We start from the raw sequence: 72089 nt of genomic DNA, 5'->3' as shown, positions 1-72089 counted from the left end.
AAATAGTAGACCTGTAGTAAAATAAACGCCTACATGTGTATTTTGGATGATTTTTTTTTTTTCCACCAGTCTGAAAGAAGACATATTATAGAAGCAAAATAGCCCAAAACCTCAAAATTGAAAAATTATGTTTTTGCCTGTAGTGTCTTGCCTTATGGATCCACATACATCAATGCAATAAATTGTACAGTCCAATATAGTACAGTCTCACAAAGTCCTGTGACATCATATAAGCCTAACTGATGCCACTTAGCAATCAGCTGGCACACCTGGTCTGGTTACCTGTGAATCCACAGCACCTCTCCTTCCTCCTGATGACAGAAGTCTATATCCTCAAAGTTCCACTTCCTGGATCGCCGATGTCAGTTTCCTTCCGCTTTCTTTGTGTTGGAATTTTAAACTCCGGTGGATTTATGAGGACTGTGGTTAACTCCTCAGATCTATGCAGGGTCAATCCAGACAGCTAGCATGACTATCTGTCCAATCTGAGTTTTCTCTCGCACGACAACTTTTGAAGGTACACGTTCCACTAAAACAAGTTCCTTCCCGAGGCTATTTGGCAGCCACTCCGTGCAGACCTTAGCGCCGCCCATGATGATTGTGATTGGTTTAAAGAAATGCCAATAAACCAGAGCACGTTTTTCTCCCGGAATGCTGTGTGGACTAGCCAGACCTTCCTCCGCAGCACCTTGGAGGATGGTCTGGTCAAGCAAGACTAGTTTTACAGTAAAAGCCACATTTTAATAACCGCAAACATGCATCTGTCATTGCCAGGATTATCTCTACTCATATATTTATTGAATATCTGTACACATCCTGGTTTATTGGCCACCTACTAATCCTGATTTGGGGGATTTCGAGATAAAAAAACATCTAGGTTAAAACAGAACTGTGTGTTAGTACACAGGACGTCTAAATTACATTATAATAACTGTTTCAACAGCATTTTAATGACTGTATTTCAAAGTGTAGATTGGACCTGCTTCACATTATAATATGACCATTCAAATGTGATTGAATCAACAGTAAGATGTAACCTAAAAGTGTAAAAAAGTCATCTTTTCAACTAACTTTAGTCCAGTATTAACCTCTATCTAGAAATCTGCAATTAACCAAATGATTGCTTACTTGTCTTTGAGTCCTCAGCCAACAATAACTTCAGCATTTTTGATTGTCTCTGAGAAACGCGTCCAGCTGTCAAGTGATCACAGATGAGGCAATAACAGATGTTTCTCACCTTTTCACAAACCCACCTCATTTTCAAAAGTATATATCTGGGTAGAAACGTGACAATCCTCAATTGTTTTTTTTTAACAGGTGAAGGGAGAGAAAGGAAGGGAATAATATGGCGGATGCAAATCCCATATTTTCAATGGTAATGAAAGGATCTGCTTCATTTCAACAATGTTCTTGAAAAAAAGTAGAGCTTCGCGCTTATCATTTTCCCCACGTAAAACAAAGTTTTTCAGACTCATTTTTTAACAGAAGTATAGTGGGTGGATGTTCTCCAGGAGCACATGTCCTAAAACATCATTCCGTGGCGAAGATTTAAACACATTTATCTATGCCAAGTCCCCAGGCCGCGTTGGGAGGAGAGATATGTGCCTGCCGGCGTGGCACATAGGCTGTCTGTTGCCTCCGATTCCTTCCCCCACCAGTCATAGTCTGCGTAAGTCATCCTTGATTAACCCCTCCTGAATGACTCTAATTAGAGGCAATTAGCCTGGGCAGAGTGAGACGCTCTCCATGCAGATGAACGCCATGGAGAGGTGGAAGGATGGATGGAGGGATGGAGCGGGGTCGAAGTGGAGGTGTGGAGAGCTGGGGACGTGCAGGATGATTGAGGGATAGAGCTTTGCTTGGGGCGTTGAGAGGGAGCCGAGATGTGGCGAGAGGCAGGAATGGTGGAGAGAGAAATAATGAGGGGATGAAAGAGTAGAAGGGTGGAATCTAAAGAAGCCATGGGTGTTGGATGGCTATCCAGCCGTACGGCCATCCTGTCAAGCAGTCATGGAAAAAAACACTTGTAGGGGAAGAGTAGCAATGATGAAATCTTTCTTTATGCCTGCACAGAAACGTTCTCATGTGAACAACAAAAGATGCTATTGAGCTGCATTAGGCTGTAGTGTATTTGGAACATACTGGGATTAAAAGTCATTGGTTCTCGGCTAATTACATTTCGACCAATCTCTTATGAGTCCTTACAATTTGTAGTTTTGGAGCTATGTATGCTAATCTTAAATTCTTAAAAAAAAAACTAAAAAAATAAAATTGTCTGGTGAGTACTGTGAGAAAATAGCAAAGTTCTCCCCCAAAATCATCCTCAGCCCTGAATATTTTGTTTCTAGTTTTTGTATTGTTGTTTTTTTCTTTCTCTCCGTACCCTTTAACCTCCATGTGTATCCATTCAGTCTGCCAGCCAGCCAGCCAGCCAGCCAGCCAGCCAGCCAGCCAGCCCGGGTGCTCGGAGGCCTACCTACCAGATACCCGTGCCAGCCTCCCCCTGCTATCAACCAGCAGCAGGGGTGGAGAGGCCAGACTGAAGAGCCCACTCAGCCAGCCCAGTGATTGCCTCAGTCTATCATCAGCCAGAAGATTTCTATTATTGCAGATGGATGATTGGTCTGGCTGGCTGCCGGCCTGGCAAAGCAAGCTCATTTTAGAACAGTTTGAAGTGTGAGCCCCACTGCATTGAGGCAAATGGGGGGGTGGGGGGTGGCGAAGAATCGAAAAGGGGGATTTGGTGATTTGGTGTTGAAATAATGGAGCAGAAAGGGTTGTAATGACAAGGCACGCTTACGCCGGGAGCATTATGCACAGAGGATGAGGTTGTTAATGTGGACTGCCTCAATTTCCGACAGCAATTTAAACGCTAATGGGGAGCGCTTTTCTGCTAAACAAATAAACGCCCCGCTCTTAGAACAAGGAGTTTGTTTACTGTTTGTACGGTGATGCCGGATCAACCCAAAAACCCGTGACGGATTCATTGCATCGGTGTCAGCGTCACGTTCTCCTCGTCATTCAGTGAGACATCAGAAGAGTTTGCACATTGGATGAAAGCTGCTTTAATCAAATGAGTTGATGCAGTTGAAAATGGGCCTTGACCTTTTTCAAAAAAGCCCACATTTCTCATTTTGTACTCATTGTGTGTATGTATCTATATTTTCTTCACTCCTCTGCAAAGTTGTAGCAGTAAACACCCAAATGTGTCAGTCACCCCTCCTCTTTGCTATGTCACACAAAGGACCCAGTGTTCACCACAGCAAACAGCCAAAGGGTTACTATTTGAATGCAACCTCACTATCATATGACCGTCATACGGCTGCACCCGCTCCCCAGTCCTTCATGCTGTTGTTCTGCAGCAAATCAAATTACCACAACACATATTGTCTATGAATATGACTATTTAGAGCACTTTATGGTCCAACTCAGCAGCGTTGGCTTTACTTTACAGCCTGACCTGAGGTCAGTTTACTCTGTTGTCGAAGCGCTGGACTCTAAGACCTGCAACCTGAATCGATAGTCTTAAGGGAATTTACAGTATCTGACTACATGGCCTCTGCACTTGGGGGATTGGAGAAGTACAGAGGAAATGCAACCCTACATGTTTTTTTATACAGTATTGATCTCTGCATCCAGAGCTTTAAACTAGTGTATTACAAAACACCGTTAAATGTGTGATGCTCTTTTGTAAGTTCTGATGTAAAAAGCTTTACTGTAAGGCTAAAGAGCTTTGATTACAAGCACAAAATCAAACATATAGGTAGATGGTCTAAAACACTAGTTTTATTGTGTAAGAGAAATTGCCAAATTTGTCGGTTTAATTTTATTTTGGAGCAAAAATCTGGACTTGTGTGATCATCTTTAAACCAACTATTACTTTACGCTCTCTTTCCGTCTCTCTCTGACTTTCTCTTCATCTCATCTGTTTATGTAGAAAAGGCGCTTTGAACCTCAGCACATCGGTGGCTCTGTGGCTGCTGCTGTCACCTGCTAATGTCACCGGCAATGATGTGAGGCTGGTTTTCCTTGAAACGGCGTCACAGAACCAGGACTCAATCATTTAATTTAAGCAAAACAAAGTGCGACAGCGACAACTGTGAACCAGCCAAGAGAGAGGAGCGGCGACGCTTTCGTCTGCAAATCATTTCCCTAACACCTTTGAAGTGGTGACATGCCTCTGGAAAATATAGCGAGAAGCTCCCGGTTTTGCGGGATGAAAGGGGAGTCAGCTTCTTGTCAACTTTTGACCTCTATATGGGAGAGATCCGTCGGGGTTTGGGCCAGCTGCTGCTCCAGACGCCGCTGCACTGTTTGATAAACGACAGTGAGAGTTTTCTCCAACCTTATTGAATTGAGCTGATCTGCGGAGAAAGGGAAAAGTAAACTGAGTTCAAATGAACTAACCTAAACTCAAACAGGACTGAATCACATCAAGACAAAAATCCATTTCATGGGGAATGAGTTGTTCATCTGGACTGGGTCGCAGGGGTTAGTTACAGAGCAGGAAGGGTTTGTCTTGCTCAAGTACACTTTAGCACAGTTGATTATGGGCATATGGACCCAGCTCTTGCATGTTAAGGACTGTTATCTTCCGCTTAAAATGAAGATATAAGAGGGCTTGAACTTACTGCAGGAACTTGGTTTTCCCAATAATCAAATGTATTCCATAAAAACACTGGTTGACCCCCTGACAGCTGTCAGTGCTGGTCAGTTTGGACTGCAGCTCGTCTGAAGCAGTCTGTGTGGGTTAAGACGAGATGTAGCACTAAGCTGCAGATCTATGGCCAATGTCATCAACCAATCAGAGCATCCACCTTAAGAATAGAGCCGCTTCATGCACGCTTCTGGGACGCGCCAGGTGAAGCATTGACTTGAATGGCAGTGATTGCCCGCGGGGGTCGCGGCGCCTCTGGAACGCAGCGCAGATGTGACCAATGGAAAATAGGGGTTAGTGTGGAATGATCCTCTAACCCTTCTTTAAGACTTTTTACTTGACATTTTCAATTTAAAATGACTAAATTGTAAATCGCACCGTTGTGACGAAAAGAGAGCTGAGCCAGAAGGCAAAGCTCTCGATCTACCGGTCAGTTTTCGTTCCTACCCTCACCTATGGTCATGAAGGCTGGGTCATGACCGAAAGAACGAGATCCAGGGTACAAGCGGCCGAAATGGGTTTCCTCAGGAGGGTGGCTGGCGTCTCCCTTAGAGATAGGGTGAGAAGCTCAGTCATCCGTGAGGAGCTCGGAGTAGAGCCGCTGCTCCTTCGCGTCGAAAGGAGCCAGTTGAGGTGGTTCGGGCATCTGGTAAGGATGCCCCCTGGGCGCCTCCCTAGGGAGGTGTTCCAGGCACGTCCAGCTGGGAGGAGGCCTCGGGGAAGACCCAGGACTAGGTGGAGGGATTATATCTCCAACCTGGCCTGGGAACGCCTCGGGATCCCCCAGTCGGAGCTGGTTAATGTGGCTCGGGAAAGGGAAGTTTGGGGTCCCCTGCTGGAGCTGCTACCCCCGCGACCAGCGGTAGAAGATGGATGGATGGATGGATAAATTGTAAATCTAACATTAAGGGTTAGTTCAACTTTAACTCAAATCTAGACAGTCGGGCCAACTGTGGCTGAATGTCGGCACACTCGGCTGTGTTCTGACCAAAATTAGGGTTTGACAACAACTCCAGTTAACAGCAATCATGTCAGCTTGGGCCAGTGACAGGACCTGGACTCAGACTAGCACATTTGAGCTGATTGTGGGGCGTTACATATAAATAGACTCGAGTGTGCATATCCATAAAACCTGTGAAACCCATAAAACAAGTGCTGAATAACAAAAACAATGACATCAAAAAGGAAAGATGTGATATTAGCCTTGTAACAAGGCATTTCGGATTTAGGCCAATGTTGAGCCAAAATATTTTGGCTACCTGAAAAATGACAAATATACATGTAAAATATAAATTTTGGCATGTAAGCAAATAGGCCTAAAACTAGGAAAATAACAATACAATGCATTAGGGGCAGTAGGACAAAGACTGTACATAAATGATTACTCCTGACAGAGTAACATTTAGCATTTGCATAGATTCCCCGTGAGCATTGTTTTCCGACACACCGCCCTCCTCATTGAATTCAGCTTCGAACCTGTGAATCTAGTGCTCGCTAAGCCCTTACACTGATCGCTGATGCGGTGGGCGTGCTGTCAATATTGGCCCATTCGCTGTGAGTGAGCAAATCTCCCCTTGACATGGCCAGCCATGCGAGTAATAGCTAGGATTAAGATAGGAAGGTACACACATGAATATACAAAACACAGTATGGCGCGGGCAGATCTGAGCCGGGGGAAATCACTGAGGCATCAGATGTGCGGCGTGCATAGAAACAAGATTGACTGGGGGCTCGGACATGAAAAGACTCATTCATTGTCGGTGACCCTGATGACGAATGATGCTTTCACATTCGAAGCCATTATAAATCGATCAAGGTAATTTGGACTGTTGTACAGTTTCATGTGAACAAAGGATAGAAAACCATGCAGCTTGATTATGTTTCTGTGACACAGATGGAGTCGGTGTGTGCACCTGTAGGTGCTAAATTCAGATAATGTAAATATGTGCTGCAAACAAGGTCAGGAGGTTCACTATAGCTACCCCTGCCACAGCTCCCTACAGAAGAGGTGTGTTATTCATGACCTCCTGTTTCATGCCAAGTCACCTCCTAAAACACACATACTTTATTATTATTCAGAACATTCTATTCTCTTCTCATCTTCATCTAGTCCAATTTTAACCCAAGTTCTCCCTTACCAAGTAGGCGTAACACAAACACTGTGACCCACACGGAAGGTATAGATGGGGGGTGTACACACACATGCAAAGATACACCAACAGATGCACACAAACATGAGCAAAGAATAGGCACACCCACGCACACACTGCTAAAGCCTCCCTTCAAGCTTATCTATAACTGAAAACAGCATTTTTAGTGGCCCCATTTTGCCCATCCTACCTTATCATTTTCTATGTCATGGACCAAATACGTGAGTGAATTCGCGCACTAATTGGACGTCTGACACGGGACATTGTTCTTTGGCATAATGTGACAAGCTCTTACAAAACCTTGCTTTCAGTGGCCTTCAGAAGAGGCCAGACGGAGACAGAACTAAATGGAACAGCGAATCATAACCCACATTTTCAGCCGACACTGATGTGACGTTACCCAACAGGCGGGAGGGGGAGATAGAGGGTGAGAAGGAGAGCGACTCTGTGAAAACTGACAGGGATTAGGCCCTATTTGTTTCACTTTTTGACTACTCCTCCCTGCCTCCTTGCAGGAGAGTGTGTGCAAATGGGTATTTCCGTCTCCCACTCATCGTCACTAATTGGCACTTAACAGCTGCCCCTCATGGCCTCCTCACTGGCTGTGTTTCCGCTCGCTCTTCCCAGGGTAGGAAGCAGCAGCGCCGCATCAAACATCACCCAGCTAAGAGGACACTTTCTCTGGCACCCTTTGCTCCCTTCACTCCCCCCTCCCCCTTTTCCATTCCCTTCCCTTGCAGCTATCTCGCGCAGGAAGCAGTTTGCACCCCAGACAGCCCCGAGCGCTCATTATCGCTTTTCTCAGTCGGCCTGTCGCTCTGAAACCCACCCCCTCCTCGCCCCACCTCCACCTCTATCCTAACTCCTAACCCACTGCTCTTCCCCCTATGGAAGAACAGCATGAAGAAGACGTCAGGATATTGAAGATGTTCTGCATCTGGGCTCTGAGCCAAAAGAGACAGTGCATACGGCAGACATATGGCCACGTTTTCAAAATCTTATCGTTATTTAACCAGACCCATCAATCACGAGCAAAATTCCCTTTTCCTTGCTGATGGCCGGGCAAACGGCATGCTCGAGGACAGATGTTGGAGGAGCATTTGTACATCCTTATTTCCTGTAAACACAAAGGTTACCATCATATTCCGCTGAAGCAATTTAAACTGAAAAGAAAATGTGCCATATTTGTGTAAATGTTATGTTCAGACACATCAGAGCATGTGGATGTCATATTACGCCAAATGAGACAAAATGAAGCAAAGCAAAGCGCCGCCACTCAAGGTCCCTCTGTTGCAGGAGATTAATGGATAGAGGCGAGCTGGGAGAGTGATGTTGCTACAAACATCAGGTGCTCTTTTCAATGCAAATTGACTTGTTTTGGGGGGACTCAATTGTATTATGGTAAAGTAGAATGATCTTCTCTTCTTCTCAAAACAAGTGAAACAGATTTTGTTAAAATCCTAGTTTTCCTTTTTTTCTTTAGATAGAAGCCAAGCTTATAAAACTTAGACTGTTTTATGTTTTTGCAGCAACAAGCAGCGCCAATGCTGGAAAAACTCCCTTCAATCATGCCCATCAGGAACAGTTACAGTAAAGTTATTACTATTAATGTATGATGTTTTTTTAACCCTGCCAATGTCAGCTAACCACATTAGCATTCCCACATGGGGGAAGGCTGTGAGTTGGAATAGAAATGGGCTGGTTCAGTGAGCAGGGGGGGAGTAGAGGTCCCATTCGTCTTGTCCTGTTTAAATACACTGGTTAACTCCTGCCAAAAGGGAAGCCATTCTGCAAAAGGCCAAGGGCATCTGTCATGTGTTCAGCACATTGATATTGTCCCCTTCCATCCCTCTCTTTCCTCCTCTCTTCCCCTCGTTTTCTCTCTCATTTCCCCTCTCTTTGTTTACCTCCGCTTCTCACCATCACTCCCCTGCTTTCCCTCCTTTCCCCTCTGTCTTCCTCTGCCTCTCTCCCCACTACCTCTCCTCCTCTTTTGATGAAAGGAGTGAATATGCAGGGAACTGACATGATTAGCAGCCTCATATCCCCATGATGGATGGCGCCTGCTCCATTATTAATATAGTAAAAGCACCAACTGCCAGGTAAGAGCAATGTCAGCATCCACAATATAACGCTGTGTGCCCACGGATAATGGTGAGCACTTACTTTTTATCTATGATATGCATGGGCTTCGGGCTGAGTAGGAGGAGGAGGAGGAGGAGGAAGGGGCCACTATGACGAGGCTTTCAGTTTTGCAATTTCCCGGTGATGCCAAACGGGTGGTACACTGCAAAACAAACTATTTCAGCAACCTCAAATGAGTGTGAAATGACTGCAGTTTCACAGTTTTCACGGATTTCCTTGAAACGAGTGTGATCTTTAAGACCAGCTGATGAAATAAAAAGGAAGATTAATTTAAATAGGAATATTATGCCACAAAGTGGAAAAATAAAGTACCCACGTTATTGCTTAACATATAACATATAAAGTGTCTTAAACTCCAAAATAAAGTTCATAGTGACCATAATAATATTTAATGTTGTATAGGCATACTTTATAGTTGATATTTTATCTCTTACCGTATCATTCAGTTAGTTGGTTCATATTTTGCTGTGACATTTGTACACTGCTACAAACAATAAATACTGTCAGTTATATTTGTAGGCCCTTTGGTCATATTGCTCTACACAGATGGAGAAGATAATTAAGCTTTATACGTTGAACATTTTAGGACACTGGAAATGGAACTTCTGGAAGTGGAAGTGTGGACTTTTCTTATGGCTAGACAACATTTCATAGAGGGTGGTGGGGTTGCACTGGGAGACTTTTGGACTTTTGACCTTACGGTTACTAAAATCACAGTTAAATTACCCTGTTGTCCATCATTTTTGCTATCGTTTGAATGTGCATTGAGTCACAGATTACAGCTTGAAGTACTGTTTGGGATGTAAAGTATGTCAGCAGTAGTTCTCCATGAACACAAATTTGCACATAGCCCTAATGAACTTTCATGTGCACTCTAGTGTGCAAATCATGGCAATGCAAACATGTGGAATGTAAACTTAAAGTGCAGTAAAGAATAAAATATGAAAAAAAACTTAAAGTGCTCAGATTATGCTTTTTGGCTTTTCCCCTTTCCTTTATTGTGTTATATATCTTTTTGTGCACGTTATAGGTTTACAAAGTGAAAAAGCCCAAAGTCCACCCCAAAGGGACTTACTCCAATAGAAAACACTGTTCACAAACTGCTCCAAACAGCTCTATTGTAGTCCAGCCTTTACTTCCGTGATGAACGTGCGTCACTTTGTAACACACGTTATAATGCTCGCCTAGCTGCTAGCATGGAACTCCCTCATACTCTGCAACTGACAAGCTAGCAGTACTTACTGCGAATGTGCGACTCCCAACAAAGATGGTACAGAAGTAAGATGTCTCACTATGTTGCTAAAACAGAGGGTGAAAAGAGGAGCTGCAGCAATGTGCAGTACAACAAATACTGTATATGGTGTTTTCTGAAAATTAAACCACGTAAACCTATTCTGGTAAAACCTCTAAATACAATTATGAACCTGAAAATGAGCATAATATGAGCACTTAAACATAAATAAATTTGTTCTGTGTGCTTCAGCTGTTTCGTTCTTTATTTTGTTTGTTACATGATGAGCATCAGTCCAAACCCCAAAGCTACAGGATATCCTTGTGGACCCTCAACTAGTCAGTGTTATGATTCCTGGTATTGTTTTGTGAAATGGTTCTTTAAAAGCTCAGCTCAGGAGCAAAAATAAGCCACTGCTTACAGATATTGACTTTGTCACATGCAGTGTTGTCATGTAATAAAGTACAAATACTTCACTACTGTACTTAAGTAGAATTTTCACGTATCTGTACTTTACTTCGTTATTTATATTTCTGGAAACTTTTACTTTTACTCCGTTACATTTCCTAAATAAAATGTATATTTTTAACTCCACTACATTTCCCCTAAGCATCTTAGTTACTCCTTACTACAAAATAAAATCAGAAGAAATTTGTTACACTGGAAAAAAGCAGGTTTGGCGAATCATCGCTCCTAAATTGCCAAGATAATGCACACTCCATTCCAGTTGGTGACCTAATGCCTGTTGGTTGCCAAGCAGTAAAAAAAAAAAAACCATAAGCCAAAACTAAAGAAGAAGAGGAAGCATAATGACTGATAGTGTCATGGAAGCACCTGGTGCAGGCTCTGCCGCCATGGTAACAGATGATGACCACCCTGACAACAGTGGTGATGAAGATAACATTACACACCTTTGGCCATAAAGTTCATAATCAAAGTTTTTTTTTACTTTTACTTTTACTTCTAATACTTAAGTACATTTAATGTAATGTAATATACATTTAATATCAGAAAATTATTTTGATACTTAAGTACAGTAAATATCAGATACTTTAAGACTTTTACTCAAGTAATATTCTAAAAGGAGACTTTAACTTCTACCAAAGTCATTTTCTGTTTAATATTTTTACACTACAGTCCGCCATGTGGAGATCAGCTAAACTGTACACAGGCCCTGTTCACATCTGGTATGAACATGCGTCTTCGAAGATCCAATCACAAGTGGAAAGCTCTAAATAGGTCTGTTCACTATGAGTTCACGCCTGGAATTAGAATGCGTCTCGAGTAACCACTTCTGATCAGATCTCACTTCCCTTGCTCTATGTGCATATCAACACGTACATCATTTCCGCGAAGACCAAATGCGATGTTGCCTTTAACCAACGGGAGACAGCAATGCACTTCCCATGCCTAGTCCGACAGAAATTTTAAAAAAAAAATAGAAGAAATCAAAGCAATACAAACTAGGTCTATTCCTTTGTGTGTTCCAGGCAAACCAGATCGCCCAAGATGTTTAACGAACTTGTAATATATTTTATGGTCTTTTCGAAATTTTCAGACGTCGTGGACAAAGCCAAGCTTACGCAATTTGAGAATGCTGTGCTTCCGCTTATGTAAAAGGATGTCAGTTAAGTAAGCGGTCCTTCAGTGTTAGCCCAGGGCGCATTTGCGTACACACTGCAAAAAGAATGCGCTTTCAGACCACTTCTGAATTTGGTCTGAGTGATCGGATCTCAATGCGTCTTGGGTGCATTCACACCGGTCACACCTGAGCTGTCCACTTGTGATTGGATCACCCAGGTTAACGCCAGGTGTAAACAGGGCCATAGCTGTGCTAGATTGTTGTTTTCTCTCTGTTTTTTTTGTCATTGTCGCTGCATTTATGTATCTGTCATATGTTTTCCTTCTGTCAAATCTTTCTGTAATCTTTCCATTCTTGCTCAAAATGCAATAGTAAAATACAGAGCGTGGTACAGGATTATGGGGAAGTAGTGAGGGATGGATGGGGAGTGGCAGAAAGAGAGGAATGGTATCAGAGAGATGAGAAATAAAAGGGGCAGACTTAAAGAGCGAGGGGCAGGAAAAAAATAGAAAACGAGAGACAGAAAGAGGCAGGAACAAGAAGCAGGAGAAGGAGAGAGAGTCAGAGTGAGTTGTGTCAAATGGATAAATGTCAGCGGGAGCTTCATCGTCCGTCTGCTGAGCTCTCTCTCCCAAAATGCCATGTGTAAATCGTGTAGCCGGGGCCCTTGGCCAGCCTTCCCCTCGAACTGTAATGAGATTACAGGCCTCTACAACACTCTTTGTGTGTGTGTGTGTGTGTGTGTGTGTGTGTGTGTGTGTGTGTGTGTGTGTGTGTGTGAGACAGAAAGAATACTACTGAGCCTGCATGGAAGTGTACAATTTTGATGGCTTACACGGGCCGAACGGCATTACTCACACCACCAAACAAGACGTATCAAGGAAGATTTGGCTACTTATCTATCATTCCACACACACACACACACACACACACACACACACACACACACACACAGAAAGTGGACTTTTTTTCACCCCTCTTTTACTTACAGCAGGAGCTGCATAAAAGGAGTGCGGAGGCTGATTTTTATCAATGTGGATTAGTATAATAAGCCTCTTGCCTGTCACATACATTTTATATGACTTTTAACTTTTAACCCCAGTGAACAACTTGTGAGTCTCTATTGGATTATAGCGCTAATATGGCTTTACAAATGTATAATAAACACACTAAATCTTATTATGGATATAGTATACAGATAATATTTAATAATGCAGTCTCAGCAGGAACACAGCAACAGCATTATGGAGATATTATAGGAGATTAAAATATCATTAAGTATGATAGGTTTACGACAAACTCATTAAAGCACGGAGTCCCTATACAGGGATATGTTTTTCCTACAGCCTCATCCTGCATCTCATTTTAATTTAATATTTACACTGTGGAACAATATAGCAGCCTATTAATACTGTTTCCAGCTCCTGTTTGTGAGCACATGATGTTTACACCACGGCTTCTCCTCTCAGACTAGCCTTTCAGACCTTCTTCCAAATCTAATATACCCATCCATAAATAGCTCACCTATCGAGCCCATGTTTGGCTTGAGTGACGTGGCACCGGAGCCAATCCCGCACGCTAAATCTGCCTAACCCCGCCTCTCCGACGCTCCGCCACGGCTCAAATGACTCCTCAAACGCCCATTCGCCTTAAATGGACGCTCAGGGGAGTTGATTGACAAACTAAACAACGCCCCTTCGTTTACCAAGCCCCTCCTCTCCTTTGGCTCCCTATCAGTGTCTAGTTTGGCAACACGGATACGCATGGAGCCTCCATCACCCCCTGTCTCTTTTACGCACCGAGTCCGATAATGCGCGCAGGTACAGGGACTCTAATCGCCACATTTCCAGCCGCTACACTGAACAATTAATCTCCTCTTATGGACTAATATGAAAGAAGTGGATGCACAGGTCTGAGACAGCCAAGAAAGGAGGCATATTTCGTGTGGATCATTCTTGTTTTCCATCACCGAGCGTCAGCATGGATGTCTTAGCGAACCACAGTATCTTTCAGGAACTTCAGCTCGTTCACGACACCGGCTACTTCTCTGCCATGCCGTCGCTGGAAGAAAACTGGCAGCAGGTATGTCTCAACTTTCGATCCTAGCTGGTGTGTAGCCTACCTCATCTTCGTTACACAGCTTTAACCACACAGTCCGCTCGCGGATTGGGTTCGCATGCGCTCGAGATGCAGGCGTCAACTTTTCCCCAACGCGTGGATGTGTGTAGTTCAGGGAGAAATGAGGAGATGAAATGCTTTCCATCACTCATATATCAGACAATTTTCCCAGAGATGGCAAAGTGGATTAGATGCGAACGCACCCCGGCGCGTAATAAAGCTGTCAACTGCGATTTGGAAAAGATGAAGATCTGAATCCCATAATAGGGACTGAATTGGTCGTGAATAATACATCTGCATCCCTGAGATTACTGAGTTTTGAACCCCCTGCATGGAGAGAAGTCCCCTCACTTATTCATAATGCATACCCTAACATGTCTGGCTTTGTACCATCTCTAAATGCAGTGGTGGGTAAATGTGTGAAGGCAGCGCAGGAAAAGAGCTGTCCCCTGCATCTTGCACATTTTTACCCCCTCACGCTTCCTCTATCCAAGTTCAGTCAGTGAATGGATAAGCACGGGGATCCACGCGGCCACATGGTGATGGGGAGACGCACCGGCACTTGACACCGCCATTACATTCCACACACTCTATCCCACATCTCTATTTTAGCCAAAAATTCCATATTGGAAAGTGTATTATTATACATATATATGTCTGTGTGTGTGTGTGTGTGTGTGTGTGTGTGTGTGTGTGTGATTGTGTGTTTGACAATTTAACTGTTAACATTTTTACAGATACTTAGAAATACTGTCATTTTCTACTGTAAAATTGCTTAAAATGTGTCCTCTTTAAATGATGAATCTGTGTTTCTCAGCCTGAGCTCTGTCTTTCACTAAACAACCCAACGTTTTCCATGATCTAAGTCAAAATAAGGGCCAAGCAGCCGTCGGTCCACCTGCATTACTGCTGCTGTTGCTGCTAGTGATGATGCTTTCCATGCTGCACTTGACTGACCGAGCAAAAAAAAAAAAAAAAAAAAAAATCATTGCATGGAAATTTGATGCCGGTATTGTTCATGCAATAGGAGCTTCGGCTTTTCCCCACTTCTCTGCTCCATGCGTATAGGGAGGTGGAGGAGGGAGGGGGAGTGATAGGGAGAAGAAGGAGAGAGAGAAACCGGTGCGTGACCGCGAATCCATTCGTTGTGGCCAAGCAGCCTAATTGGCATCCTACTGTTAGCCACCGACGCATCTTTTAACAAGTCTCCAACTCCCAGCTTCACTGTCAGTGGATTTTAAATCGCATGGGCCTGCGTGTACCATATGCAGTGAATATCTCTCCCTGTTTCTCACCCACAGCCTGCATATCAAAATCGATACCTAATGCAAATGGAAGAGAGACAGCTGTGTGTAGGCAAAAGGGATAAAAGCTTTTATCGGTGGAGACTGTAAATGTGTGCAGCTTTTTTTCACCCTGGGACAACGTCCATTTTGGAATTAAAGAAAACCATCTAGTCAATGTCTGTTAAATGTAGAGAATGTACTTTCTTTCTTTAAATTTTTTAAACAAGCTGATATCTGCTCTTACTTAACAGCTGCAAATTGTATTCTGCTTTTTATCTTTTTATCTTTTTTATTATAATTTTTTACATGTGAGATATCTGATTTTTAGAGATAACCTCTTCTATTGAACCTGGCTTCAGTATGGCTGGCATAAACTGATATACTCAAAAATGAAATGTCACAGTTGTTTTTCTTCCTGATAGCATCTATAGATCTGCATCACCTGCAGATTTCATTACATTTTGATAGCAAAAGGACCATAATTAAAGAAAACACAAAAAAATGGGGCAAATGTATCATTCTTAGAGTTTAAAAAAGACCTCTCCAATTCGCAGGCTTTCACTCAAAGCATTGCCTTGCATCCCATAAGGAATCATTGCAGTGAATATCAAAGTTTTGGGATATTATTTATTATTTGGGATAAGAAGATTGCATTGTGTCCTTGTGAGCACAAGGATTATGACTTACCGCACACTTTGAAACCCCCCTCTCCCCACACAGCACAGAGACGTTCTTGGCAAAGCGATCCTTGCGTTCATTGTAACAACATGAAGATGCCACCGAGCCCTCCTGAATACATGAATTATGAGTTGTGGCTCGCCTTAAAAGCTCTGCCTCCAGCCGACACCCGCGGTTTGAGCAATCCCCTCTGTATTCCAGGCACAATTTAGAATTTGATGCTTTTATGGGGTCTGATGGTGAGATAGGAGGCCGTTGTTGTCGGACCCTAAATGGCTCCCTGAGATGCGATGGCAAGAATGATGACTGTGTCCCCTGTTGGTGTCTGTGAGGCATGATTCAGGCGCTTATGGGGGGAGGGGGAACAGAAACAGAGAAAAGTGTTTTGGAGGTCTGCAGATGGTACATTTGAGGCTGCTATTTGCTCCATTATTGAACTAACTAGTGCCAAACTGAACTGTTCTGTCTTGCTTCCAAATCCCAGTACAGTTGGTTGTGTGTAGTTGGAACAAACAGCAGGGCTGAGATGGATTTGGAACAAGCATAGCTGGTCATAACTAACTTATTATAGTGGAACATGAAAGTGTACATGTGTAACCTTGCATCTTTATACCAACCAAAATCGCTGTTTATCTCGGCTGCAATTTCCAGTGCTTGTTATGCTCTTTTGTAAACTGGCATTCGCTGTAATAAAGCCTCATTTGGCTATACTATACTAACATTTATCAGCATCCTCAGAGCATTCAGATGCTAAAATATGAAAGACAAAACATTTGGATTGAATGTCAGGCTGATATGATAGATCTTTCAACCGCCTTCAGGCTCCGCTGATGACGTGTCCTCATCCACAGCACTTGACCCTGATGGATAGGAGGTAACAGGACACCACAAATGGCTGTCTGTCATTGACCTCAGGACATACTCCATACCCTCTAACACATATATTATCCTTTCGGGGCTTAACACACACACACACACACACACACACACACACACACACACAGGTAGACTGAGTGCCTGATGCCTATCCAAGCGAAATGTCTGTATGATGCTGCACGGTGCATTATGGGCTTCTATATGTGGATGTGGACAGATCGCACATGGCTTCGGTGTTTCTAAATGTGGAAGGAGCAGCAAGGCGCTCCGGCGCAACCGCCATATGCAAGCCTGCATGCTCAAATGCATCCACTTACATCCACTTCTTGCTCGCCACTCGTTAACACGCACATTTCCCAGGCAGCAGCAGCAGCACCGTCTGGGGCAAACGTAGAGGTGGAGGAAGTTGCAGAGCACGCACATTCTCCTCGCTGCAGGGTTTCACATTTCACAGTCCGGTGGGCGCGAGCCCCCCCCTCCTCCCCAGGAGCGAAAAGACAGTCAGAGAAGAAGAGGGTACCGACGCATGGTGTCCTGAGGAACAGGATGGAGAAGTAGGGATGCAGACAGATGGAGTTTTTTAGTATTTTGTCTGAGGCCTTCAAGGGACAAGTCGCTCCAAAAGCTGTGGTCAGGGTCAGAGAGATTGCATGACGACCCCTCCCTCGGCCCCTAGAGAGATCACAATAAGGATAACCCAACAGAAGAGTAAGAAGAAAGATAGAGCAGAAAATCTGCAGCAAAATTGTAAATATCCATATGCATCCATACGCTGCCGTGTGCATGTCTGCGTACGTGCACGCCGGTGCGTCTGTGTCTCAGTATGTTATGTAATCCTCAGTAGGCCACAGCTGTTTTCTCACACACAGCAGGCATACTGGGGAGCCCAGCCAACTGGCCCCCTCCTTCCTGTCTCCGTCTTCCTCCATCTCTTGTTCCTCAATTCTCTTTTTTTTCGCCCTGCTTTCCTCTTATAGAATTAGCACAGTATGGATTTTTGATCTCTGCAGGGCTGTTGTGTAAGCCGAGGACTGGCGTGTTTTCTGCCATACACGGCTCAGTTCTGCTATAACACAGCGTATGCCAGGTAACAATGTTCCCCAAGTCACTCTTCTTCGCTTTGCAGAGTACCAGCAATAAGAACGTATGAGTTTAGATGTCTGAATCATGTATTTCCTGTCCAGGTATAGGAAGCTAAAATAACCAGGTAAAAACACACCCCGTCTCTTCTCTGTGACCTTTTACTGGCTGCTATTTGATGTGATTACATGCAAATTAAAATTAAATCAATCCTGTAACGGGCGCAGTTCAGTATTCTGAGAGCAGGAAGAGGAAGGACAAACTGGGACTTAATCTTATTTGTCTCAAAAGAGCTCCTGGTGGTGTCTTCGTTCCGCGCCTGTGGCTTTATTAAAATGTCACATCAACTGTAAGTATGAAATGTGGAATTCCTGAAATCAAGTTTGGACCCTCTCCAATGTAAAAATGTAGTTAATTCTCTTTTAGTTTAACTGACATCTGGTCCAGTTTGAACAAAGTCATTCAAAATGTGATGGAAGGGCGGCCAGTAGCATTGCAGTATCACCCCAAATGGGACAGTACATTCATTCCTAAGAGTTTGTGTTATTCATACAATACACCAGTCCTTTATAGCTGCAGTTAATTCCCAGACATCCTCAAAGTATTCTGACAAGCCCGTGCGACCTTGTCACACTCAGATGTCGAATATAGAATAGATTTCTTGCAGCGTTGTTGTGCTCGCCTCTAACCCCATAGCCGACAGAAGATCTTGAAGATGGATGCCACGTAGAATCTATTTGACATGGCCTGACCAGTGATGACCGAGGCATGAAAGGAAGCCTTTGTGCACCATGCAGCATCTCCCCTGTACGGTTTTAAGTGTTTTCAGCCACAAGGTTATTACTCAATGCATTGATTTGAAGAAAAGATGCATGTCTGTGGGGGGGGGGCTATGAGTGAGCTATGAGTTCATCTAATTAGTATAAACAGAAATGAGCTGTAACAGCAAAAACCCAATTTGGCTTCAGAGCAGCGGCAGCAGCAGTTATGTTAACAAGACAGGGCTTGCTGTTTTCCAGGAGCTGTAGACACTTTAGCTTTTGCATGTATTTAGTTTAGAGAAGAGTCCCGCACACTGACCATTACGCAAGCAATAATTTATTTAGAAAAATACAATGTACCGGTACTGAGGATATCCTCAGGAACTGTTCATTGTAGAGGTGCATATGGACTGTTATAATGTAATTTAACCAATGTAATGATCCACTTTTGAATGGACTGTGTCCTCTCTGATTAAGAGTAGAAAAATATTGAGCTAATGACAATGCATTGATCATGAGCCTATAACAAAATTGGTCTGATTATCCATTGTTTTTAAATGTACTGAGTGGCATTTTTTCTGCCTTTTCCTCTTCACGGTCTGTGATGGGAGTGCCACTTTGTTAATGAATGACGTCATTCAAGAGCTGGACCAGATAGGTCCTGGTTAGTCAACCAAACTATTTAAGGCTATGGTTGAAGTGAATGTGTGAATTTACCTGATGAAGGTCTGAGACCGAAACGTTGTATTTTTCTAAATAAATTATTGCTTGCGTAATGGTCAGTGTGCGGGACTCTTCTCTAAGCTTTTGATCTGCTACTTTTGATCATATCCTACGCACCTGCCCGACAAAAGAAGTGTGCAAAAAAGCTTTCTTACGTTGCATGTATTTAGTTTGCCATTTTACCCTTAGTTTAAACTCCATCTGTGCTGCATGCATGCATCCGCACAGGTTTGAGTAGCCAATATGTACATATATATATATATATGTACATGCATGCTCAGATTTTCATTACGTGTTGGATGTGTTTTCTGTGCATGCACACACCGCCACATGCAAGTGCACAGGTTTGTGTGTCTGTGTATGCGAGCGACCCCTTGACCCAGTAACATCCATTCTGCCATAAGAGCGCTTCCTGAACTCTGCCACCTCTGTCTCATCACTCAGGCAGCTGAGAGGCGATTGCCAGTGATAGGTGCCTTCTACTGCTTTATGGGCGTTGATGAAAAGGTTGGAAGCGCTGATGAAAGAGAGGACGCGGAGGACGCATTCATTTGTCAGATGCTCTGGTGACGGCCCCGTCAGAGAGAGAGGGAGAGGAGGTGGTGTAGAAAAAAAAAGGCAGCAAGGGGAAGACGAGAGGAGAGGAGGTGGGGGGAGAGAGAGAGAGAGAGAGAGAGAGCGGGAGCGTTGTGAACAAGCACATCTTTATGTATGGCTTCCGTCTGCAAAACGCTCTGCCACCCCAGGTTTGATTAACAGTGAGAAGAGGAGCCAGTCATTTTTTTCGCCTCACACCGGCACACATGGCTTGGCAATGACTTTCACATCATTTGAGGCGAAATCGGGAAGCCGTTACAGCACCTTACAGTGATCCGACATGCTTCGCTGCTGCCATCCGGCTTGGCAACCGCAGGGAGAAAAGAGAAAGGAAGAGAAGGAAGAGTCACAGGCACTCGTTTTATGCTTTGGATTTACCACCAACTCTCTCTCTCTCTCTCTCTCTCTCTTTATCTCATGACTCTCTCTCGCTCCATCTCTCTTTCTCAAATTCTGAGAAGACAAAGTCACAGCTGCCTTGTTTGATTTGCCCTGCTCTAACCCCCATTTAAAGTCAGTCTTTCTGCAAAAAAGTTGAACTCAGGAGAGTTATGCAATCAACATTTGGCACAATGCGGAATAAATGCTCATTTACGCAGAGTGTGTCATAAATAATGGCACCAAGCTGCTGGTGGAATCGTTGCATTAAAAGAGTATTTGCATCTGTCACAACAGACAAGAGGAGGCATGCTAATATCAGCTGTGCATGTGTCAGTGGACAGGGGAGAGACTGTGACAAACTAACACCTGTTTGACTTGTCATCATGCAAGTAATAGGCTTAAAGGAATAGTTTGACATGTATTCCCTTCCTTGCTAAGAGTTAGAAGAGACTATCAATACCACTCTCATATCTGTCCATTAAACAAGGCCACGGTTAGTTTAGCTTAGCTTAGCATAATGCCTGGAAGCAGTGGGAAACTGCCTGGTTCTGCCAAAAGTTAACATATCCATCTAGCAGCACCTACATATAAAGTTCACTTATTAACATGTTTTATGTTTTATTATTTATTATGGATTAAGTGCAGTTTCTTGGCCAGGCGCTGGGATTTCCTGGAAGTGTGCTGCTAAGAAACAGTATTTACCTACCTATTTAAACTACTTGCTGTCGTCAGCTATGTACATTTGTGGATGTGTAAGTTTCTGTTATGAGAACATGTGTTCGGATTTTTTTACTGCTAGCTGGGCCTGGAGTGCCAGTACAGTAACTGACTATGTTTTTTATGAGCTTTATCAGAGAGCGCCTGCTGCTGATGAAAGATGAATCATTGTCGTTGCTGATGTTTCCATGTAGCTGTTGGCACGTTTGACATTGCTTGTTGTAACGGTTGAATGTCATCAGAGTGACACTTCAGTGATATGTATTTTAAGTGACGTGAAATAATTGCCATGGATCACTGCCTTAAGTATCTAAAGGCTTCAAGTGATAGTCTGTTGCCGTGGTTACTTCCTAATTATTTCCTACTTGGACCGTAATGTGTTTAATCTTCCAGCATGTTCACATCTATGAAAATCTATTGGCTTTGATTATGGCCACACATTTGCACCATGTCCAGGCATTTTTATAGCCATCAATGGCTTTGACATACCAAGCGTTACATCCCATCTTACTGCCTACCTGTTGCTAGGCAGCCTTGGCAAGCAGGAAGGCCAGCTTTGGCCTATTTGTTTGTTTAGCTGTCATTCTGGGAGGCTAATCCCACCCGAGGGACTCGTAGCCATCCAGAAACCAGAGATCCAGCCATGTGGACCATCTCTCTCCAAAGATTGAGCGAGAGAAAAGGGGAGAAAGAGATGGAAGGTGGAAAGAGACAAGGGCAATTTGCCCTGAGTAAACACCGCTGCTTGTTGTTGTCATCCGAAGCCGGTCATCAATCACGGCCCTAAGCTCTTGGTGGTGACAGCCGCAAGGACGCGCCGCGCTCTGAAACCGGTCAGATAGTTTATAAAGCGAGACAGTCATTGGTGAAGATCACAGCTGCGTTGCCAATGCAGAGGCCTTGTTGACTTTTTTAGGAGTGTGTGCTTTTGTAAAAGTCTTTTAAAATCACGTTATCTTGGTTCTAGGGTTTCACAGAGTCCAGCAAAGAACAATGGCAGTTGTCGGCTTTGAGAAGAGGTGTGACTTTTAGTTGTATTATGTAAGCGACACCAAGTATATATGCAGTCACGTGTGTGCGCGCTTTGCATGCCAGACTCAACACTCAGCTGCAGTTGTCCAACATGCAAAGCCAGTGGATTTTTTCCACCTGCTATGGCTCGCTGCTCCAAAGCTGTCTGCCTGGTTAGCCACTGTGTCAGGACCTTTTTTCTCCTTCAGTATCTCTGTACTTCCATCCATCTATCTGATCTCCAAAGATTCCTCATCCCTTTTTTCTTCTTTCATCACTATTTCCTTCATTCACTCTGAGTTTTTTTTTTTTTAATCTTATAAAGAAGCTTTATTTTGATCTCATGTACTTGAAACCCGGGGTGAGGACTCACATGGGTGCTCGGAGACAGATAAAGGATGTTTTCCATTGTCAGCTGCGGATGCTAAATTCACTGGAAGATTAAACTGGGTCCCTAATTACCCTAAAGACACTGGTATCTCCAGCCAACTGGGTACATCATGTAGTTTCAGTCATTCCAAACCCCTGCGGGGGCTGAGTTGTCTGAATAAGATGCAACTTTTATCCTTAAAAACCAGGCAAATTCAGCTTGAATTGGGATTAGCCTATATGTCAAAGCCTAAAAGCACAACTTTTCACTAAGATTAAATATTATTTTGACAGGCAGCCTTGGAACAAAAAGGCTGTAAAGTAGAAGAGTAGTCGCAGTAGACAGTCAGAGAGGGTGATTTTGCACCCTGCTTAACTCTTCGAACGGCCCGGGAAGTGCCCTTCTGTGATTTAATGAGACCTGTGGGAAGAGCCATTCATCAGTGTGACAGCGTACCTCTGTTTCCCATTGTTCTGTTCTGGTATGTGAGGAGAGCAGTGTGTGTTTTAGCCTTAATGATGGGCTGGCAACCCTTTGATTAGATGAATCTCCTGGTGCTAATTAAGATTTGGGTTGCCAAAAGACATCTGTGTTTATGCCTTCCTCCCTCTATGTCTCCCTTTATGTACAGTACTTGCATGTGAGTGTGTGTGAGCAGTTCACAGGATGTGTTTTACAGTGTTGGGGATTTTCTTGGTCTAAACTGGGTGTTTTGGTGGAGTCTTGTGGGCTGACATAAATGTAGGGCCTTGGGCAAACACAGTGCCATTTCAAAAGATTTTGGATGCAAGAAGTGTTTTTTGTTCCTAAAAAGTGGATTTTCTGGAGGTAAATGATGCTAATCTGTGCATGCAATCTCCTTATCAAGACCTTTTTATTTATTCATAAGACATTAGAAGATAAAATAAGTGCACACGTTGTCAGGAAAGTGCAAATATTTAACTTGTTTCTCATATAAATCAAGCATGTCTTCAAATTGTTGGCTGTGTTGTTAAAAAAAAACAGGAAAATGGCAGGTTGCTACAGTAAAATCAATTCAATTTAAACTTGATTCTTAGAAGATATCTGAAACAAGATTTGCATTGGAAATAAGTCACCCAATGTGCTCAACTAAATGTGTATGTGGCTGCACCATCTCAAAGCGGAGTCCTAGCTTGCAATAAATTCTATTATTCAACGCTAAATCAATTAGAAACAAACTATCCATATGGGGATCTGTGATTTCAAAACATTGAAGAACCCCTGCTGTAGATGTTTTTCCTGTCTTTTAACTAAACTGATGGTGTCGCATAAATGTTTCACTACCCAATTCTCCCTTGCGTATTTTCAGTGAAGAGAATTTGATAACTTATGCTAACAAGAACGAAGGCATCCCCCCCCTACTCATCTCTGCAAGCATTTGTGTGGCTAGACAGCACATTCTCCCGCTCTCCAGTTTACTGCTATGTGTAATTCCATCTTTTGCCCCAGATATTGTTTCATTGTAAAATGACGCCAATTAGTAAAGCCAGTCGCCGGTGGCCGTGGTCTGGCTCCTTCTTCGTTCCGGCGAGGAGAGTTATTTGGGTCGGCAGCTATTTTCAGCCTGTGATGTTGCCAGGAATACTTTAGGGAGCAGCCAAGCCACTGTTTTATAAGAGAGCACATCAATAATTTTCATTGGTGTACAGTATGTGTGTGTGTGTGTGTGTGTGTGTGTGTGTGTGTGTATGTGTGTGTGTATATAAGCGAGACAGCGACAGAGAGAGCTTCACAGACAGAGTTCATTGGGTTTATATGTGTGTGTTTATACCTGTGTGTGTGTATCAAAAAGTAAAGTAGCTGTTTTCTCTCTAGAATATTCAGAGGAGCAACTGGTGTGTATACTGTATGTGTCACATGCGCACACACACACACACACATGCACTTGTTCTCATGTTGCACATGTTTCAATGTAACTATCACAACCTCCCATTAATTTCAAACACATTAATTTGCCAGCCTTTAAACTTTAACCCCAAACCATAGTGCAGCTCTTATTCTGGGCTTTTACCCTTTGCCCTGTAATCACACGCTTTCTCAAACTGAATGCTGTACTTGTGGCACAGCAGTCAAAGCACACACACCAGCACACATAGAGCTAAAGGCCAAAGTCAATGAGATCCTAACGCCTTTCTTAGTGCATCTAACTGCTCTCTTTCCCTCTCCGCTGAGCCGCCGTGCATTGTCAGGATGAAATTGGGTTGAAAAGTCCTTGCACTCCGCTTACACGTACCGCTGAAAAGCCAGCCGCTCGGCACAGAGGGGTGAACAGGTTCAGCCTGCCGCGCTGCCTCCGCCCATCCTCGTCCAACCTAAACTCACATACGCTCTCTCTCTCTCTCTCTCTCTCTCTCTCTCTCTCCTATCTCTTGGAGGAGAGCCCACACGGTAGCTGTGGCGAGGAGACGTCTTTCAATATTTTAAGCGGCTTGGGCTAATCTTTGTCGCTCAGGTTTGTTTTGAAAGCACTGATGTGGGAATAAAGACGAAACGACAGAGCCCCACCTCCTGTTTGCACGCTCTCAGATACACATAAAGTCACCGGGACGTACACACTCTTGCGTAACTTCACAGATTCCCCGCAAAAACACACGCTCCAGCACGTCTGCAACCCTGAGCTAATCCACCTTGGCCTCACAAGACTGTGCCACTGACCTGCTTCGACCTGCTTGTTTTCTTGCCGCTTGCTCGCACCACTCACACACTCACCACCCCTTTTGCTTCTTAGCTAACCCTAAGGTTTGGTGCTGTAATGAGTGACAAAGGCTGAAACTGTGGCCCTAACAGACGAGCTAAGTGTTACACAACACCTGCACGGCGAAACCCGGGATAACACAAGACCAGACGGCATGCAAGAAACAGAGGTTGCTTTCTTTGCAGCTGTAGAGAAGCATGTAAGAATGAACCATTTTGGCTCTTATCAGTGCGGGCACGGCGCCACAGTTGCACTTCACGGTTTGTGGACGTGATTGGGATACCGAGCGGCCCTTTCTGTCTGGCACTGTATGAGGAGGAAGCTGAGTTTTTCCGCTTCACTGTTCCCTTTATCTCTCCCCTCTCTCCTCTCCCCCTCTGTCATTTTCGGCCCTCCTCCCCTCTCTCTTTCTCTTTCGCTGCTCGCCACTCTTTTGTTTCTCCGTGCCTTTTCCAGCCAAGGCCCCATTCTCTTGCCCCGTCATTGTGTGCGGTAATGAAGATTAGCCAGCCTGCCGCACACAATGGGGTCCCCACATCCGGAGCACAGACTCCCAAAATCCTGCTGCAAGCTGCTAACCCCGGTGTGTAAAACCACTGTTGTCGCCGACCCCCTCTATCCGCACACATACATATTCTGGTTCTTTCACACACACATGAGCACACAAACATGTCCGATAAACAACACTCTGCCGTGTTGAAAGCAAAATGGCTGAAATGTCTCCTGATTAGATTAGGATGGTTTTGACAGCTCAGAGGGAGCGCTTGGCGACTCATACGCCGATAAACAGCAGCTCACCCAAATCCAGTTAAAGAGAGACAGAGTTCCCCTCCCCAGCGAGTGCAACACGGCTCCACTCGTTGGGATTATACCCCAACCCTCCCTCCTCCTCCTCCCCATCCTCCATGCCTTGCTGTTCTCCTCTGCGCTCCAATCTCACCCTCCTCTCTGTCGTTCATCTTCTTCAGTCTCAAGATGCTTCTTCTCTCCTCTTCTGTTCTCTCCTCTATCCTATTTCACCCTCACCTCTGTGATCCTCGACTTAATACCAGAACAAAGACATTTTCCACACTTTGTCACAAGCTATTGATATGGAGCAGCAGAGGTCTTTATACGCAGTACTCTTGTTGTATCCTGGGCCTAAGACCTCTTAATGATGTCTGTATCACGCTTAAGGTCGGCAGATCTTCACGACTTCAATCTGTTTACTTGTCAGGCTTCTTTCAGCATTTAGAGGATATATGTGTAGCTTTGTCTGTGTGAAAAGATGGATTATTCAAATGTGACAGCAGTTTTTTTTTTATTGTAGTGCAAAAATACTGAAGGACAGAAAGCAGCACTGTTTTGGGAAGCTAGAACCAGTGAATCTGTGCATCATTTGATTGGTTTAATGAGTATTTAAAATAAATCCAAGTTAACCAGTTGTCAGCAAAATGTAGACGTTCAGATTCACTTTCTTTTAGCACTTTAAGGACCGAGTGGATCGGTTTGTTTACTTGAACAATATTTCACCAAACATCATTTTGCAGAGAGGTTCTTCATATTGGCGTCCATGTTGTGTAATGGGAAGACAGAGTGGAGGTCCCTTGTGTCGGGGATGATGCGGATGTGTGGTTTCTGTTGGGTCCGTTCAGAAACAGGATTGGGAAATGTCTTTCTGCTCCATTAAGCAGGGGTCACAGGTTTTTGCTCTCTGAGTGCTCCATCAGTGTGGCTTTCCTGCCAGATGAAAGGTGCTTTGAAGATTCTCCATCACACCCAAACACACATACACATGTCGAAGTAAACCGACTGTAACTGAGGGCCTAGCGGGGACATGTCTTACCTCAAAACTGATCCTCATGCTATTCCGCAAAGGAAACAATCACGGGTTCAATTCCTGTGTCCAAGAGCAATACGCCAAAGACTGAACCTTGAATTACAGTGTCAGCTTAAGTGCGTAAAATGTAAATCTAAGCATTTAGTCCAACAAAACAAAATTGAATTCGCTGCCTGAAAACTGTTTCAAGAGTCTATTAGCGCATCCATCTGAACAAAAATTGACTGTGTGCAAAGGAGGTGTCAGGTTTACAACCACATGTGCATTATTCCCTCAAACTCCGTCAGCAAATTGTGATTTAACAACTGGCAGTGTCTGTTATCAGCCTGAAGCCTGCACTGTGTAAAACCGCCTCAAGGTGCTGCGTTGCCAGCCTTTGACGGAGAGGCTGACGGCAGCCCTGATTATTACTGTGAGGCTAATGTCGTCTGATAAGGCCGTGTGTGTAATTAAGCTGTTTCCGCGGCGTGTTATCTGAAGCTAGGTGAGGCTCGGCTGCCTGGAGAGATGGAGCTGTTAGTTAGTGAGGAGGAGGACTCCTGTTTCCTGTCTGTGGCTTTTTAAGCTTCATATCTTTCCCTCTCTTTCTTTTTCCCCTCTAATCAGCAAAGTCATTTTTTTTTTTGCTTATGCACCTGCAGCTGGGAAGATGCTGTGACTTCAACCTTTACACTCTTAGCAAACTTTCCTCCCCTAATCTTTAACGCAATTCTTTGCAAAGCTCGAATAGAGGCCCGTTTCTTCATCTTTCACCTGTCTGCCTCTTCCTTCTTCTCTCAGGGAAGGCAGATAAATTAGCTCTGTCTCTCCCCTCTAGCTCTTTCTCTTTGTGTCTCTGCTCCCTCTGTCTCTCCTTTGCTTCGTTGCTGCGGAGCCCTGTCGGGGCGTCAGGAGCTCTAAGATCCCTCCGGCCAAACACTGCACCCCCTGCTGCTCTCTCCATTGAGAATAACAGGGTGAAGCGAGGGCGCTCGGCTATTCAGATCAGTGTTGAGGAAAATCTTTCCACCCGCTCCCCGCCCTTCCCCTCCTCCTGGCCCCGTAGGCAGGTTCCCCTGCTCAACTGGGATCCACCGATGACGCCATGCTGCTCTCAAAGGAGTCTCAAATCTGGGGGCAGGAGCTCTTAGTGAGTGCACGGGAAGGAGCAAAAACCCCAAAGGGCAGCTTAGAGGGGAGGGGGTGCTTTTCTGAGATTTTGTGTGTATGGGTCATGTGTGTGTGTGTGTGTGTGTGGGGGGGGGGGGGGGCTGTGTGAGTATTGCTCAGTGAAGCTATAGATTACCGTCCCTGTCAGCTGCGACGGCCACCGCTGATGAGCTCCTGTGCGCGGTATCATTTCGTATCGATTAGGCACTGCGACGCAAACACACAAAGGCTGTTGGCGAGATGGCCAGTGCCTAGGGCTACTGGTCATTTAGCTGTCACCTCAAAGTGATGGCTTGGCCTGGCTCACCAGATCAATGGGAGACATAGGCCCTATAACACACTATGGTAGGATAAGACACACACATGTGCATAGACACACTCACGTATACACACTCCGTGAAAGACCGCTCTCTGAATTAAGTGCCTGCCCAAACTTTTCCTTCGATAAAAGTGCCAAGGGTGGTGCTGAATTACAAACAGCAATAACAAAGATGTCTGTAAACAAAGTCTTTAAAGTTATACAGTGAGTAATACAAATTAAATCAAAAGAATAAGAAAAAAGAGGATAAGACAATTTGCTTGCCTGCAGGCCAAATTGTCCTATTGTTGTGATAGTTGTGCAGCCTTTCTTGAAGGGGAAAACTGATTAATTTCTCAGAAGGTTTTCAATCAGAGCAGTGGTTTCATTGCACGTACAGCCTGTGAATCAAACCAAGGCCCTCTGATATTCGGTGGCCAATGACATTGTGCAATTTAAACAAAAGCACGCAACAAGCAACAGACTGTTGAGTCAGTCAAATGTGAAACAACAAACGGAGAGAAGCTGAGCTGTGGAGAAGCCAGCGTTAATTCATCCATGGCGTGAATGTTACTCACTTTAAAAATGAATAATCAAACCCCTGCTAGATACAAACATGGCCCAACCAAGTAATGAAAATGTCATGTTGGCGTTGAAAAGGAATCTTTTTCCAATTTGTGGAAAATGACGACAATCAGAAGCAAATTCTGTGCAAAAAAGTGTTTGTCGACACCACAAATGGATTCAGCCCCATCACAACCAAATACAATATTCAGAAACCACAAATGTAAAAAAAAAAAAAAAAAAAAAAGATACCTAAGAATACCTGTTTATTCACTTTATGGCAGAGACTCAAAAGCGAAAAACAATCTCACGCCTGCAAAGGAAATGTAAAGCTGGAGCCAGCAGGCGGTTAGCTTAACTTAGCATAAAGAGTGGAAATGGGGAAACACCTAGCCTGGCTTGAAAGTATTGTAAAATTCTACATAATCATGCATACATATCATACAGCCGTGCAAGGAAGATGCTGCAGGGAATCATGGGTCATCTTTAAAAAGATGTGACAGCACCCCCCCCCCAAACCCATTGCATTTAACAATAGTGCTGCATCACCCCCTCCAGCTCAGGGCCCCCGTATAGTCCTGCCCTTTTCAACCCTGATAGCATCAGCACTGGATATTATTCATAGCACCTTGTCTCTATCACAGCATCTGTAAAAACTAAACATGATTATCCTAAAATTAATGAGCCATGTCCACCCCATTACATTTATCTGTTTAGTGGTGTTTTGGGCCTTCCTTTAGGCCATTATGCATGCTCTTCTGTTCATATTTATAACCCAGGCTTTTTATTAGCGACCTAGCGGGGTGCTAACAGTTGGGAGGCAGCCTGCGCTTTGATGGTGATGGCAGGCGGCTCAGCGCAGGCCAAATGTGAAGGGAGGAGAGAGGATCAGCTGCCAGGCCAAGGGCCCCCTGGACGAGGGGAGGAGAGGGTGAGACAGAGGAGAGAGAGGACTTTTTATAACTTAAAAGTCAGAGAACGAGAAGTAGAAGTTAGTGAATCAGGACTGGTTCACACTTTGCGAGAAGCATGTCTTGTGATCAGCATATATTTCTCACACCTGCTGTATTTTAAGATTCACTAACCTGAGGTGTGTTCTGCATGTGTGATTCAGTGTGTGTGTGTGTGTGTGTGTGTGTACGTGCGCATGTACAGCAAAACAAAATAAAGTGCATTTGTCTATGGGTCCTTTTTTTCCTTTTTATTGGCTTTTTGTTTTAGCAATTTTGAGCTTGAATATTTATGAATTTTTTACTTGAGTAAAGCACAAGTGGGGAGTAAAGAGGACAACATTAAAGTGAGTTGAACTAAAACTGTGCAGTGACCTGACCCTAACTGCATATTATTCCTATTTGAGTAAAGACACTTCTGTGGGCTGCTGAGTCTTGTTGTTTTCACATTCATTCTACCACAAATAGGACATATGTTTATTCATGAGTAGTAGGATAAACAGCATGTAGAGAATAGTCCTGTGCCCGTGCACGTTTTGCACTAAACACTGCTGAACTGTGCACTTTCTAAATGTTTTAATGACAAACGGAAGTTAAAGCAGACCACAGAATGACCACACTTGCTTGTCATGTGAAGATCAGTTTTGACTGACAACTTTTTCCCCTTGTTGTAGAGCTATTTGTAGAGCTATTTCCATTGTCCCAATAAAGGCGCAGCCATCCAGTATATTCATATAAACTGTCTCAAAAAGTATGTATTTTCTTTAACACTCTTGAAGGCTGAGAGTGACTGAAGCCACAGCTGAACATCGTCAAGGTAATTAGCTGTGCAATTAAGTGCAGCTGTGCTCAACTCATCAACTCTTCTTGGAAATGACATTGGTTATGGCAAGAAAACTAGAAGAAACGCAAATGTAAGTTAAGAATTTAGTCAAGTATTTTGAGAATTGAGTAATCATTTCATGTATTTAACCCTATTAATTAATTTGTTGTCCTGGGGTCAAATTTGACCCGTTTACGTTTGGGAAAAAAAGCATAAAAAATATTGGAACAAGTGACAAAAACTACGAAAAAAAACTTAAAAAATGCTGGAAGTAAGCGTCAAAAAGCGGCTAAAACGTTGAAAAAGTGACAAAACGTCAACAAATGGACAAAGACATTGTGGGGAAAAAAAACGTGATAACATTTTTTGTTGTTGAAAATGGCAACAAAACATTGAGATAGATAAAATTGTCAACATTTATTTATTTTTTTAGGTTGTTTTTTTTTTTTTGTGTGAAATTTTGGTCAAACAAATCAAGCACGTTGAAGATCATTACTAGAGACAATACATTTTGATGCAGGAAATGTAAAAGATACAGCACAGCTGGCAGGGTCACACTAATCTTATAACTCACTGCTTGAACTTCAATCACTGTCAACTTTGCCCTTTTGTTAGTTGTAGCATTACACTGCTCAGCCGGGTTAGATGAGACATTGCCTGACACAACCTGAAAGTGGCTCGTGAGGAACAACAAAAGGTTTGAAATAGGTTTTTATAAAAATATTGTTGCTCCCAATTTAACCCACACCACCATAGCGATTTTCTCTGGTGTGGAGGTGGATTGTCTCAGCTTATCCTGGCTCGCATGAAGGAATCATCCCGAAAGCCTTTTAGGCAATGAACCCTGGCTTTATGCAGAGCCAATTGATGTTGGCTCTTCAGATCGGCGTTTGTCCAAACAGAGCTGAAGCGGGCCGTCACCGCTCCTTTATCTTTGCTATTGTGCCATGCTTCTGGCTCTTGATTCCTTGCCTCTGTACACACGCAAGTTGCACAATCCACTTTAGTCCACGACGACAGTGAATAGACGAGTTTATGCATTTGCGTAGGTGTTTGTTTGCTCAAACACACACAAGAGCTGCGTAATTAAGCACAGTGTATGTATGCAAAATTATATGCACACACAAACTACAATAATTGCAAGCAGCCACATACACAACAAACACCCACACTACTACACGCACAGGAACCGCTGATCAACTGCATGACCTTCTCCTTTACAATGTTAATGTCACCACCTGGGGGAGGAAGGTGGTGGGAGGTAGGGAGGAGGGTGGTGGGGGAAGGGTCTTGATGGAGTGATGGGAGAAAAGAAGGGGGGGGGGGAAGACGGATGGAAAGAAAAAGCGGCACAATAATCCTGTCGTACCTGCCACCCCCTCACCTGCAGCTTCTTTCATCCCTCTTACCTTGTCAAACATCCCCTCTGTATGCACACAAATGTACAGTACACACACTCATAAGAAACAACATGTACACACACACACACACACACACACACTCCATCTTACGCCGTGTCACAGCCGACAACCAAGCACATCCTTGCACATCACCGTGGGTCATAACCGTGTGTGTGTGTGTGTGTGTGTGGCCTGCCCGCTGACAGGATCCTGTTATGCCAAATGTCACAGTTCCAAAAAGGATTCACCCCCCACGGAGAAAATGAAGTCAACACCTTCTTTCGCTCTTTCTCCCTCGCCTCCTCTCCTGCCTCCTTCACCCTGTCCCTCCATCATTTTCCTCCTCCTACTCCTGCTTCTTCACCTTCCACTCAGCCCCCCTCTCACTTATCCGTTTCTATCCTCTTTTCCGCTCCCTTGAACTATCTGTACCTCACACACACACACACATACACACACACACACACACACACACACACACACAGTCAACGTGGTTTGCAGTCCTCAGCGTTTTGCTGAATAAAGTCCCCTTTTACTGGCTGGTTTTAGCGAATAATTAGCCCTCACCTTGGGAGAGAAGGAGACGACAATGAGAAGGAAAAAAGAGAGAAAAGTGTGATTTGGGGGAATCGATAGGGGGTGAGGCAGAAGTAGAAAGGTGAGGGCGAGAATGAGTGAGAAGGAAAGCGACGTGGGCGGATGGAGGGGTTGGAAGATGGTGCTGGCCATGTCTTGTTGTCTGTACACCTCATGAGCCGGCACATGCCATTCCCTTCATCATGTCTCAATGCCTTCAATATTTAATTGCGCTCTGAAAGAAAGAATAAAGGGGGGAAAAAAAACATCTCATTTAATCCACGATTCACTGGCCTCAGCCATCAAGGCTGTAAAGACCTCTCACATAGTGCATGCAAGAAATACTTGTTTAAAGCCATCACAGAAAAAATAAAATAAAAACATGTAGGCGTGCAGTGGAGAGAGGAGGCACGGCACATTATCTTCACTTCTCGCTGTAGATGTCTCAAGCAGCTTTTTAATTTGATGTCAGTATGCTAATAGTTCAAACAGTCAAGAAACAACTCCAAATCCCTTTTTGTTCCTAGAAGAAGATGACTTAGAGGAGAAATTACACTCCCCTTAGCAACAGACACCCCCCTATTCGAAAAAGGAAAAAAAAAATGTGTGGTTTTATTTTTAGAAGGTGCAAACAAGGAAGGGGGGGGGGGGTGCAAGATTGTTAATGTCTCTGATGGGTTCAGTCTGTACAGCCTTATTCCTGATAATGGAACTAGCTACTCTGTCTGTCAGTGCCTATTTACACACAAATGAAGTGGCGAGTAGCACGCACCCAGTGGAGCTGCTAGCCTCCATCTCAGCTGTCAAAATGGGTTAGTGGCTACAAGCGAAACACAACGATCCTTGGGATCAAACTGGCGGCGTCCATTCAAACATAATAGCTTCATCCTTGGACATGGAGCGTCTCGTTCCCTCGCTGGCTCTCCTCTTAGAACCTTGCTGGCTTGTTGTAAAGTAATAGACTTCTCAGGATGCCAGTTCACAAAAATCAGCAATGTAGCCTTTTATTTGCCCTCCGAGGGGAGAGGTGTTTGGAGTAATAGGGATGAAGCAGACCATGAATGCTGAATAAATCTTCCTATCTTGGCTCAGTGGAAGCCAGTGCACACATGGCTTGTCAAAGTGTTATAAAATGTTGTTTGATAGGAGTTCTGTTCAGTTTGCTATCCACTCGGCTTGCTTTCGTTCCGGGATACAGCGGTTGCAATCAATCAGTGTGTAATCAGCCGTCAAGCTGGAGCTGCCAGGTAATCCTGGCTGTCTTGGTGGCTATCTGTGCGTGTGCGCATGTGACAGCTGGCAGAGCTGCTAAGTTGCCTTTCTAGGTGAGTGGATGGCACCATACAGATTTTCTTTCCGCGGTGTGTAAAGGCATATCGGATGAGCTGATGACTGTTGAAATTGTCAAGTGGGATTTGGTAGTGAGGATGGGAATTTTCCGTGCAGATGCCTGGATGTGTGAACTTACCTGAATAAGGTCTAAATTTGAGTCTTTCCTCCCTCTTTCTTTCTTATAGACCTGCCTAGAATTGGAGCGTTATCTGCAGACGGAGCCCAAGCGTCTGTCAGAGCTCTTCGACCAAGACCTGGATGGCCTTCTAACCCCAGCCTACCTAAAGGAGGACGGCGAGGAAGAGCTGACAGACGTCCTGCTTCCCAGCCTGCCCAGCCTCCCTGATCCCCCAAGCCCACCTCCAGTTATCCTCTGCCCAACACGGAAGAGTTTCCCCTCCACCGGTGGAATGAAACGAGACATCAAACCTAAGGGGCTAGAAAACGTAGAAGGGATGGAAGGGGTCCACCAGGCCCAGCTGTGCGCCGTCACCTCCCTGACGCCCCCGTCGTCACCAGAACTGGGCCGGCACCTCGTCAAACCCAACCAGACACTGACGGCCTCAGCTGATGGGACGCTTACCCTGAAGCTGGTGGCCAGGAAGGTGGGGCTCAGTGCGGCTCGGCTGGTGGCGGCCCACGCGCTCCCTGTCCGGATGAAGGACGAAGAGGAGGGCGCGGCATGTGTTATCGGCGTGGGGGAGCTACCGGAGAACAAGAAGAGGATCCACCGTTGTCAATTCAACGGCTGCAGGAAGGTGTACACCAAGAGCTCCCACCTAAAGGCCCATCAGAGGACACATACAGGTGAGAATTGAATGAATGAATCTAACGTTTGTAGATTATCTTTAAAATGTAGTTGTAGCAGCAATTATTCTATTAGTAATCTGACTGAAAGAAGCAACCGTAGTAGTAGCACTTTGTTAGAGATGAAATACTTCTCAGTTATTTTGGTTTTGCAAGCACAATAAGAGTTTATTCATCAAATAAATCAATAATTCTAATGTTTTAGTTTGCATGCTCAGCACAAGAGAGTAAAATGCACAGCCTTTTCTGCAAGGCCTTGTCAATGTGCAATTTACCTTCAAGACTTTTTTGCCCACACAGCTCACGTTAATACACATTATTTTGCGTACGCCTGCATGTGGTTAGACGATGTTTGGACGTTACATAATGTGTATAATGTATAGTTGTGATTATGAGCATATTAGTTGGTTAGTAGTGAGAAATTAGTAAGTGACCCTATGAGACTTTCAGCCAGGCAGCTCTGAGGATGCCTCTCTTACCAGAGGTAGCCACTTGATACACCTGCAGGTAATAACATTGATTGACACTCATTGTTGGTGGCAGGCTAAAAAGACTCAATGTTGAAGCTGAATAGCTGTTGCAGAATGTCTCTATAGAAACAAAAAGAGCTTGATAATAATTTGGGTGTGCTGTGCTGTGGGACATGGGACAATTTGCTTCTGGATAATTATTTTGGTCTCTGAGGGGAGATAAACATTTTTCTACAAGAGACATTAAATGTGGGCTGTTTTCAATCTATCTACATCTATCTTTGTGAGCACTACATCCATCCATCTATCCTTCCAGTCATCCATCTTTCTGAATTCCTAGATAACCTGACTTGAGATAATTGAGGAAAATCCCCTGCTTGACATTCTTAGAACAAGTAGAAAATGCACAGAAAACATAAAACAGTCATCATAGAACTGGCTTAAACCCTGCCCCCTTTTGTTGCCATATCAAAATATCACCACGTAAGATAAAAATGTGATAATTTAAGAAAATCCACTTCTCTTATCCCACTCTTTCTACCTAAGCACTTACCTTGCAAAACCAGGACGGGTCCTCCTTGTCAAGGTTCTTCTCAAGAAGGAAAGGGGGGGTTCAGGAGCTATAACTCTCCCCCTCTTCCATCTCAATCCCAAACCACTCAGACCCCTGTCGGGGAGCTGTCCTCCATCTGAGTAACTGCACAGTGATGGATGGATTGACCTGGATAGGCTGCCATTTCCCCAGTTTATTTCAGGCACTCCCGTCCTCTGTGCGTTCTATACTGTAAGTCTAGGTCAGTGGTTCTCAATCTGAGTTAAAGACTGTCTGTCTGATTTTGCAGTCATAGTAATAGAATGACTTTAAGACCAGGAAAATATAATGGTATAACCGTAGGAGCCAGGTCATGAGGGATACCATCTGTGTGTTTATTCCAATAATGAGAGGAAAGGGAAATTTGGCATGTGCGCTTGCCGTTATTAATTAGCAGGGTTGGGGTTCAGTTCCCCTTTTGCCTTCAGGTCTCGTTCACACCAAACATCACATCAGTGGTTTTTTTTTTTAACTCCTGAGTGTTTTGGTTGGGAAGGTGTGAACAATGTTTTTCGAAATATTGGGCTGCGATGGCTGTAAATGTCGGTCTCTACCCCCCTCTAAGAAAGTAGCTCAGGGGAATAATGAGATGAATTTGACAAATGAAATATATTGTGGACTGCAGTCTGGACTCGTTCTAATATGTAGCTGTTTCTTTGCATGTTTTAACCCGTGACGATACAGCAAAGAGCGTCCATCATGCTAAATGAAGTTACAGGGACTCTAATTAAATTTCCTTGCTACCCACCATCTAAATCCCCAAACTTAACGGTTGACAGATCACCATAACTGTCCAATTCAGAAGCCACACACGACTTGTTTACAAGCTCTGGCTCGCTTGTATTTTCGGGGGTGTGAATATAAATTTAGCCATCTTGTCAATGACTACATGTTTATAAGGAAGACAACACGCTGTATGTGTGATCACACCCGCGGTGGCGCACGCCACAGGTTTAGGCATCAGCCTGACTGGAATAAAGGGCACAAACACGCGATCATTGATTTCCCCAAGTGTGGCATGTCTACAGCCCAATTGCTTAAACTCCATGCCAACTGGGCCAGCTCTGGGAGACCAGTGCCACTTATGCTGTCCAGTCACAATTACCATACAAGCCCAGGGATGGACAAGAAGGCCAAAACAAATAAATCAGAAATGTGGAGATCATCTTAACTGTCCCTTAGTCAGATGTGTCCTCATATTGCACATTTAGTCCGACCTACAGTTTTAAAAAAACTCTTTTTAATGATATACAGTTTATAACTGTAAGCTAATGTGGCATCTTTCTTTCTCTATCCAGTTAATTGTTGAAATAAAATTGATATGACTATGATCTGATGACACTCAATATTACTACATATAGCACCATGAAGGGCTCAGTTTCTTGAGGAACCCCTCCCCCCTAGAGCTTTTCCTTGTCACTTTAGGTGCTTTGGATAAAAGCATCCACCCAAAGAACATCTGTCTTGTTATTCAAACCAGGAAAGTAGAATGATGAAGAAGGGCAAATGTCGACATAAGATGACACTGAGAAAACACAAAAGCTAAAGAAAAGGCAGAAGAAGGGGAGATTGTGACGTGGAGTGAAACAAAGAGTAGATGAAGACAGAAGACAGGAATGGGGGAGGTACAGTAGAGCGACCCTCTTCAGAAAGACAGCAGTGCCACAGGCTCCCCCATTCACTGAGCCATTATCCTGACAAGTTTAAAGATGTCATTACTCAAATCCTCTTTTTCTTAGTTGTTATTTCCATAAATTACCGACGGAGAAAAGGCTACGATTTAATCTGGAATTAGACGGGCTGAGTTGAAATGACAGTGCCCTGTAGAGCTTTTTGTGAATAGGCTTATGGCAGATAAGAAATTGTACAATTAGATTTTGGGTAGGGTGAGGGAACGAGTAAAACTGTTGGATTATTCTGCCTTCTCTTTCGCTGTCTCTCTCTCTCTCTCTCTCTCTCTCTCTCTCTCTCTCTCTCTCTCTAATCTTTCTCTCTCTAGTCCTCTCCTTATTTTGCTCAGTCTTCTTGTAACATTTCTCTGCATATGCTTCTTACTCTCACTCTGCGCTGCCTCTTTGCCAGTCTCTCTTTAGGCTGAGGCCAACAATTTGAGGAAAATATCCAACTGCAATATAATGTTTAGGTGTCCGTATACTTTGTTCAGGTGCCCACATACCTTAGGCCATGTAGTGTATGTTGTTTCTACATAAATAATGCCAGATAAAACAATACTTTTGCTTGATGAAGTCAAAGAAACAATACCTTTTTAAGTACATTTGGCTGGTTCTCTATAGAAAAATGAACCAATTTATCCCACATTTATAAATATACTGCATTCTATTAGTAGGATACTTGATATTACTCAGTCTTAAATTCAAATTTAATCATAACATTCATGAGTGCACTTATGTTTATTGATAGTTGATGGTAACAATGATAAACTAACAACGTTCATCTTTCAGCCCTAGTTTTTCATCATCCTCATGCCTCTCTCCTACTTTACTTCTCCATCAGTTCCGCCATCTATCATCCTTCTCTCTTAACCTCTTTCTCTCTTCCTCTCCCTGTCGCTCATCTCCAAGCCTGCAGTGCTAGTAGTGGGCAGGAGCCTGTAAAGCGTTCTCCAAGAGCCTCTCTAATGACCTCTGAGACCCGGGTGCCCTGCTTCAGCTCTAGCTAATGGAGGGAATGCAATTAACTTCAACACTGGCACCTGAGAGGCTGGGGTGTGTGTGTGTGTGTGTGTGTGTGTGTGTGTGTGTGTGTGTGTGTGTGTGTGTGAGAGAGCATTCGGAAGTAACAGATTACACATAATGGGATTACAGTGACCCAGGAAACACCCAGTTATCAGATTACTGATGACAAATATGTGATTGCTTATTTCATTAATCCAAAAAAAATACATTTTCAACGGGGAAAAAGCATTTTTATTGCGCATCATTTTTGCCTGAAATGAGTGAATGGTGTCTGCTAATGGGGATTTTATGAAATAATGCAGAATAATTCATGGTTTTCAACAACGGCACCATCCACAATCCTGATTCTTTAAATCAGAAGAAATAATCCATTTAGCTTTATAATCTACATTATATGTTTTACAGGCAAAGTAATCCAAAAGTAGCAGAGCATAATCAGATTATGTTGCTGAGTTGGGGCTAATCCAGTGGATTAGGTGACTAATTGCCATTTTGAATTGCCAATCAGTCGAACTGCATGTAACGTTGCATTTAAAAAAGTAACCTTTCCCGTACAGTTTGTGTGTGAACGTGTACCTGCTCTACTTGCCTGTTTGTACGAGGGCATCTTGAGGGAGAGGAGAGAGGAGGAGGTGGGGGGCTCTGTTGCTAGGCAACGGGGGGCAGCGTATCGTTGGAGGAGTCTGTAGCTGAGTAGTTATGTACTGCTGCAGGCTCTGGTCTCTTAGTGCCTCCCCTTCCCTATCCTCCTCCTGCACCATCACCACTTCTACCACCATCACCACCACCCTTACCACGCACCTCCCTCCCCCATCTTGCCCTGTACAGCTCTACAGTTATCGTCGCTAGGCAACTGCCTCCGTGCTCTGCCAGCATGCTCGGTAATTGGCCGGTGGCATGGCGGCGTGCCGTTGCCAGATCCAGCCAGCTGCACTGACTACTGCCTCCTCATGTTTCAGCGCACCCCCCTCCTCTCTCACACAGACACACACACTCACGCGCATACATACACCCCGCCCCCTCGCTCCCGTTGCTAGGCAACACATTCAGGCATCCCTACCTCCGGGGAATTTCATTGGCCAGGGTCGGGTGGCCCAGACCTGCTGCTCTGGGTGTTTCTGGGACGTGAGGCAGTATGAAGGGATACATGATGGGGACATGCATGGATGGATAGCACGGGACGGGGCTAATTTCTGGGTCTCTAAACCAAAAGCACTTAAATTCTACACCAGAAATGTTTTTACTGTATTTACCGGCCAGAAATATTATTTTATCTGTGATTAATTAATTTCATACATTATGGTAGAGTTTGTTTTAGTGTCAAATCAATGTAGTTAAAGGGGGGACAAGTTGAAATGAATCATAATTGATTAAGTGTTCTCAATTTGTATTCATTAGCTGGGATTTTATTTGGCACCATTTCATGATTGCTTATAGTAGAGACCAATCTTTTCTCACTTGTTCATTTATCATCTCATCACGGCTGTAACCTAATGCACCTCCGTTTCTCACCATCAAACCGTACATTACTCCTGTCAATGGGCCGCTCTGTAACATGGCTGCTCGCTGAGTATGTCTGATAGAAAGTGCTTCAGCAGGTCATATGCTCAGGATTGCATTTTAGGGGACAACTTTGCTATGAAATTGCAGTTCATGTTAGTGGCATTTAGCATGCTGAAAAAAAACAAATGTACCTATAATTGGAATACTGTATAGATTATTGATTTTGCCTTCTGCACCATGAACAAATCTGCGTGCAATCAGTGAATTTCCATAACAGCTGGTACAGATAATGGCACCAAACCACTACTGTCTTTATACAAGCCCTCCTCTCAATCTTGACTCTACACAAAGCAGTTGATCCATTGATTGTGTTCCCTTTGATAATCGCATTCAACAAATTAAGTCAGTTTTTGTTCCGAAGCCACTCAAGCAGAGCTGGTCAGTGTGTCAGTGTGTCTGTATTCAACCACGAGCCACCAGTCCAGATGGGAAGTGACTGATGCAGGTGACATCTTTTGGAGCTGGACGCAGCTGGCAGATTGCCATTATGCCGTGTGACTGGCCTAATTATCACTACCCCCTCCCCTGCTGGCATATCTGCAGCCTCTTCTGCCTTAATCCACTTCTGCAGCACTTCTCTCCTACTTCACTTTTCCTTCTCCTGGTCTCATCTCAACTCCTCTTCTCACTCTCTCATCCACCTTGCCTCTAATCCCCCCCCACCCCACCAACTCCCTCATCCCTCTCCACTTCTCTCGCTCCACTTCTCTCTACCCTCTACTCCTCTTCTGCGTGTTCAGCAAGATTGGGGACCAGTGGGAGCTTCTCCATCTCAGTGTTAAACTCTCTTTCCAGCCCCTAAAAAAGGTGAAGGGACGCACAGGGATTTTTATCAGTGAAATAGAATGCAAACTTTAAACTGTACAGGATATCATCTTTTAAATAGAACCTCTGCACGTAGACCATGAGAAAAACATCACCTTGAAGCAACATATGGAGCATGACTCCACAACAGCACCACAGAAGGTTTTTTTGCATGACCACATAAGAATGCAGACAAATAAGCGTGTGATTGGTGGATAAGTGATGAAACAGGTGCTTATGCGTGTTTTTTCATCCCCAAGGTGAGAAGCCGTACAAGTGCTCGTGGGAGGGCTGCGAGTGGCGATTCGCCCGGAGCGACGAGCTGACGAGGCACTACCGCAAACACACCGGTGCCAAGCCTTTTAAGTGCAACCACTGTGACAGGTCTGTCAAAACACACCTCTCCCTCCTTACCTCTCCCTTGTATGTGTTTTTTTTTTTTTTCTATTTTCCAAAGGGTTGTTATTTGATGTACTTCCACGAGCACAGCGGGCTCTGTTTTCCCATTGTGTTTTGTACACAGTTTGGTTTGGTAAAGAAGTACTACAAGATGCTGGTAACACACCCAAATGTGTTGGGTACTGACCCAGTTTGAAAGTGTGCTGGCAGGATTACTAATGAGTGTTCCTCTGCAAAACACCCAAGACCCAACCTGCTCAGTTTTTCAATGGGAATCCAAACATTCTGCTCTGTACCCACACTAGGCCCTGTGCAGCATATTAATAGTGCATCTCCTCACATGATGTCACATGGCCTTGATTTGGAGGCTGCATTTTACACTCGGACAAAGTTGTAAAATGCTTGTAGTACCCATTATCACTATCACACATCACTGGTATAGAATAATCATTTGAACCTAACTTTGAGGGTACAACTTTGTAATAAACGTATGCTTTATAGGTCAATATCAACCATTATTTGGGACTTTTTGGGGTTGACCATTAATAGTCATTTGTTACTGTGGCTTATAAACCATTTATGAAGTATTTGTTATTCGAAAAAGGCACCTGTTTTGGTGTGTTGGACATTTTAGAGGGAAAATGTATTTGGGGAATTTCCGTGAGCCAAAATACAGGTGTGTGTTTTTCTGTAAATAAAGCCTCAGGCTGGCCCAGGGATTGGAGAGACTTTCCTGTAAACTGGATGCTTCCTGTCTGATCCCTGTGACCCTGTGAGTGTCCTTGAGGACAGCAAACTGACCGCCAGAGCAGTTTGCCACACACAATGTCCATTTCAAGAATTATTCTAAGAATTCCACTTCCTGTTTACCGTCTTTCTAAGGAGAACATATCCTAATCTTTAACAGAGGAGTGAAGGTCCATGGCTTAGTCCCTTTAAAGAGTCGATCCGATGTAATTTGCCCGTGACTCTGCGTCTTAATTAGTCGCCCCGGCTCCTGTTTAATTATGAACCACAGCAAAATGTTAATTTGCCGGGCTCCGGTGGCAAAATCATCAAACATTCAGTGGCCATTATGAAAAGATCAGCTTGACTCAGACACAAAAATCTTTACTCCTATTTTAATTACAAACCTCTGTCTGTGATCCGGCACACGCTGACACCTCAGGGATCTCTGAGCAATATTGTCTACGAGAGCCACCACAGGGTTTAAGGCAAGGGGCCCCGGGTAAGAATGTGGGTGAAAAGTGTCATTTTGAAGCTATTACACTGCAAAATCTATATTTTTATAAAATGCTCTACTGTATAGACATATAATTTTGCATAGTGCCTCCTAAACCAAACACCTCATAATTAAAAAAAAAAAAGTATTTTTAGTAGCTTTTTTTCATGTCCTCTACACAAAAATAATGATTACATGTTTTTAGTCTTTATTTAATGTTATTTTATTTGCATTTTTTGCCATATACACAAAGTTTTGTCAATATTAAAATGAACAATAAAGTTAAAGATGTCCTCTACGGTCAAAATGTTTTCAAAGCAATATACTGTATGTATGTGTATACATGTGTATGTGCAGTTTGAGAGTAGGTCGCAGTACAGCACGTTAATAATATGTGACCTCTTGAATCATGTGACCTCATGAATCAAATATAGATTGATTATAAAAGGACAAAAATAAATCACTCTTCACTTGGGTGTGTGTGTGTGTGTGTGTGTGTGGGGGGGGGCAGGCATTGTCAACTTAATCAGGTCTCAGCTGGACAGACTGTAAATACAGTATCCCTTCCTCCTGATCCCTGACTCTCCCCCCCACCACCAGCCCCCCCCCCCGCAGGCACATCCCTAATTTGGGCCCACCTCTGTCATGTGTCACAAGGCGCTCAACCCCTCCAGCCCAACACACACACACACACACACACACACATACACACACACACACACACACACACACACATGCACCCTGCTGAGATGAAGAAAGAGGGGAAACGGGAGACAGAGAAGACGGGGTGGAAGATTGAGGATGGGTGGGAGTGGGGAGAGGAGAGGAGGGGAGGAAGAGACAGACCCACGGTGTGCCAGCTGGTGTCGTGCCCCCGAGTCGTGACTCATACTTTACCATCTGTCTCACCGAGCGCACACACAAACACACACACTCTCGCCGTGACACACACACACACACACACATACAAAAACACCCCTGCATGTCTCCTGAGCCATTCATTAATCTCTCATGTGTTTGTTAGCGTGCACACACTCAGTGTTACGCACAGTGATACGCACACACAGATACACATGCAGGTGTGACAGTAAGACAGATGACTGGTGGCTCATCACTGTGTAACTCCCCCTCTTGGCCAAACACTGATTCATCTAGACATCTTAGACAGTTGCCTCGGTCTCAGTGGAAAGAGCCAATCTGAAAGTGGTGTCAAAATAAAATTCAACAGTTGCAGAACTGTTAAAGGGAGTCTGACTATTTAAAGTGCTTTTTAGTTTACCAGAGTGGATTATTTTATTTGAGGAATTTTTACCAAATTACTTGTAAGGAGTATTAACAAATGTCCAAAAAAATGTCAATTTAAGCCTCATTTTGCAATTTGGTTGCCTGATGTAGTTTTTCATTTTGGCATTGACAACCAGACTTTCTGCGCTTACTTTCAGTTCCAACACATTTCCTGGCCTTCTATCAGAAAATTCAGAAGAACATTCAGAAAATATAGCAATTTGGGAGCAATTGTGTAGTGTCTTGTCTTCTCTTTTTTTTTCTCTAAAACAAGTCTCCATCTCAAATATTTCTTAACACACTATTCACAAGAACATGCAGCTCCCAATTATCCTAAAAGACAGCAACACTTTCCTTTTGAAAAGAACTCCTCTGGGGAATGGAGCTGTGGTATTAGTTCAGCAAGCATGCAACAGAAATGCTGTTGATCTAGTAGGAGTGATAGAAAAAATAGGTCTCCTATAATGCTGCCTCTTTATGTAAGCATGCATGGAATACACAAAACACCTGCTTAAAGCATAATTTGTGTCAGTTAGTGGCAATCAGGTTGAGATATTCAACCATTTTTTAAAAGCCATGTGAAAACAAATAGGCCTGTGCACTTCCAGAGCAATTAATTTTTTTTAAACTGTGCAGCTATGCCCAAGCAATTCTGCAAACCTGATTTCAGATGAGAGGCTTTGATTCATCTAATTTAGCTAACATTTTACAGCACATGTTTTGCGTGCTGTTTTCTTTTTTCTTTTTTTCTCTCCCCGCCCCCTCCACACTGTTTCAACAGATCCATCTGCGGGCTCTCTAGTTATTCATGGCACAGCTGAAGTCATTAGGAGTGCTGCTGAAAATGCTGATTATGAATTAGTTACACATATACTAATTGCGTGTGCATTAGTGGATCAGCGCTCACTAGCTAACAGCAACATTTAGCCCAATCGACAAAACAAACTTCTTCCCCCTGCATTGGTAACAACCTAACAAGCTGTTCTCTGTTTCCCTCTCTTTGGTTGCAGGTGTTTCTCGCGGTCGGATCACTTGGCGCTACACATGAAGAGGCACATCTGAGGAATTTGAGAGAGGTCAGCGGGAGTGATGGCGAAGGGGATGGAGGCGGAGTGGAAGAAGGAGAGGGAGCATCATCTGCAGAAAAATAACACCATGGTTGTTAGAGAGAGACAGCGGGATGGACTCTGAAAACACCAGATTTGGCCATTCTCTACTGGAGGGTGAGGCATCGCACAGGGACGCTGACTACAGACAGACACACAGACCGGCAGACAGACGGATCCTAAGTGGCTCTGTCAATCTGTGCTCAACCAGTTGGTCCATGATTCCACAGTGACACGTCGTCAACTCACAAATGTCTCCCAATGTTGTTGCGTGGACGACTCAGAGGGGATGTCACACGATGAATGGTGGACCACGTGCCTGTAGTTGACAGCTCTTTGTTGTAGTCGTCCTTGCAGTCTTTGCAATCGTCCCTCGGTGAAACGCTTCCAAAATGTCAGCCCTGTTCATGCAGCAGTGCGCCACGTACCAGCGAGCTCACCAACGCCAAACTGGACCAGTTGTACAGTAATTTCAGTGCGCTAACAGCAGAACTGCTGTTTGTATATTCAAGATTTCCTCTTCTTAGAATGAACCTTGAGCTGAGGGGAACAGTTATTTTCCAGCAGTAGCCAAACAGTGTCATCTCACAGGGTAAGCAATCAAGAAAGCTTGCTTTCTCTCCTTCAAACCTGCCACAGCCTTTACAAATCGCCAAAGGGTTTATTATCTTATATATATATATATATATATATATAGGACAGATAATAATTTTTCATCTGTCACATCTGGCAACTGAATCCATTTATAAATCCTTCCGGTTCGACGGAGTCGGAGCACTTGTTTGAACGGAGCGTTAGATTGGATTTCTCAAAGACTTGAGGATGGGAGTGTGTTGCACTGATGTGCTGTGAAGACTGATTGAGGTCATCCAGAGGACTGGCTTGCTTTATGAACATCATCCATTGAGGGTTACTTCTTGATGAGGCTAACTAATCTACTCTGGGAAAGACTGTTCATCTCCTAGAATTTCAACTGAAAGCGAGCGTCTCGAGAGATGCTTGATGGCTCCTAAGAGTGTTTTTTTTTTCCTCACCAGGATCTTGGCTCTTATGAGTTGTCAGGAACTGTTGCACAATTGACTCTTTGCAAACATTTTGTAAAAAAAAAAAAAAAAAAATGCCCCAATGTCTTGAACTGGGAGACAATTCGGGACTCGCCAAACGCTGGCTTCCACATGCCGTCGAAGTGCGGACAGCCACATGCACAAGTCGAAGCAGCTAGCTGACTGCATTAGCACACCGAAAGCAAACAAAATCACTATGTATGATAATGGCTATATTGTTTCGTAGAAAAGATTCTCCTATTTGTTCTAAACAGACAATTGAAAAGACCATTTTGAAGAACACAGTGGAAATGGATGCAGCCAAAAAAAGTGTCTACTGTAGATGCCTGAAATGATCTCTTTGGCCTTTGAGAGTGATGGGCACCTAACTAGCCACAGGAGGGGTTTTGTCCTGTTCAGACCAACCATACAGAACTCCTCTAATTCAGCAGACTTCATTTCAGAGAAAAGCAGCATTCAACAGCTCTCCTAATCAGGCCCTATGCATATCCAAGAACATTCCTGCTGACTTCCTGACCGTGTATGTATGTCTGAATTCAGGCCGCTGGACACAGAAGAACTTGTAGGAAGACAACACTTCAGTCAATTGGGTGGCTCTTCTCAGAGCAAATCAATATGAATGTATCTGTTGTAAGTCTGCACATGTTGCTAGGCCCGTGAAAACACTTGGTTGGTAAGATCATACCAGACATTTGTGTTTATACGGTAGTTTCTCTTTTTCGCATTAGAAATGAATGGTTGGACTTGGAATAACTAGCTAGCCACGGCTGGTAGCTTTTAACATGTTACTGGTCGTACTGGACCAGCAGTGGGTCACAAGTGCAGATTTTCAGTGGGTGGCTGGAATGGGTTAGGGGAGGAACAGATCTGCTCAGTCAGCGAATGATAACAGCCCCATCAGCTCATGAAACTGCAGTGGAGTGAAACCCACACACACACAAAACACATACACACAGTCCGAGAAAACTGGAATTACCATTTGTCCTTGGTGATCTGACTCTTGTCTGACAGAACAAAGATGCATAAAATCTATCTTTTTTTTTATTTTTTTTAATCTACAGATAAAAATGGATTTTAGTTGATCATTGACTCAACTCAAGCGCACAACAAATCAAACAGGCAGCTTGGACAAAAGTAGATTGTCAGGATTCTTACCACCGTGATTGGGAACTATGTCAAGGTGTTCATTCTTTTTTTTTTACAAGACTTTTAATACTTGCAGCGTGAGGTAAACAGCAGTCTGCTTTTTGGCAAGGGAGGCCGCACATTGATTTCACTCCCTATATCAGAGGCGCATTTCAATTTTGGGTGCGAACACAGCACAGCTCAATCATATCTAGACAAGATCTGTCTGCAGCTCTCGAAGTAGATGCTCCTGCTTCACATAAATATTGAACTAACAAACAAACAAGCCAGGCTCAATTTTATATTTAACATCTAGGTGACAGCCTTCATTTGCAAAGAGAGAAGGGAGTGACCACAATAAAAACCGACTGATAACAAGTTTATTTTAAAGAAGACCAAGTATAGTCACTGGTCACCCTGGTTGCAGCTACATCATCAATGCTGCCATTCTTTGTGATTGCTGGCAAAAAGTCATAGATACTGATTGAAAAGTTTAGATTTGGTTTGTAGATGATGTAAAAATATCCAGTTGTGATGGGAATGTCCGAGTAGGTTAGCAGGCCTGTGGTTTTCCAGCTTAGCCGAAAGATAAAATGAAGAATAGCAGTTTAACCAATGGGTTAAAATTGTATCATCAATGGCAGCTCTACTTGTGTGTTTCAGTATTTCAACAGGGCACTCTCCTGTTGAACTGAATGGTTGCGAATGTGTGGGAATGTGCAGCTCTGGAGTGTTTATGTTTATGACAGCTGAGGATTTTGGACTGAAACACTGAATGTGTTGTTCTTCATGTTTGTGGGACTTTAAGGAGCCAAGACACGGAAATATTCAAATTACGGGACAATTTCAAACCTTCTCAAGCTCAAAGACTGGGATTTCAAATGTGAATGTGTTTTCTGGAAAGGTTGTGTCATGTTGTCTCGGAGGATGCGGTTCAGTTCTGTGTCATCTTAATGAATGAATGATTGTCAATTCTGCTGTGCCTGTGTGTTCTTCGTCTGTTTGTATTTGCACTCTGAATTTTTTGAAAAAAAAAAATCACTTGCTTATCTGATGTTTTCTGTCTTGCTTGTACACTACACTTTCACACGACGACCCTCAGTGATGAAACACTGATCACAGTCTGTATAGTAGCTGTTTTTTTTTAGTTTTTTTTTAGCACAAATGTACACACTCATGCATACATGCTACATCGATTCGCACACAAACTACATGCATGCACTCCCTGAACACACAGATTCATACAAAAACATACACACTTACATGCACAAGCACATCCCGAATCACACGCAAACACCTGAACGTACTCATGAATACTCTCTCTCTCTCTCTCTCTCTCTCTCTCTCTCTCTCCGTTCTCCTTGTGTGTGTTTTCACCGTTTTTCAAGCCACCTTGTGAGAGTCAGAGATCCAGATGCAGCTTTTTGCTCTCAGCAGAGGGAGGAAACAAGCATTACTATGTGTGACACCACCTCTGTTTCCACTAGGTCTGAATTTCAAATCAAACGAACCCCCTTTTTCTACCAGCATTCCCTCATCGCCACCCCCCGCCCCCCGTCCTCCCTCTTCCATTTTCTCAGATATGATCCCTTTCAACTTCTCTCCTCTGTCCGACTCCCTCTTCCCCTCCAAATCCCTTCCTCGCTCCCCTCCTCCACCATTTTTCCTCCGTTGTCTTTCTCCTTTTCTTTTGCTGTACAAAGTGTTTCAAATTTATCATTTGTATATTATGATGTATGGGTACGATAATGTTCTTTATTATGGAAAAATGAGAAAGATTTATTTTTGTTACCGGTTTGTTTCATAATTCCTTTTTTAAATTGGTATTGTAATATCTCTATGCAAGGAACTGTTCGGTGAATCGTTTTTATTTAAGAATGTAATTATGTGTAATAAATGGTAGAAGCAGTTTGGCATGGAGTATTCACGGTTCTTGGCTCGTCTCCTAATGGCGGTTTCATCCTGCAACAATATGCACCTAATCGTCCATCTTCTCACAGAATATTTTCTGATTTCTTATCAAGTCTCAATCACAGAGCCATTCAGTTCACTAACAATGAGCGCCCAGAGTACATTCACATACCCTTTTGCTTTCATTCCCACTGACCAGACAACTTTAAAGGACTGGCTGATATACAGGTTTGCTGCATTTTCAGAGTTAAATCTGCAAACCAACTGGGTTTAAAGTGGGCAGGAAAATTTAATTACACCCTCCTTCTGATATTTGCAGCAACCCACCCCTGTATGATTGGAAAAAAGCTTCTGATTTATCGTTCCTTTTGATCAAACGTAGGAAATGGGCCAGAATGCCTTCATTTTGCCTGAATGCACTCCCTCGTTGTCTCCCTCTGAGGGAGCTACGGCATGTTAATTACATCTGTTACCAACCAAGGTGATGACTTATCCGCTATTCTGCCTTTTGACCATGACTAGCTGATAAAAGGGTAATCAAATAACTAATGGCTAATTATGGAGTAATTACTCCCTGGTAAATGGCTCTATGCAGCGTATTAATTCTCCTTGGGTCTGGCAGTGAGAAACTCCCATAAGGTTTTTTTTTTTTTTTTTTCATTTAATGCTCCCTAATTGAAATGGGCACCCTCATCAAGAAGCTTACATGTATCTGTCGAACTTAATGTTCTTTTATCTGTAATTACAGACAGCCCCATATTATCTACCTAGCTACACCTACTACTACAATCCCTCAGACACATTATGAAATTAGAAACGATGGAGTCAGTTTTTTCAATAAAGGTCGCACGTCCCATGAGCGCTTTCCGATTGTTGTGAGGGAAATGAGGTTGCGCGTGAGTGATGTCACACTAAATGACCTTAATGTGTTTTAGCAACACATCTTCATAAAGGTTAACACACATATATTCTTTTTAAGTAAATTGGAGTTAGAGTCTGCTTTAGTCCCAATAAGACTAGGAGTCTACAGCCATGCTAGCAGTAGTTGAAATGCTGTATTTAGGATTGGTGGAGCTAAGTGCTAATGCTAGGACCGCACAGTTAAGGATTGAAAAATAAAATGTAGCCACACGCACGTTCCACACTTTTCCTTTTTTGGCTAATAGCACTTGACAGCTGGTGAGTATGATAGAATCGATGCACAGACACACTGAGGAGAGAGGTGGATTTGTTATCCGGCTAATTACACCGGGGATCCCAAGCAGAATAATCTGAATAATAGAAAAGCTGAGTTGATAAACACGGCTGTTGAATGCTTGGTTACATGTGCTCAGTCACCCTGTCACCCTCTGTTGTTTCCATTAATCTGCATCAAATGATAGCATTTATGTAAATCTTGTAGGACAATAGGATTAATCATCCCGTGATATTGTCTTGTTATGTTATTCTAAACATGCATGTATATATTTATACACATATATATATTCTATCCATGCATGGGTGACTATTTCTTTGGAGTCTTGAATTCAATTTAAAAGCAACAAATGAAGGTCCTAACAGCTATCTATTTCTCAAATGGAAATCGAACTTTGAACATTTAACACAAAAATTAAACCCCAGGGCAGTTTTTCCCCAGACTTTTCAAATATACTGTCTCATTGTTCAGCATCCTGCTGGCTTATCAGCTTGCCCTTGAATCATCTACTGTCTCTGCTCAGCTATTCACCGCAGCAACACCTGAGCACATTTCAGAAATGTTGTCTTTGTTTTATGTACAATGATTCAGCCATAGCTCACGCCATTGAAGTGGGGGTATAAATGGTGTGACGGCGCTGCATTGAAGACATTTTAATGAAAGAAAACCAGATTCTTCAGGCAAGGCAGTGATTCACTTAACCGGCAGAACATAAGTCTCCTTTTTTCATGTGGTTGTGCAACAGAAGATTTCACCAGGGGAGCTGCCAATGCCTGTGGGTGTCTTGTAGGCATTTGGCAGCCACATAGGGACGTTATTGTCACATCTGGCAATGTGGAGATGCCAGCATACTGAGAAGCAGAGCTACAAGTCTAAAGCCTCCCTCACAACATCTTATTCCATGCTTAGACTGTCAGCACACTCCGTCGCTAACTTGGGTGATACGTCCTTACTTTACGCAAAACTACTTAGCAACTATAATCTGCATAAAGACAAGCTTCAATCTGAAATGCCTCAGAATGTCCTGTTTCAATACGCAGAGTCAAGTTCATCTGAAATGAGAATGAGGCTTGTCCTGCGGAGGGTTGTGAACCATGGATTCTTTGGTTCCATGCCATGAGTAGCCAAGTGCTTAGCTATTTCCAATTATAGGGAATATGTCGAGGTGGCCCTCGGTAATTAAAGCTTAATCATGCTGGTGGATTCAGAGAAGCATCCTCATCAAGCTTTCATTAGTCTCCCTCCTTGTGATGCCCAGCAGCAACCCAACCCCCTTTAGGAATGCTCAGATAGCTTATACCCAAACCAAATCTAATGAGAGTAAGAATATTCTATTCAAATGTATCTATTTATTGTTGAGTCCTAGAAGCTAAAAAAATGTGTCAGTAGAAAAGGAAAGAAAAATTACACTTGTTTTGAGAAAATTCTGAAAACCTTTCTCCATTTGTTTTAAGAAAACAAGACTTTCAGGACTCATTAATAGACACAAATTATCTCTTGTAATACATACTGTATCCTTTTACAAGAGACGAACAGAATAGCACGCTGTGGCTTCTACAGTGTGTTTATCTCTTTGAAGAAACATTTTCTGAGCTAAATTTGGATCCAAACTGCAGTAGCTGTGAACTCAATTCATGAGTTGCCACTCGTTGTTGCCACAGATCCTGAAGAATAAAAAGTGCTTTCCCATTCCAACTGTGGTGATGCATCTGTTCTCGTTTCCCCCCTCTGGCTCCCGAATGCTCTCACACTTCAGAGATAGATGGTGACTGAAACTACAGGCGAGATCTTGTGTTAGGGGAGAGAGCGAGCAGCTGGAAAGGCTGGTGGTCTTGTGCTCTGAGAAAGATCAACCAGAGCACCGTGTGGGAGCACCTGGCCCTCCTATATGCTGCCTGTTTGACAGACAGCCACAGACACCTGGAAGCCCAGTGAGAGAGTGCAGTGTAAGAGCCACTGCTGCTCTACAGGGCCATGCATTATGCAGGAAGCTCTCTCTTTCTCTCTCTGTCTCTCCCCCTCTGCCCCCTGCTCTGCGGTAAAAATAGATCAACAGACCTGAGCGTTCAGCTTCTTTTTTTTTTCTTTTTTTTTTTTTTTTTTTCTTCTCACTTTCACTTGGATCTCACCAGGTGCAGCGGCTGTTGGCTCCCGCCTCGCATTTCTTTGTCTGGATATTTGTGTACCTGTGTGCGAGTTTATACACGTGTGTTTGCACACACACTTTCGAGAGTGTGTGCATATGCTTGTGTGCTGAAGCATGTGTGCAGGTCAACCAGGGTAAGACTTTTATCAGTTTGTTGCAGTACTCGGATTTTAATAAAAGTAAGATTTTAGTCTCGCAGTGGCGTTTCCTGTTATTGGAGAGAATGAGGATATGAAATTTTGGAACAAAACCTACACTACCTTAGTATTCTTCTGGGGTTTGGGGCTGTTAGCGTCTCTTAGTTCTAATGAAAGAGCTTGACTGGCCTGCTCAGAGCCCTAACATTACACCTTTATGAGGAACTGGAACGCTGACTGCGAGCCAAACCTTGTCGTCCAACGTCCTAGCCCGAGCTCACCGATGCTTTTGTGTCTGAATGGGAGCAAATCCCTGCAGCTCTGTTCCAAAATCTTGTGGGAAATCCTCGCAGAAGGGTCGAGGCTCCTAAAGAACTATATTAATGCTCATGGTTTTTAAAATGAAAAGTTAAATAACCCCATTTTTTGAAGTGCATATAGAGTTTGCACCTGCTTCAGCGTTATCTCTTTATCCGTCTAAATATCCAGAAGACAATCAGCCAAATCTAAAGTATGTAGACCAAATCCGAGGACGTAAATAGTGTATAATTGCATGGATATGTATGCATCAGCATACTGCATGCACGTATGTGTAAAGGTCCCCTGTCACAGAGTGCAAAGGCTCCCTGAAGACCATTGATCCGTGTCTATGACCACAAAGGTCTCTGACTCCTCCCTGATTGCTATTCCGCTGCTAATTAAACAGTCCTGCTTAACGAGTTCACGTTGATAACAAGGTTGGAAGGAAAGGTCACCCTATCACGCTCACTTCAACTGGACACCGTCAATAACAAGCCTGCCTGGGAGGACAGGTGTACACACACACACACACACACACACACACACACACACACACACACACACACACACACACACACAAGGAGGTAATCACCCAAAAGAAAGACACAGCTTTTGCATTGGGAATGACAGATGAATCAGAATGTGCTAGTGCAGAATTGACTTCTTCTTGTGCTGGTCAGTCTTACATAAGCTTTTAGAATTTGATTTGTTTGAAGCGCCGCTCTTGAGAGAGCAATAGCATACTATTCAGTTGTCTTTTTTTTTGCCATAAAGTTACAAGTTCCCTGTGTTCCTCCTTGATTTTTATGCTTTTGGAATTTTAATCCTTTAAAATAGCATTGTGACCTTCATGGAACCCTATAGTTGTCCACTTACATTACCCATAACTAAGCATACATTAAGTTATTAAAATCCACTTGAGTCATAAAAAACAACTGTCAAAGACTTAATTTAGATACCCTACCTTAAGGTTTTAGCAGGGATTGTTTTGAAATCCATTTCTTACAAGCTTTGACATGGAAGATTTGAGAGTTAGCTGCTAAAAGGCATTGACGAGCTGTGTTTTTTTGAGGTTGGGAATCTATCCTGGAAGACGATTAAGAAAACATGGACATAAATGCAACACAAGTTGAATTGCATCAACAACAAAGCAAATTAAAGTGCTTTACATTGGGTATAAAAAGCAATCAGTAAAGGAAAACAAGGAAAGAGACAGAAAATGAAAAATAAAAAGGGTATGTAGAATATCAAGGCAGCAGGAGGATTCCAGGTGTTGCACAATTTCTTCCATGGTTTCATACTTGATAGGATCAAATTGTGTCATCCTAATTGAATTGGTTTTACGTGCACACAATACCTGATATGGAGGAACCGGCAGCTTAGATAAAAGTTCAAGGGCTACTGACACAGAAGGGTCTGTCAGCCTGTCAACTAAAGCAAATAAGAAGTGTGCATTGTTATTGTTTTTGGCAACAATGAAAGAGAAGAAGGGCTGCCTTCCTGATATTTAATATTGCTTAATGTAGTGAGTTGAAAGCATTCTCTGTCAGTTTAAAGTTTTTTTTTCTGAAAACACACTGTGGCTGAAGAGGAATGGATATCAAATTTGATCAATTTGCAGAATTGGTTGAGTGCATCCTGTTTCCTAACAGATTTACCAGATATGATGATTAAATAGAGTGCATCCTTCTTTTTCTATCAAGACAAGGAATAAAGGATGCTGCCAGCACACAAGTCCTGGTTTGTCTCCAGCAGCAGTTTTAAGTTTCCATGAATGCATCAAAAAGGACGATATAAGCTATTTAATAACAGACAATGCATGTATATTGGCAAACTCATGTAGGCCTACCGTTATATTCTTTTTTTCTTGGCAGTAAACATTTGGAACAGTCCAGAAATACATTTTGGTTGAACATCTTTTTCTAATTTGCTCATATTTTTTTTTATATAAACCTGTGCATAAGAAGAAAGTGGGTCTGCTGTATTTTTCAAGCAAGCCTGTAAATGTCCACAGACAAACCCCGAGCCAGACACACAAACACACAACCTATATATACTATCTGGCCTTCTCATCATTTATCTTACAGCAGCAGAATCAGAATAGATTGGTTCAATTAGACTGGCCTTTAATGTAATCTGTTTAATCCATTTCTATCATCAAAGCCAATACCTACCTCTTCCCTTGGAGAGAGGGATTAATCCTCCGAGTGTATCTCAGAGCGAGCATCTCGGCTATAAAAACCAGCCTAGGAGTCGCTCAGATCTCCTCCATATTTGTTCTTTACAACTGGCTGTGGAGAGTGTCTCAAGTGAAGTTTTAATGGGTAAAGATTTAAGATCTTCATATCCTACCAGAGATTGCAAACACTGTTTGGCACAATGCACAGTGCCACAATAAAAAGACAGGGAGGATTTGCCTCTTTTTCTTTCCCTTTCTCTTCAACGATTGCCAAGTTGATTTCATAACAGAAAAAAAAACAAAACAGGACTGTGTTGCAACAGCTATTCGTAGTTTCTTCACTGTGCTTGTGTGTACTATCTACTGATTTCAAACCATTAGCTTTATAAAATGTCAAATTCTGATGGCTGGTTCCTTTTTTCATTTGAAGGTTTTTGTGCTACCTTATTAAAACAAAGTGTATTGAAGGACAGATGGGCCTGTGAAACCCATACAAAAGCCATGACAAATATCCCCTATAACCCCCCCCCCCTCCCCCTCTCTCTCCCAGAGGATAAAAAAAAAACCTGCATTGGCTCTCAATGTGGCAACAAGACTTGCTTATTAAATTCGTGGTTTTCATCCAACAGCTGCAATCTGCTTTTACCTGCTGAGATTTCTGCAGGGAAGTGGGATTTCATTCTCAATACCCATCTATCCATCCCCCTACCCTGCATGTCTCTGCACTCACACTGTCAGAGGAAAGGAGAAAAGGATGCACAGGTATTTACTACTGTGTGTCTACGTTAGGCTGAAATGCATCTTAAAGATATATACTGTATACACTCGGTGTACAAAATATCGTGTTCTTTCGTGTTTTATCCCCTTTTCCACTATTCCTGTTACATACAAATTCTGCTTCAACCAGTTTGGAAACCCCCAAATCAAGATTTTTTTCCCTGTACCCATCCCAGTGTAAATGCAACATTTCCAATATTTTCTTCTCCTTGTGTGGATTACCTGTGTGATTGCCTTTCAGGAGAATTCCCAATGCAGCATTAGCAACACTGCTCGTCACAGTCGATTGAAGCACTCCCATAGCTCTTTTTACGGTGTCGGGAATGCCGGCAGATATTAAAGCAATACATGAGGCAGCTTGTCTGAGTCCACTGACTTTGTGCTTTTAATGGCTTCTGTGAAAATGTGTAAGGACACTCACTGTAATAAGACTTGGTCATAAAAACTCTGTGATAAAACGGTTACATCTGGGTTGCCACATGTACGTGGATGACAACATTGTCCTCCAAAGTGTGTTCATCATGCTTCAGCTGCACACACAGCAGTGGTGGGACTTGAGTGCAACTGACAGTTTGGATCAAAGCTGATTGATTGGACGACATGAGGCAGGGCTGCGCATAGCAACATGGGGTTAAGGGTTGGGGGCTCCCAAGGTGTCTCAGAAGACCCTGCCCCCCCCCCCCCCCACACACACACACTTTGTTACACAAGCCCTATTGCAAACCATATCTGACAATGGATATTGATCAGGTGAAAGAGAAGGATCAATACTTGGTGATTGGGCAGAAAATACAGGGCTAGGGGGATTCCAACTTAAATAATTTATATTATACTTGGAACTAAAGTGTAAGGTTTTTCCTTAATCAAAGCCTAAATGCTCATACAAACAGACATGTTTCCGGTTTTTAATTATTGCCACCGTTCTTGTATATAAAGTATATTTGATCAGATTTTTAACCACACATAGTTTTTTCTCTAGATACTCTCTTTTAGAAAGAAACTTAGAAAGAAAAATAACTTTATTATTCGTCTCATACAATCGTACAGTACAATGTAGTGAAATTCAATCTCCACATTTAACCCATCCTAAGCATTAGGAGCAGTGGACAGCCACATACAGCGACCAAATAATTTAGCCCATGTCTAGTATAAAAGTATGTCAAAGAAATAATGCTTTTGGAGATTAAATAAGGGAATGCATTGATGATCTCAGTGCAAAATATCTTTTGATGAGGAACTGCAACTAACATGTGACTCCCAAGCATTCGACACTCAACAGCTCTTTCCTTTTAAGCACAGAGCATCATATATGTGCATTTACTGCCACCTGCTGCTATTTGCAAGTAAGTGCATGCCCTTCCAGTAGAGAAAACATAATAAACTGCTCCTCACAGTAGTGAAAAAAGTCTCGACTGGGTGCCCTTCTAGTAGAGAAAACAAGATGCAGTGCACTAATGGGTTCCCTTATACGGAGAAAACTTGATGCAGTGTCCTTAAGGGCGCCTTTCCAGTGGAAAAAACATGATGCAGTACAATATAAGCCACCCTACATGCTAGAAAACTTTCTGTACTCTAGTGCACCACAGAAAGTTGCAAACCTCCACCTCCATAGAAGCATACATTTACAAATAAGTACATTCATGTGACACATTTAAACGACTCGTAAAGTATGGCCAAGGGAAAAATATTTAAGAAAACATTAACACTGAGGCAAAGTACTTAAAGCATAAAAATAAATTATTACCCTTAATATATCGCAAACTGAACATATTGTACTTTTGCCATGAATTTAAATCAAAAAAGTGTCAAATCCATTTATGCTTTTTGTGGCATGTAGCTTTATGGCAGCAGGCCAAGAGGGCACGGCACTTTGAATTCTGGAAGTTAATGTGTAACATGGTTGTTAAAAAAGGACAAGCACATATTGCAGAGCCATAGTATGAGCAGGTCCTTTGACAGACACAAGCACTGTGCACAGAAACATGGCTGTTCGTGTCTTTGAGGGTAAAGATCATGCAGCTGCTTACCTGCAGTACAGAATAGCACCTGATGAATTAATCAGCAGGATTATGAGCTACATGGAGAAAAAGGTAAGTGTGTATGGCAATGTTTTCAGCACTTTAACAAGCTTAACATGCTTATATTAGTTTTGATGTTATTTTATGTAGCCTATAATACCTCTAATACCGCTAAATAACCCTTGGTTATTACGCTGTGGCATTGCATAGACTAAGATGGAAGCTACCTTAATAGCTGTTTTTATGAGACTTACGCAGTATTATGGCCCACTCAGGATAATTTTCCTGAGATAAATGTTATGATAGAAGAGCTGCAGAACCATTGTTTAGCATTGCCGTAGCCTGACTCATTAAACCTACATGTTTTTTATAAATTCCGAAGCAAACTATATATTTAATTTTAAGTCAAACCTTAATTTAATCATAAGGTTTGACTTAATTAATTTAAGACATCAAGCCAGTTCAATCTAGCAGTGGATGTGGGCTGCGGTTCGGGGCAAGGGACGATCCTATTGGCTCCATACTTCACCAAGGTTGTTGGAACAGATGTCAGCCCTGCCCAGCTGGAGATGGCTTTGGCCAATAGCAGCCCTCCAAATGTATCATACAGGTGAGGTGGAGAGAAGGTGGGCGCTTTCGTAAAACTGCAAGGATAGTGCAAAATATCTCCAGGGTGACACAAAACTGTTTCTATTTGTGCACTTTGCAATCATCCTTTAACTGCATTAAGACTGTGAGTAAACAGAGAGTTACTGGTTACCCACAGCAGGTGCTACAACACAAATTTGTAACTACTTTTTAAAGATATAGCCAACTTTATTTCCCACATTTTCTGTACAAAAAGCAGAAGATTGTGTTTGTGCACTCATGAGATGTGTGCACAGTGTCCTTTGAGCTTTGAATGGTATATTTAGTAAAAGGTATTATTTTACATTTCCTTTATGATCAAAATCCGAAAATCAGCAATGTAGGCTACGTTATCATTTTCATAGTTTCAGTGCCAGGTCGAGGAATATTTTCCAGCCTAAACCACCTGAATTAGCAAATGTGACTATGTGACAAAAAAATATATAATTTTTTTTAAATATTTTTTTTCTGACCACTTGGATCCCAGGGAGTGTGCGGCAGAAGAGCTACCGTTTGCTTCTGGTGAGGTGGACCTTGTGACGGCCATTGCGGCGGCTCACTGGTTCGACCGCAAGCGGTTCCTCCTGGAAGCTGACAGGGTGCTGAGGCCTGGAGGCTGTCTGGCTCTCCTGAGCTACACCATGGACTTTGAGCTGGAGTATGGGGGTATCTCCAACACAGCACTAAATGACATCTGTGAAGAGGTTCTTTCAAAATCTAAAAACTTAAAGTAATAATTTGTTAATTTAAATCCAGCTCTGTGTCAAGGCAGTGTGGGCAGTGTTTGGCTTCTCTCCATGGCGCTAATGCGAGGACCAGAGCAGCGGAATGCTTCCGAGATCCGCTGGCTTACGCGTAACGCGCCACGGAGGTCAGACATCCGCTGCTCCGCTCCTGAGTGCACTGGCACCCAGGAAGACCTGCAAATTAGCCCGGTTTAATTCCTGGAATTTATTGTTTATGGTAAACATGTTTTTAGGAGACAAGAAAATGCCCCTGAGAAATAAGATAAGGAAATGTCCAAATGTGCTAATGTGGGACAGAAACAAAACAATTTTTATACCAATGGAACATAGTGTATAGTCGTTTATAACCATAGCCTGAGTTAAACCAGTTATTCAGCAGCCTTTTAATGTTAATTATTAATATGTCAAATACCATTTAATGCCTAACCGCATATAGTCAGTAATCATTTCTTATGAAAGAAGTTATTTATTTGGTAATGAAAATGTGTTTTTATTCTTTTTTTGATTAGTATTACGCTGCTCTGCGTCCGTTCCGAAATCCCTATATAGGAACGAGCTCTGTGAAGATCTACTCAGACTTGTTTGACTCCTGCTCATACCCGGACAAAGAGTGGTGAGACTTTACTAACAAACAGTTCTTAATGTAGTTCTTACAAAACTAGAAGCATAAATTATATGATTTCCTTCATATTTACAACTATGGCATGGTGGAAAAAGTGAGAGTCAGACATATGTACACTCTGACAGCAGTTGGGGGTCAAATGTGTTGCTCGGGGGCATCTCAGATTATAGTCAAGCGAGAGGAGAAAGTTTTTGATTCATTTTACAGCCTAGATTTCCCCGATTGTTCCTTCTTTTGTGTGCAGGAATGAGTGTGTGAGGGTAAAAAGGATCTTACCACTGAGAGGATACATCGGCATCGTGGAGACCTTCTCCACCTACCAGGCCCTGCTGCAAAAAGACCCCGCTGAGGCTAAACGTCTTTCTAATGACACCAGGAACAAGTAAGATATTAACCTACACCTTATCCATAAGTCTAATGGTTAACTTCTGGCCCCCTTAGCTCTCATCTTCACTCGCCTGACACTGAACGTTGATCTCTCAATGTCTCTAAACTCATTTATCGTTATCAAAAAATGGCATTGAATACTTTCACAGTCTTGAGCATTAATCAGAAAAGCCAAAGATTGCTTGACTAAGCATAACTGTTGAAGGTTTTTACTGCTTTGATAATATAGACATATATTATTAATTCCCCTGCCACTTACAGGACAGTGTAGCCCAGCACACAAAATACATGGAGGGGAAGCACTGAACCACAACTTTTACATAGATCAAAAAAGGATGACATTGTATTTAGATTAGATTTACACACAGTTCTGCTCTCTGTGTCTGAAAAGAGTTGACCTATTCTGTCTTGTAGGGAGGACAGAGAATCATTTAAGGTTTTACTTACACTTTGTATTTTGGATTGTGCCACTTTGGCTTTATGTAGCCAGTAGTCCATCCATTCATTCATTTTACATCTTATTAAACCGCTCTGTCTGTTATTGCCTTTAATCACAGGTTGATGTCTGCCATGAAGGTGTCTTCTCCTGACACAGAAGTTACGGTGGTTGTGAAGTATTTCTATTGGCTGGCACACAAACCTTGATCACTCTGACTGGCTGAATCCTCCAGATCCCGACCCCCAAGTTGGAAACCAACAGCTGTTGGTTTCATCAGAAAGTGACACAAACCTGGAAAGCCAAGTGTATACAAATCTATTGGTGTTACTCCTCTTATGTTGAGAATCACTTGAAGTAAAAAAGTTGGATCTATATCCTTTTAAAAACAAGCATATTTTGTGTTTCTTTTTACATAAAGATATTTGATTTTTAAATGGGAAACAATTATGTGATGAACAAGCTGTTAAATTAACTCCCGGCTTGTGAACATTGACATCTGTGAATCTAGAGCCTTCCAGAGTGAACACCAGATGGAGATCTTCATAACATCTACTTTGAGCCTTTTACCGTGTTAAAATTGTACTTTTCTTGAATTTGTTTTCATGACCAGGGTAAGAGAAATCCACTTGCTTCCAGAATATCCATGTCCTTAACCATATTACTATTAATAGATGTTGTTGTCCTTTAATTAATCAGGGACAAGTGGCATATTTAAACATAAATTGAATTGCTAATTCATTGCTATACAACTGCAGCACCACAGCAGCCCTCCATTAGAAGTTGGGAAACAGATATTGGGGGGAAAACAGATTTCAATAAAGTATGTAAATAAAATAAGATAGAACTTGATTTATCACAAGGGAAATTGTTGCGCAAAAGTTTCGAAGTAGGAAGAGTGTAAATACGAAATTTAAAACATCAATCAGCTGCCAATCCAAAATACACCCAATGCCAAAAATATAAACAGATTAACAGTAAGGATCAGAGATATGCCTGAGAAGTGGCATGTAGCTCAATATGTACAGTAACAAATCTGAAGTATTTGGTTATCCGGAATGTTCATGATTTTGTCCATGATGTCCAATAAGGTCCCATGAATCAGAGAGTAATCCAGATAGACAGTAATCCAGAGACAAAAGACAGGGATTGAAACAAAACAGTGCTGACATGGAGGCTGGAGCAACCTCAGCGCATCATGTCTCTGCTGTCCATTTCTCGACATGAGATGACATTTGATTGCAACAGGAGAAAGGATTTCCTTTGGTGCATTGTGGTGGTATCAGTCTGCTGCTGAAGGTGCTCCTGTGCGTGCACATCACATTCTGGAGAGGATGAGGGTCATTGTCCATGATGCTCCGCAGCTTGCGCAACATCCTCCTCTCTGACACTGCGACCAAAGAACCAAGCTCCACCCTCTGGACGGAGGCAGCCTTCCTGGTGAGCTTGTTGATTCTGCTGGCATCGGCTGCCCTCGCCCTGCTGCCCCAGCGCACAGCAAGTAGCGTGTGAGCTCTCAAGTGTTTTAGGGTCATCAGATGCAGCTTGTTTTCCTTCAGTGCAATGGGATTTGACTGTTTTACACTATGAAAAGTACATGTTCTGCTCTCATTTCCTCTCCTCTTTACTTCACCTTTCTTCCAAATGTATAATGATAAGAAGACTTTATCTAAGTTGTGTCCTCCTCTCTACTTATATGTCTGTGCTCACATTGTTACGAGCCATGAGAACAGGTAATCAATTAACATGCATGGCCTCCAAATCTCCAAAATAAACTGAACATCAAATACTTTGTCACAAGTGACATCCAAGCATTATTACACTCAGCAGCGCTTTCCTCTTCAGCACAGAGCATGTGCATTTACTGCCACCTGTTGCTATTTGCAAGCAAGTGCATGTGAAACGATCTATATTTGGAAAATTACAGTATTTCTTTTGGTAATATTTGGAAGAAACATGTCATTTTCCAAGTTCTACTCTTAGCCACAGCACTTGCTATCCATGACTTTCCTTAAGTGACTCTTTATGTGGAAGTCATAGGTCTATATGTGGTTTCCTAAACTTAAAGTTACACACTGGTTTCATTGTGTACCATGTAGGTCTTGTGGCATGTGTAGCTTTATCTTAAGTCAATGGTTGTCAACTTTTCCCCTTACACCATGGTCAGAAATGCCACAGAAGGTTGCACAATCACCAAAGACTTAAACTGCTCCTGCGTTGCTCATTGTAGGTTGTATGTCAAAAACTCATGAGTACACTTTATGTATCACAAACTGAACTTACTGTACTTTTGCCATGAATTTAAATCAATATAAATGTAAAATCCATTGATGCTTTTAGTTGCCTGTAGACATGCTTTTTGGCAGTAGTGCAGGAGGGCAGCACAACTGTGGTTGCATTGTTCGCATGTAATTTCATTTGGGTTTATTTCACCATTTATAGTTCATTGTTTCATTCAAGGTGTCTCGTTTGTAAGCCTTGTGAGTGTGAGGTTTTATAGGGCCATGTTAACTGATGTACAAAGTATAGTATTGTAGTATATGGTATAAATACTTTGTAAACTAGCTTGCTCTTTCTAGTTGGTTAAAGTTCATTTTTAAAGCACTTGCATACAATGCATGTTACACTGTTTGTTTGCCTATTGTAACAGTTTTCAGAGTCTTGATGGGGGAAAGGCTGTCAACATTTACACACCAGGCACACCTGGAAACGCCAGAGGGTCATTACATTAAAACAAGGACGGGGCATTCAGTGCAGAGTCCTAGTTTTTCAGTTAGGTGCTTTGACGGACACAAGCACTGTGCACAGAAACATGGCTGTTCGTGTCTTTGAGGGTAAAGATCATGCAGCTGCTTACCTGCAGTACAGAATAGCACCTGATGAATTAATCAGCGGGATTATGAGCTACATGGAGAAAAAGGTAAGTGTGGATGGTAATGTTTTCAGCACTTTAACAAGCCGCAACATGCTTATATGAGTTTTGATGCTGTTTTATGTAGCCTATAATACCTCTAATACCGCTAAAAAAAACCTTGGTTATTACGCTGTGGCATTGCATAGACTAAGATGGAAGCTACCTTATTAGCTCTTTTACAGAGACTTACGCAGTATTATGGCCCACTCAGGATAATTTTCCTGAGATGAATGTTATGATAGAATAGCCGCAGAGCCATTGTTTAGCATTGTCATAGCCTGACTCATTAAACGTACATGTTTTTTTTATAAATTCAGAAGCAAACTAACAGGTTTTTAATCATAAGGTTTGACTTAATTCATTTAAGACATCAAGCCAGTTCAATCTAGCAGTGGATGTGGGCTGCGGTTCGGGGCAAGGGACGATCCTATTGGCTCCATACTTCACCAAGGTTGTTGGAACAGACGTCAGCCCTGCCCAGCTGGAGATGGCTTTGGCCAATAGCAGCCCTCCAAATGTATCATACAGGTGAGGTGGAGAGAAGGTGGGCGCTTTCGTAAAACACCTTTTTTGTTTAACTGCAAGGATAGTGCAAAATATCTCCAGGGTGACACAAAACTGTTTCTATTTGTGCACTTTGCAAACATCCTTTAACTGCATTAAGACTGTGAGTAAACAGAGAGTTACTGGTTACCCACAGCAGTTGCTACAACACAACTTTGTAACTACTTTTTAAAGATATAGCCAACTATATTCCCCACGTTTTCTGTACAAAAAGCTGTAAGTTGTATTTGTGCACTCATGAGATGTGTCCTTTGAGCTTTGAACGGTATATTTAGTAAAAGGTATTATTTTAATTTCCTTTATGAAATGATCAGAATCCAAAGGTCAGCAATGTAGGCTGCGTTATCATTTTCGTAGTTTCAGTGCCAGGTCGAGGAATATTTTCCAGCCTAAGCCAACTGACCTAGCAAATGTGACTATGTGACAAAAAAAAAATATAAATTTTTTTAAATATTTTTTTTCTGACCACTTGGATCCCAGGGAGTGTCCGGCAGAAGAGCTACCGTTTGCTTCTGGTGAGGTGGACCTTGTGATGGCCATTGCGGCGGCTCACTGGTTCGACCGCAAGCGGTTCCTCCTGGAAGCTGACAGGGTGCTGAGGCCTGGAGGCTGTCTGGCTCTCCTGAGCTACACCATGGACTTTGAGCTGGAGTATGGGGGTGTCTCCAACACAGCACTAAATGACATCTGTGAAGAGGTTCTTTCAAAATCTAAAAACTTAAAGTAATAATTTCTTAATTTAAATCCAGCTCTGTGTCAAGGCAGTGTGGGCAGTGTTTGGCTTCTCTCCATGGCGCTAGTGCATGGGCCAGAGCAACAGAATGCGTCAGACATCCGCTGCTCCGCTCCTGAGTGCACTGGCACCCAGGAAGACCTGCAAATTAGCCCGGTTTAATTCCTGGAATTTATTGTTTATGGTAAACATGTTTTTAGGAGACAAGAAAATGCCCCTGAGAAATAAGATAAGGAAATGTCCAAATGTGCTAATGTGGGACAGAAACAAAACAATTTTTATACCAATGGAACATAGTGTATAGTCGTTTATAACCATAGCCTGAGTTAAACCAGTTATTCAGCAGCCTTTTAATGTTAATTATTAATATGTCAAATACCATTTAATGCCTAACCTCATGTAGTCAGTAGTCATTTGTTATTAAAGAAGTTATTTAGTTGGTAATGAAAATGTGTTTTTATTCTTTTTTTGATTAGTATTACGCTGCTCCGAAATCCCTATATAGGAACGAGCTCTGTGAAGATCTACTCAGACTTGTTTGACTCCTGCTCATACCCGGACAAAGAGTGGTGAGACTTTACTAACAAACAGTTCTAAATGTAGACCTTATAAAACTAGGAGCATATATGCTATGAATTCCTTCATATTTACAGCTATGGCACGGTGGAAAAAATGAGAGTCAGACATATGTACACTCTGACATCTGGGAGTTAACTGGCACAGAGCAGTTTAAACTTGAGCAGTTGGGGGTCAAATATGTGTTGCTCGGGGGCATCTCAGATTATAGTCAAGCGAGAGGAGAGAGTTTTTGATTCATTTTACAGCCTAGATTTCCCCGATCGTTCCTTCTTTTGTGTGCAGGAATGAGTGTGTGAGGGTAAAAAGGATCTTACCACTGAGCGGATACATCGGCATCGTGGAGACCTTCTCCACCTACCAGGCCCTGCTGCAAAAGGACCCCGCTGAGGCTGAACGTCTTTCTAATGACACCAGGAACAAGTAAGATATTAACCTACACCTCATCTAGATGGTTTCTCAGTTTTCATTATCAAAAAACTGCTTTGAATACCGTCACAATCTTGGGCATTCATCATAAAAGCCAAACATTGCTTGACTAAGATCAACTGTTGAAGGCTTTTACTGCTTTGATATTATACTATACAACATTAATTCCTCTGCCACCGAGGGAAATTGCTGAGCCACAACTTATACATGGACCAAAAAAAGTATGACATTTAACTACTATCAAAGTTTGGGAAGATTTACACACAGTTCTGCTCTACGTATGTTTGGAAAGAGCTGAAACATTTTTCTTGTAGGGAGGACAGACAGTCATTTGAGGTTTTACTTTACACTGTATTTTAGTTCAGGCTTGTTGTAGCCAATGATCCATCCAATAATTCATTTTGCCTCCTAATAAACCTGTCTCTTCCTGCCTTTCATCACAGGTTGATGTCTGCCATGAAGGTGTCTTCTCCTGACACAGAAGTTACGGTGGTTGTGAAGTATTTCTATTGGCTGGCACGCAAACCTCGACCGCTCTGACTGGCTGAATCCTCCAGATCCCGACCCCCAGGTTTAGAAACAACAGCTGTTGGTTTCATCAGAAAGCGACACAAACCTGGTGCGCCAAGTATTGGTGCTACTCCTCTTATGTTGATCACTTGAAATACAAATTTGGATCTTTGTCCTTTTAAAAACAAACATATTGTGTGTTTGTTTTTCTATAAAGATTTCAGGCTTATGAACATTGAAATCTGTAGAACCTGTAGTCCAGAGCCTTCCAGAGTGAACACTAGATGGAGCCTTGTCATAAAGTGATGGATGATGGTATCCACTTTGAATGCCATTAGTTTCTCTCATTAACATATTTTGTTGTCTTTAAATCAATCAGGGTATTTTGTGTATTTAAACATAAATTGAATTGCATATTCATTGCTGTACAACTTCCAGTGCCACAGGAATAATTAAATAATTCTCCATAAGAAGATGGGAAACAGATATTGGAAGAAAAAAACATTTAAAAAAAAGCTAACAACGAATGCTTGCACTGTAGATGCTTCGAATATGAACAAATAATCACTATGTTGATAAATCAGATCCACTCTGAACTCTTTTGGTCCAAAACATCTTCTTTCTTTCTCTTCCTCAGTCAAATTTTCTCCATTTTCTACTCTTCTTTTTTCGCCTTCTTCACCTCTTTTCGAAATTCTTCCAAATCCTTTGGTGTCTCCTCTCTACAGTAATGTGTATGTGTTCACAGATTGTTTAGGGCTACTATGATGGCCTTATTTACCTTTATTACCTCCCCCTGCCAAACTTTGACACTCTCACATGGGTGATGTTACCCACGGATCAATTTCAATCACATTTATAGCAAATTCAGTTTATTGTATTAAAGTCTGCTACAGTTTTTCATGAGACATGCAATGGTCTATACACTAATATTCATACTAATATGGGAATAATACAATTGAAAGACAAGGAGTATAAGTGCATAACTTATTATTTTATAAAATAACCTAAAATTCTTTTTTTCCCATGCTCCGTCATTGGCCCTCGAGAGTCCATTTGTATTTACAAGCTTTGAGCCCCAATCCAGAAGCCAGTCCTTATAAAACCCCCTCTGTGCGTTTACTCCTCCACACCACAAGGGCAGTCATGAGCAGGGTGACCAGCACTGGCACTGCGATAAACGGGGCGAGGATGCTGGTCGGCGGATCGTGGATGAGCCGTCCGGTCAGCGCGCAGTCGTGGAAGTAGATCCGGTGAATCTGCATGAAGAAGCGGTCGACTATCTGATTTGGCCAGAAGCAGTCCACCCTCAAGGCCACCTGGAAGGTGCAGTTTGTTAGCCCCTCGTAGATCCTGCAGAGGGCGACAACACACAGTCAAAAACACCAAACACCCAAATCTACCTAAATGATTCACCAAGGAAAAACATGATCCAACTCTCAAATGCCATCACAAACATCTAGCGTCATGAAGATCAGAAGGGTCTTGTTCTAAATTAACTCTTTTCTGGTCTCTCATATTTGACTACCTTTCAAAGGCCTTTCACAAAACTATTGCCCCTGACCCACTCCTTGCCATCTTTGGTTTAGTGGTGTTTAACCCCAACATCACAAACTATGAAGGGCAAGCCGTGTCCCTATGTACTTTGTTGGCCAGGCGCATCATTCTGCAATTTTCCATAAAATATGGCATCCTCTGCTGGTCAAATGGTCAGAAGCGTGTAAGACAAATAATGGCCAGGGTGACACTCCCTAGCACTTGAGTAAGCGGCTTTTCTCTTTCTTTTTTCTCTGAATTTGTCCCGTGCACTATGTTGACTGTCATCATTTCATTTTTCCTCTCTGCTGGCTTTTTTATTTTTATTTTATTTTTATATTTCTATTGTTATTTTTTTTTTTTTTAATTTTTTCTGTAGGGTGGGAGGTTGGGGTGGCATAGGCTTTGTAGGCTTGTGTTGTGCTGTTGCTTAAACTTTCAGAAAACCCAGAAAACTCTTGTATCGTTATCCTGTATAACCCCTGTACAATCGATTCCTTCAATAAATACATTTGGAAAAAGAAAATGAAGATCAGAAGCCATATTTTCTATGATGAGCTTCCCCTAGTTCCCATTCTGAGTTATAGAAATACATTCTTCTTCACAAGGTTGAAATAGTCTCTCGTTGTGTCTTTGAAAAGACCTTTCAGGGTGGAACCAGAGTAGGGACTCCTGTTGGTAGGAAAAAAAAAGCCAAAGGAGTGTCTAGAATTACCACTGGGCTTAACAAAGCTAAATATAACTGCTAGGTGGTATAGAGGGTAGGGGAAATAGAGATGCATACCAACACTGTGGCACCCTCTGTGCAGCATTGCACCATACCAGGAGAGATTCTGTTCCAGATGGCCACTGTGTTTGACTGCATAGCTGGAGGCCGAGCGGACGCAACTTCAATGTTCATCATACTGTAGGTTGGCTTTTTCTGATCGGTGCAATTTATTACATGAAGCGTTGTAGCTTTCCAGCAAATTGGTTCGCAAAAGGGTTCATTTCTTGAGGTTTCATATGTTCAGAATACCACTTGTTGTGGAGAGAGTGTAAAACAGGCACATAGAGGCTATTATCAGTGATCTGATGTGATCTACGATACACTGCATTTTTCCCATGCAGTAAGGGCTTAGAAATAAATCCATTTCCACGTAAACCATTCATATCAAAATAGTGTGTATTTTTTGGTGGTATGTAATGATTGTATAACATAACTATATAATAAACGAATTGTCTTGAGAGGAATGTGGCTATCAAATGTGTGTAAATCAATCCTTTGGTCATAATATGAGAATGGCAAGGAGGGGCAATTTTAGAATTCTAAAACTGGAAAGTGGCAGTGGTTTACCCAGGTAGAGGGCAGTGAATTTGCTTGTGTAGATCACGCCTGTATAATAAAACTGACGTCGATTCGAGCCACTTCCTAAACCAGTCCAGTGGTGTGGACGGGCAGCGAGGCTTCGGATGTCATCGATGACGTCTTTGGTCTAAAACGATACAAGCCTCGATACGCGCTTCACAGAAAACTTCAGGGATTTCTTGACACACGCTCTGAAGCCTCGGCACAGAACGTGACATCACTAGCGTCATTTCTCTTTATTGTTGTTGTGAACGGGTCAAACAACTTGAATACCACCACCCCTCAATGACAGTTGAGAATGCAGTGGTCCAACATACGACGCATTTCATTTTCTGTAAGGGATAAAACTCTGACAAAGAGTGAATTTGATTATTAAAGGTCTAAAAATCTAGATTTTGACACAAATGACAGATGCAGGCGTCACTTCCATTTTCGTTTACCTAAATCAGTTTTGCAATTTATACAATCTGGGGGACTTTGGGGCCCAATGGACTTGTGGCCCATTTCAGTTTCCTGTTTTATTTTGAAGGTTGACTCCTCATGTGTCATGTCTTGTTTGATGTCTGACTTTCTGCCTTGTGGTTTTCCCGTCTTTGTGATTGTCTGCCCCGTCCGCCAGTGTTTCACCTGTTCATTAGTCCTCATGTCACCTGTCTCTCGTAACAACCCTTGTTGCCTTGTGTGTTTAGTCAGTTCCCTCCTATAGTCTGGTGTCAGTTTGTTGTACCTTGTAGTGTTGTTCCCTTTACAACTCATGTCTGTTTATAGTGCCCGTATCCTAGTGTTCCTGTTTTTTTTTCTCCCTGTTTTTGGATTTCCCGCCTGCTTAACTTAGACTGTAAGTTTATTTTCATAATTTAACCATTTAAACTCTCCCTGCTACCTTTTGATCTTTTTCTTCTGTATTTGGGTCCAAACCGACAATTTGCTGTGACAAGTCAATGAGTATATTTGTGTCTCATGCAGTGTTGTAATGTAACAAAGTACAAATACTTCACTACTGTACTTAAGTAGAATTTTCACGTATCTGTACTTTACTTCGTTATTTATATTTCCGGAAACTTTTACTTTTACTCCACTACATTACATTACACACCTTTGGCCATAAAGTTCATAATCAAAGTGTTTTTTTACTTTTACTTTTACTTCTACTTAAGTACATTTAATATCAGAAAATTGCTATGAATACTTAAGTACTGTAAATATCAGATACTTTAAGACTTTTACTCAAGTAATATTCTAAAAGGAGACTTTAACTTCTACCAAAGTCATTTTCTGGGAAGATACTTGTACTTTTACTCAAGTATTGCTTTTGAGTACTTAATACAAAACTGGTCTCATGGGCCCACAAACTTTACTAAACTTTTTTGCAAGTGTTGCAAGTACAAGTACTGTACCTCTAATCACAACATTATACTCTAGGCTACATGACTAACTGTAGTAGCTAGTTTGTGTCAAGGATTCTCACAAGCATGTTAATACAAACATGTGTTGAGCTACCCTTCAGCGAAAGTGTTTGGCCTAAAAATAAGACACGAGTCAAGAGAGACCGGAGTTATTCTTTTATAGCTCTGAGCAATAGGCTACAGTGTGTGAATGAAGCCATCTTGTTCAAGTTAAAACAAGCAAGTATTAAGGAAGAAAATCAGTTTGTAGCGAAGCTGCAAACACATCCACACACTGATATGTAATGCGTCCACAAATATTCTCAAATAGCAGTTTTGTTGAATAATAAATTCTATGATACAAGATTTCATTAATCTGATTGCAAAAAAATCTATTTTTGGAGATAACAATCTAAAGTGTTAATAAGACAGAATGTCATGTTGCTAATTTAGAAAATCCTTCAGATGGGGTTAATTTGCATGATTCTAGAAAACATGTACAGTTTCCCCACAGGAGTCTGATAACGGTCAATCACATGGAGACTGAATAGAAGTTTTTGGGATTTGTAGCAGTCAACATGGGCAGGTAAAGAAATGTCACTCGAGACCTAATAATAAAGCAAGCTAATAATGATCATCATAGATGACTTTCACATAGCTTTCACAAATGTGATGGAACAAAAGCCACCATAAGCAAACTGGTCACAACAGACCAAGGCTATATGAGAGTGTATTAAATTGACAATTATTATTGCTTATGAATTCAGCCTTTCATGTGTAGGAGGAAGACTTTTATTTTCGGTGCATCTTAATTGGTCTGCACCCACACACAAGCCTTCTTTGTGTATTTCTAATTTTCTTTTCTGTATGGTTTATTTATCTGTTTGCACAGCCAGCTCTCCAAAGGACCTCGACAATGGCGTCAAACATTGTTGCTAGGAGTTTTGTGACGCAACTGCAAACCCTCTGTGTGCCTATACAATTCTTTTTTTGAGTTACAACTGCACACTCAAACACACGTACACAACCACACACAAAGAGCAACACCACTAATTATGTGCTGGACCAAGAGAGGACAGTGAGCCAGGAGGGAAATCATAGTTTTGACAGTAGCTTCTCCGTGGGCCTTTCAGCTTCTTTCACCCTCCTGCCTCATCCTCAGACTGTCAGTGTTTGGAAAATGACTGCTCAGGGACACTCACACACACACTATATAATGTGCGACACATACATTTAAAGGCTGCGACCATAGACTGTATAAAAGAAGTGGATGTAGCTTGGGGTCTGAAAAGTGAAGCCAATGTGTGCCTTAAATTTGCATTCTTTCTAATGGCCAGCAGGGGGTGACTCCACTGGTTGCAAAAAGAAGTGTGATTGTAGAAGTCTATGAGAAAATGACCCTAGTTTTGATTTATTACCTCAGTAAACATTTTGCAGTCTCAATCACTACTTTTCTTTAAATACAGCATGATGTTAATTTTGTAAATGATG

At 42.6% G+C, this 72089-nt stretch overlaps 3 protein-coding genes and 1 pseudogene across 3 annotated transcripts in view; 3 read left to right on the top strand and 1 right to left on the bottom strand.

The window, feature by feature from the left end:
• Positions 1–13489: 13489 nt before the first annotated feature.
• Positions 13490–45225, top strand: LOC116044710 (Krueppel-like factor 7). Its single transcript, XM_031292122.2, has 4 exons — positions 13490–13847; positions 34176–34797; positions 41183–41306; positions 44838–45225. The coding sequence occupies exons 1-4, from the start codon at positions 13668–13670 to the stop codon at positions 44887–44889; spliced, it is 978 nt and encodes a 325-aa protein (XP_031147982.1). The 5' UTR covers positions 13490–13667; the 3' UTR covers positions 44890–45225.
• Positions 45226–57700: 12475 nt separating this feature from the next.
• On the top strand, positions 57701–61540 carry LOC116044711 (putative methyltransferase DDB_G0268948). The gene is made up of 6 exons (XM_031292123.2): positions 57701–57857; positions 58235–58395; positions 58900–59116; positions 59668–59771; positions 60025–60162; positions 60725–61540. The coding sequence occupies exons 1-6, from the start codon at positions 57750–57752 to the stop codon at positions 60810–60812; spliced, it is 816 nt and encodes a 271-aa protein (XP_031147983.1). The 5' UTR covers positions 57701–57749; the 3' UTR covers positions 60813–61540.
• A 1852-nt stretch (positions 61541–63392) lies between these two features.
• On the top strand, positions 63393–66359 carry LOC116044687 (annotated as a pseudogene).
• A 719-nt stretch (positions 66360–67078) lies between these two features.
• LOC116044861 (receptor activity-modifying protein 1-like) overlaps positions 67079–72089 on the bottom strand; it is a 9733-nt gene continuing 4722 nt past the window's right edge. The window contains exon 3 of the mRNA XM_031292414.2: positions 67079–67682. Within this exon, the coding sequence (XP_031148274.1) occupies positions 67427–67682 (256 nt within the window). The 3' untranslated portion in view covers positions 67079–67426. The remainder of the gene's footprint in view (positions 67683–72089) is intronic.

This window comes from Sander lucioperca, chromosome 24, assembly GCF_008315115.2.
Source record: "Sander lucioperca isolate FBNREF2018 chromosome 24, SLUC_FBN_1.2, whole genome shotgun sequence".
NCBI lineage: Eukaryota > Metazoa > Chordata > Actinopteri > Perciformes > Percidae > Sander > Sander lucioperca.
The sequence above is the reverse complement of the archived record's forward strand: the minus strand, read 5'-3'. Positions and strand labels throughout refer to the sequence as shown.

Coding starts and splice junctions, on each gene's coding strand:
- LOC116044711 (XM_031292123.2), top strand. CDS start 57,750: ATGGCTGTTCGTGTCTTTGAGGGTAAAGATCATGCAGCTGCTTACCTG. Junction 57,858..58,234: donor TGAGCTACATGGAGAAAAAG/GTAAGTGTGTAT, acceptor AATTAATTTAAG/ACATCAAGCCAGTTCAATCT. Junction 59,117..59,667: donor TAAATGACATCTGTGAAGAG/GTTCTTTCAAAA, acceptor TTTTTTGATTAG/TATTACGCTGCTCTGCGTCC.
- LOC116044710 (XM_031292122.2), top strand. CDS start 13,668: ATGCACAGGTCTGAGACAGCCAAGAAAGGAGGCATATTTCGTGTGGAT. Junction 13,848..34,175: donor TGGAAGAAAACTGGCAGCAG/GTATGTCTCAAC, acceptor TCTTTCTTATAG/ACCTGCCTAGAATTGGAGCG. Junction 34,798..41,182: donor CCATCAGAGGACACATACAG/GTGAGAATTGAA, acceptor TTCATCCCCAAG/GTGAGAAGCCGTACAAGTGC.